The 72,089-nt window shown below is 46.7% G+C and overlaps 1 protein-coding gene and 2 long non-coding RNA genes across 4 annotated transcripts in view; 1 reads left to right on the top strand and 2 right to left on the bottom strand.

Moving 5' to 3' along the window:
- The window catches only part of LOC121840492, a 16,498-nt gene extending 13,117 nt beyond the window's left edge, over positions 1–3,381 (bottom strand). The window contains exon 1 of the long non-coding RNA XR_006079675.1: positions 3,032–3,381. This is a non-coding gene — a long non-coding RNA (uncharacterized LOC121840492). The remainder of the gene's footprint in view (positions 1–3,031) is intronic.
- Positions 3,382–28,450: 25,069 nt separating this feature from the next.
- Positions 28,451–57,005, top strand: LOC121840490 (NF-kappa-B essential modulator-like). 2 transcript variants are annotated; one of them, XR_006079674.1, is made up of 13 exons: positions 28,451–28,596; positions 40,577–40,747; positions 40,839–40,897; positions 40,969–41,016; positions 42,057–42,159; positions 44,047–44,162; positions 45,567–45,719; positions 45,816–45,888; positions 48,405–48,539; positions 51,988–52,124; positions 52,336–52,412; positions 55,769–56,577; positions 56,835–57,005. XR_006079674.1 is itself a non-coding variant. In XM_042304339.1 (12 exons), the coding sequence occupies exons 1-12, from the start codon at positions 28,558–28,560 to the stop codon at positions 55,927–55,929; spliced, it is 1,272 nt and encodes a 423-aa protein (XP_042160273.1). In that variant the 5' UTR covers positions 28,451–28,557; the 3' UTR covers positions 55,930–56,788. The 2 variants fall into 2 exon arrangements, 1 of the variants encoding a protein (XP_042160273.1); XM_042304339.1 differs by lacking the exon at positions 56,835–57,005 and having other exon boundaries at positions 55,769–56,788.
- Positions 57,006–65,504: 8,499 nt separating this feature from the next.
- On the bottom strand, positions 65,505–66,696 carry LOC121840493. The gene is made up of 4 exons (XR_006079676.1): positions 66,444–66,696; positions 66,130–66,318; positions 65,784–65,947; positions 65,505–65,704 (listed from the first exon to the last, which is right to left on the bottom strand). It is a non-coding gene; the product is annotated as an uncharacterized LOC121840493 (long non-coding RNA).
- Positions 66,697–72,089: the final 5,393 nt, after the last annotated feature.

Raw genomic sequence — 72,089 nt, 5'->3', positions numbered from 1 at the left:
AGAGAAGTAACAACGATCTGACAACAAGAAACACTGGTTACAGAACATATAAAGGGAAGATAAGTGATTCCAGCTGGCACAGACAATCAGGCCGAGATTGGGAACCACGCCCACACAAACACGGGAGAGAGAGAGAGAGAGAGAAAGAGGGAGGCAGTGGATTCATGAACCGTGACAATACCCCCCCCCCTAGGAACGCCTCTTGGCGTTCCCAGGCGAATTTACCTGTCGATTGAAATCATTGATAAGGGAGTGATCCAGAATGTCCCTAGCAGGTACCCAACTTCTCTCCTCCGGGCCGTAACCCTCCCAGTCCACCAGGTACTGGAATCCGCGTCCCCTCCTTCTAGAGTCCAAAATACGATTGACAGAAAAGGTGGGTTCCCCATCAACAAGTCGTGGCGGCGGGGGAACCGGGACCGGCGGGTTAATGCGTGCCTGAAACACAGGTTTTATTTTAGACACATGAAAGGTAGGATGAATTCTCCTATACGCCGGAGGAAGCTTGAGCCGGACCGCCACCGGACTAATGATCCTGGTGACTTTGAAGGGGCCGATAAATTTGGGGGCAAGCTTGTTCGAAACGGATCGGAGTGGAATGTTCTTAGTAGAAAGCCACACTCTTTGGCCAACGACGTATACCGGAGGCTTCGACCGGTGGCGATCGGCCTTAGCCTTGGTGCGCGCCCCCACCCGGAGAAGAGTCTCACGGGCTCTGCTCCATGCGTGACGGCACCTCTGGATGAAAGCGTGAGCGGAGGGAACAGTGACCTCGGACTCCGTACTGGGAAAGATAGGTGGCTGGTAACCTAAACTACACTCAAACGGAGAGAGACCCGTGGCTGCCACTGGCAACGAATTGTGAGCGTACTCAACCATAGAGAGTTGTTGACTCCAGGAAGAGGGATTCTTAGAAACCAAACATCGCAACACTCTCTCCAAATCTTGGTTGGCCCTCTCCGTTTGACCGTTGCTCTGGGGATGAAACCCTGAAGACAGGCTGACACTCGCTCCCAGTAACCTACAAAACTCTTGCCAAAACTTGGACACAAATTGGGGCCCCCTGTCAGAAACTACGTCCATAGGCATGACCAAATATTCGAAGTGCCCTCTGGGGGTGTTAAACGCGGTCTTCCATTCGCCCCCCCCCCTTATGCGAACCAAATGATATGCATTCCGTAAATCCAACTTAGTGAACACGGATGCTCCCTGTAACCTTTCAAAGGCTGAGGACATGGTTTAATGAATACAGTTTACAGCAGCAACAGGACAGACAGACTGTACTCAGACGGAATCCGACCCAGGGACTAGGGCGCCTCTTCCTATGATAGCGTGCTGAGAAATCCAGGGGAGTGTGTCCGGATGGGTAGGAGGAAGCAAAGCAGATAATCCACACAAGGGCGGTGAGAGATGAGCACAGACACACGACACAACCTCAGAGAAGTAACAACGATCTGACAACAAGAAACACTGGTTACAGAACATATAAAGGGAAGATAAGTGATTCCAGCTGGCACAGACAATCAGGCCGAGATTGGGAACCACGCCCACACAAACACGGGAGAGAGAGAGAGAGAGAGAGAGAAAGAGAGAGAGAATTCATGAACCGTGACATATTTCCCTCAGATTACACAGATCCACAAAGAATTCGAAAACAAATCCAATTTTGAAAAACTCCCATATCTACTGGGTGAAATTCCACAGTGTGCCATCACAGCAGCAAGATTTGTGACCTGTTGCCACGAGAAAAGGGCAACCAGTGAAGAACAAACACCATTGTAAATACAACCCATATTTATGCTTATTTATTTTATCTTGTGTCCTTTAGCCATTTGTACATTGTTAGAACACTGTATATATATATAATATGACATTTGTAATGTCTTTACTGTTTTGAAATTTCTGTATGTGTAATGTTTACTGTTAATTTTTGTTGTTTTTCACTTTATATATTCACTTTGTATGTTGTCTACCTCACTTGCTTTGGCAATGTTAACACATGTTTCCCATGCCAATAAAGCCCTTGAATTGAATTGAGAGAAAGAGAGAGAGAGAGAGAGAGAGAAAGAGAGAGAGAGAGAGAGAGAGAGAGAGAGAGAAAGAGAAAGAGAGAGAGAAAGAGAGAGAGAGAGAGAGAGAAAGAGAGAGAGAGAGAGAGAGAGAGAGAGAGAGAGAAAGAGAGAGAGAGAGAGAGAGAGAGAGAGAGAGAGAGAGAAAGAGAGAGAGAGAGAGAGAAAGAGAGAGAGAGAGAGAGAGAGAGAGAGAGAGAGAGAGAGAGAGAGAGAGAAAGAGAAAGAGAGAGAGAGAGAGAGAGGGAGGCAGTGGATTCATGAACCGTGACAGTAGGACCGGTCTTGTTGATAGTGTTGTTAAGAAGGTAGAAACTAGGGCCTGTAGGACTTGCCTTGTTGATATTGTTGCTAAGAGGGTAGAAACTAGAGCCTGTAGGACCGGTCTTGTTGATAGTGCTGTTAAGAAGGCAGAGCAGTGCTTTATTATGGACAGACTTCTCCCCATCTTAGCTACTGTTGAATCAACATGTTTTGACCTTGACAGTTTACAATCCAGGGTTATTCCAAGCAGTTCAGTCACCTCAACTTGCTCAATGTCCACATGATTCATTACGAGATGAATACTTATTGACTCTTGACAGCTTTTCCTTTTGAATTCATGTGTAAACATTTCTAAGAACACAATTCCACTTTTGACATTAAATAATAATAAATAATAATAAATAAATCAGTGACACATAATCACAAAAGCCCCATATCTGAGCTTTTAATGTGTATCTGGGACACACATGTAAAACATCCAGTGTTCGGAACTAGACTGTAATGTCTCAGCCTTCACTGCGTTCAGACCTGTGATTAACAGTAGGCCTATAAACTAGTAGTGTTGCTGTAATCTCCCCAGTATGGTCCTTCTGGTGTTTAATGGTCTAGCTAGCACATCAACAGTAGCCTAGACTCGTTTGTAATGCGAGTATTATGGGTAAACTAAGCATGAGACGAACTACATGTTATTGACCCACCTGTCGCCGGTGTGCGTGACGTCTTTAATTCACTGAACGGAGCTCCGCTGTCACATCAGGCCAATACACCAACACTCACGTGTTTTATACACACGGTTGTGAAGAAAAAAATAGAGATTTAAAAAAAACTTTCGGTAAGTTTCTCGCGTTCTATCACCGGCATCAATATACTCTCTCCTCAGACGGCGGTATGAGAGCAAGTGCTGCTGTTAGTTATTCGGTCCCTTCGCAATATAAATGGTACTGTGGTGGTTCATATCTCCCGGTACTTCCTGGTGTTTGTGAGTGGGTGGTTAGTACTATCAATGATCTCTGGGACGTTCATACCCAAAACCTACCCTTCCTTTAACCATTTGAAATATGTCACTTTTTTGGGCCACACAACCAAATTCACATAGAAATGTGTGTTATAGATCTATCATTCTCGTTGAACGCAGGTCTAAGAAGCCGGAGCTGTAGATGTGTTATATGTGCATTTTTCCCTATCTTTTACTTTCGGTTTTGTACACCAGCTTCAAAGAGCTGAAAATACAATACTTTTGGTTATGGAAAATATATTTCACAGCGGTTTAGAAGGTATATTGATTTTCTACACTATAATTGCTTGTTTTGACACTTGAAATTAGGAGGACTATTCAAATGTTAGAATGGTAATGACTGGAGCTGAATTAGTGGATCAAATAAATCCAACACATAGTTTGAAGGTGTTTGATGCCATTACTTTTGCTACATTATTATCAGCCATTCTCCCCTCAGCAGCCTCCAAATACATACATTGTATTGGTCATATGCAGGTGTTTAGCAGATGTTATTGTGGGTGTAGCGAAATGCTTGTGTTTCTAGCACCAACAGTCCAGTAATATCTAACAAGTAATATCTAACAATTTCGCAACAATACACACAATACACACAATCTAAAGGAATTAAATTAAGAATATATAAATATTTGGATGAGTGATGTCGGGGCGGCCTTGACTAAGATACAGTATAATAGAATACAGTATATACATATGAGATGAGTAATGCATAGACTAAGATACAGTAGAATAGAATACAGTATATACATATGAGATGAGTAATGAATAGACTAAGATACAGTAGAATAGAATACAGTATATACATATGAGATGAGTAATGCATAGACTAAGATACAGTAGGATAGAATACAGTATATACATATGAGATGAGTAATGCATAGACTAAGATACAGTAGAATACAGTATATAGATATGAGATGAGTAATGAATAGACTAAGATACAGTAGATACAGTATATACATATGAGATGAGTAATGCATAGACTAAGATACAGTAGAATAGAATACAGTATATACATATGAGATGAGTAATGCATAGACTAAGATACAGTAGAATACAGTATATACATATGAGATGAGTAATGCATAGACTAAGATACAGTAGTATAGAATACAGTATATACATATGAGATGAGTAATGCATAGACTAAGATACAGTAGAATACAGTATATACATATGAGATGAGTAATGCATAGACTAAGACACAGTAGAATACAGTATATACATATGAGATGAGTAATGCATAGACTAAGATACAGTAGAATAGAATACAGTATATACATATGAGATGAGTAATGCATAGACTAAGATACAGTAGAATAGAATACAGTATATACATATGAGATGAGTAATGCATAGACTAAGATACAGTAGAATACAGTATATACATATGAGATGAGTAATGCATAGACTAAGATACAGTAGAATAGAATACAGTATATACATATGAGATGAGTAATGCATAGACTAAGACACAGTAGAATACAGTATATACATATGAGATGAGTAATGCATAGACTAAGATACAGTAGAATAGAATACAGTATATACATATGAGATGAGTAATGAATAGACTAAGATACTGTAGAATAGAATACAGTATTTACATATGAGATGAGTAATGAATAGACTAAGATACAGCAGAATAGAATACAGTATATACATATGAGATGAGTAATGCATAATGTGTTCCATGTATTAAAGTGACCAGTGATTTCAAGTCTATGTTTATAGGCAGCAGGGTCTAATGGGCAACTGATGGCTATTTTTTTGGCCTTTACCTCCCTTCTCACCTCTTTTGCTCACATCGTATATAGACTTGTTTATACTGTATTATTGACTGTATGTTTGTTTTACTCCATGTGTAACTCTGTGTCGTTGTATCTGTCGAACTGCTTTGCTTTATCTTGGCCAGGTCGCAATTGTAAATGAGAACTTGTTCTCAACTTCCCTACCTGGTTAAATAAAGGTGAAATAAAAATAAATAAAAATTGTAACATACTCTTTCGGGACATACTGTCGGAGACACAGCCTTTTGGGTTTTCAGTTCATCACGCAGACAGGAATAAATATCTCTCCAGGAAGAAGAAGGGTGCATGTTTCATGATTAACTACTCATGGTGTGATTGTGATAACATACAGGAACTCAAGTCCTTTTGTAGTAGACCTCACAGTGAAATGCTGAATACAACAGTAGTAGACCTTACAGTGAAATGCTGAATACAACAGTAGTAGACCTTACAGTGAAATGCTGAATACAACAGTAGTAGACCTTACAGTGAAATGCTGAATACAACAGGTGTAGTAAACCTCACAGTGAAATGCTGAATACAACAGGTGTAGTAAACCTCACAGTGAAATGCTGAATACAACAGGTGTAGTAGACCTCACAGTGAAATGCTGAATACAACAGTAGTAGACCTTACAGTGAAATGCTGAATACAACAGGTGTAGTAGACCTCAGAGTGAAATGCTGAATACAACAGTAGTAGACCTTACAGTGAAATGCTGAATACAACAGGTGTAGTAGACCTCACAGTGAAATGCTGAATACAACAGTAGTAGACCTTACAGTGAAATGCTGAATACAACAGGTGTAGTAGACCTCACAGTGAAATGCTGAATACAACAGTAGTAGACCTTACAGTGAAATGCTGAATACAACAGGTGTAGTAAACCTCACAGTGAAATGCTGAATACAACAGGTGTAGTATACCTCACAGTGAAATGCTGAATACAACAGATGTAGTAGACCTTACAGTGAAATGCTGAATACAACAGTAGTAGACCTTACAGTGAAATGCTGAATACAACAGTAGTAGACCTTACAGTGAAATGCTGAATACAACAGTAGTAGACCTTACAGTGAAATGCTGAATACAACAGGTGTAGTAGACCTTACAGTGAAATGCTGAATACAACAGTAGTAGACCTTACAGTGAAATGCTGAATACAACAGGTGTAGTAGACCTTACAGTGAAATGCTGAATACAACAGTAGTAGACCTTACAGTGAAATGCTGAATACAACAGGTGTAGTAAACCTCACAGTGAAATGCTGAATACAACAGGTGTAGTAGACCTCACAGTGAAATGCTGAATACAACAGGTGTAGTAAACCTCACAGTGAAATGCTGAATACAACAGGTGTAGTATACCTCACAGTGAAATGCTGAATACAACAGATGTAGTAAACCTTACAGTGAAATGCTGAATACAACAGTAGTAGACCTTACAGTGAAATGCTGAATACAACAGTAGTAGACCTTACAGTGAAATGCTGAATACAACAGGTGTAGTAGACCTCACAGTGAAATGCTGAATACAACAGTAGTAGACCTTACAGTGAAATGCTGAATACAACAGGTGTAGTAAACCTCACAGTGAAATGCTGAATACAACAGGTGTAGTAAACCTCACAGTGAAATGCTGAATACAACAGGTGTAGTAGACCTTACAGTGAAATGCTGAATACAACAGGTGTAGTAAACCTCACAGTGAAATGCTGAATACAACAGCTGTAGTAAACCTCACAGTGAAATGCTGAATACAACAGGTGTAGTAGACCTCACAGTGAAATGCTGAATACAACAGTAGTAGACCTTACAGTGAAATGCTGAATACAACAGGTGTAGTAAACCTCACAGTGAAATGCTGAATACAACAGGTGTAGTAGACCTCACAGTGAAATGCTGAATACAACAGGTGTAGTAGACCTTACAGTGAAATGCTGAATACAACAGGTGTAGTAAACCTCACAGTGAAATGCTGAATACAACAGGTGTAGTAGACCTCACAGTGAAATGCTGAATACAACAGTAGTAGACCTTACAGTAAAATGCTGAATACAACAGGTGTAGTAAACCTCACAGTGAAATGCTGAATACAACAGGTGTAGTAGACCTCACAGTGAAATGCTGAATACAACAGTAGTAGACCTCACAGTGAAATGCTGAATACAACAGTAGTAGACCTTACAGTGAAATGCTGAATACAACAGGTGTAGTAAACCTCACAGTGAAATGCTGAATACAACAGGTGTAGTAGACCTCACAGTGAAATGCTGAATACAACAGTAGTAGACCTTACAGTGAAATGCTGAATACAACAGGTGTAGTAAACCTCACAGTGAAATGCTGAATACAACAGGTGTAGTAGACCTCACAGTGAAATGCTGAATACAACAGGTGTAGTAGACCTTACAGTGAAATGCTGAATACAACAGGTGTAGTAAACCTCACAGTGAAATGCTGAATACAACAGGTGTAGTAGACCTGACAGTGAAATGCTTACTTACAGGCCCTTAACCAACAATGCAGTATTAAGAAAATAGTAAGAGATAAGAATAACAAATAATTAAAGATCAGCAGTAAATAACAATAGCGGGACTATATACAGGGTGTACCGGTACAGAGTCAATGTGGAGGCTATATACAGGGGTACTGGTACAGAGTCAATGTGGAGGCTATATACAGAGGGTACCGGTACAGAGTCAATGTGGAGGCTATATACAGGGGGTACCGGTACAGAGTCAATGTGGAGGCTATATACAGGGGTACCGGTACAGAGTCAATGTGGAGGCTATATACAGGGTGTACCGGTACAGAGTCAATGTGGAGGCTATATACAGGGGGTACCGGTACAGAGTCAATGTGGAGGCTATATACAGGGGGTACCGGTACAGAGTCAATGTGGAGGATATATACAGGGGTTACCGGTACAGAGTCAATGTGGAGGCTATATACAGGGGGTACCGGTACAGAGTCAATGTGGAGGATATATACAGGGGTTACCGGTACAGAGTCAATGTGGAGGCTATATACAGGGGTACCGGTACAGAGTCAATGTGGAGGCTATATAAAGGGGTACCGGTACAGAGTCAATGTGGAGGCTATATACAGGGGGTACCGGTACAGAGTCAATGTGGAGGCTATATACAGGGGGTACCGGTACAGAGTCAATGTGGAGACTATATACAGGGGGTACCGGTACAGAGTCAATGTGGAGGCTATATACAGGGGTACCGGTACAGAGTCAATGTGGAGGCTATATACAGGGGGTACTGGTACAGAGTCAATGTGGAGGCTATATACAGGGGTACCAGTACAGAGTCAATGTGGAGGCTATATACAGGGGGTACCAGTACAGAGTCAATGTCAATGTGCGGGGACACCTGGTGTCGAGGTAATTGAGGTAATATGTACATGTGGGTAGAGTTATTAAAGTGACTATGCATAGATAATAACAGAGTAGCATCAGAGTAGGGGGTGTCAATGCAAATAGTCTGGTAGCCATTTGATGAGCTGTTCAGGAGTCTTATGGTTGGGGTAGAATCTATTTAGGAGCTTCTAGGAACTAGACTTGGCACTCCGGTACCGCTTGCCATGCAGTAGTAGAGAGAACAGTCTATGACTATGGTGGCTGGAGTCTTTGACAATTTTTAGGGCCTTCCTCTGACACAGCCTGGTATAGAGGTCCTGGATGGCAGGAAGCTTGGCCCAGGATATACTACACACTACCCTCTGTAGTGCCTTGCAGTCGGAGGCCGAGCAGTTGCCATACGAGGCCGTGATGCAACCAGTCAGGATGCTCTCAATGGTGCAGCTCTAGAACCTTTTGAGGATCTGAGGACCCATGCCAAATATTTTCAGTCTCCTGAGGGGGAATAGGTTCACGACTGTCTTAGTGTGCTTGGACCATGTTAGTTTGTTGGTGATGTGGATGCCAAGGAACTTGAAGCTCTCAACCTGCTCCACTACAGCTGAGAAAGGGGACATGTTCGGTCCTCCTTTTCCTGTAGTTGTAAGGCGTCTCGGTGTAGCAGGTAAGACATATTCCAAGAAGGAAAATATTTAAGCTCACAAATACAGACCAACTTACAACGGACACGCACAAAACCATGGGGGAACCAGACGGTTAAATAAGGAACATATAATTATGGGAATGGAAACCAGGAAACAATGAAGACAAAACAAATGGAAAATGAAAAGTGGATCAGTGGCGGATAGAAAACCGGTGATGTCGACCGCGGTACGCCGCGCAAACAAGGAGAGGGACCAACTTCGGCGGAAGTCGTGACAGTAGTCCACAATCATCTCCTTTGTCTTGATCACGGTGAGGAAGAGGTTGTTGTCCTTCACCACACGGTCAGGTCTCTGACCTCTTCCCTATAGGCTGTCTCATTGTTGTTGGTGATCAGGCCTACCACTGTTGTGTCATCAGCAAACTTAATGGTGTTGGTGTCGTGCTTGACCGTTCAGTCACGAGTGAATAGGAAGTACAGGAGGGGCTGATTACGCACCACCTGGGGGCCCCTGTGTTGAGGATCAGCGTGGCAGACGTGTTGTTACCTACCCTTACCACCTGGGGCGGCCCATCAGGAAATCCAGGATCCAGTTGCAGAGGGAGGTGTTTTGTCCCAGGGTCCTTAGCTTAGTTATGAGCTTTGAGGGCACTATGTTGTTGAACACTGAGCTGTAGTCAATGAATAGCATTCTCACATACAGTAGGTGTTCCTTTTGTCCAGGAGTGAAAGGGAAGTGTGGAGTGCAATAAAGATAGCATCATCTGTGGATCTGTTGGTACGGTATGCAAATTGGAGTGTGTCTAGGGTTTCTGGGATAATGGTGTTAATGTGAGCCATGACCAGCCTTTCAAAGCACTTCATGGCTACAGATGTGAGTGCTACGGGTCGGTACCATTTAGGCAGGTTACCTTAGTGTTCTTTGGCACAGTGACTATGGTGGTCTGCTTGAAACATGTAGGTATTACAGACTCAGACAGGGAGTGGTTGAAAATGTCAGTGAAGACACTTGCCAGTTGGTCAGTGCATGCTCCCCCTCACTCTTCTCTGCTACTCTCTGTTATTATCTATGCATAGTCACTTTAATAACTCTACCTACATGTACATATTACCTCAATTATTATATTACCTCAATTACCTCAACACCGGGGCCCCCGCACCATGACTCTCTACCGGTCCCCTCCTGTATATAACCCCGCTATTGTTATTTACTGCTGCTCTTTCATTATTTGTTAATATTTGTTATTCTCATCTCTTACTTTTGATGCCATTTCACTATGAGAAGCCTGTCAATAAAAATAACACTTGATTTGACTGGATAAAAAAAAAAAGTGTCACCTGTTGATCCAGGGAGTCAGGACGGGCCTCATTCTGTGATCCAGGGAGTCGGGACTGGTCCTCATTATGTGATCCAGGGAGTCAGGACTGGTCCTCATTATGTGATCCAGGGAGTCAGGACTGGTCCTCATTATGTGATCCAGGGAGTCAGGACTGGCCCTCATTATGTGATCCAGGGAGTCAGGACTGGCCCTCATTATGTGATCCAGGGAGTCAGGACTGGTCCTCATTATGTGATTCAGGGAGTCAGGACTGGTCCTCATTATGTGATCCAGGGAGTCAGGACTGGTCCTCATTATGTGATCCAGGGCATCAGGACTGGTCCTCATTATGTGATCAAGGGAGTCAGGCCTGGTCCTCATTATGTGATCCAGGGAGTCAGGACTGGCCCTCATTATGTGATCCAGGGAGTCAGGACTGGCCCTCATTATGTGATCCAGGGAGTCAGGACTGGTCCTCATTATGTGATCCAGGGAGTCAGGACTGGTCCTCATTATGTGATCCAGGGAGTCAGGACTGGTCCTCATTATGTGATCCAGGGCGTCAGGACTGGCCCTCATTATGCGATCCAGGGAGTCAGGACTGGTCCTCATTATGTGATCCAGGGAGTCAGGACTGGCCCTCATTATGTGATCCAGGGAGTCAGGACTGGTCCTCATTATGTGATCCAGGGAGTCAGGACTGGCCCTCATTATGTGATCCAGGGAGTCAGGACTGGCCCTCATTATGCGATCCAGGGAGTCAGGACTGGTCCTCATTATGTGATCCAGGGAGTCAGGACTGGCCCTCATTATGTGATCCAGGGAGTCAGGACTGGCCCTCATTATGTGATCCAGGGAGTCAGGGCTGGCCCTCATTATGTGATCCAGGAAGTCAGGACTGGTCCTCATTATGTGATCAAGGGAGTCAGGACTGGTCCTCATTATGTGATCAAGGGAGTCAGGGCTGGCCCTCATTATGTGATCCAGGAAGTCAGGACTGGTCCTCATTATGTGATCAAGGGAGTCAGGACTGGTCCTCATTATGTGATCAAGGGAGTCAGGACTGGCCCTCATTATGTGATCCAGGGAGTCAGGACTGGCCCTCATTATGTGATCCAGGGAGTCAGGACTGGTCCTCATTATGTGATCAAGGGAGTCAGGACTGGTCCTCATTATGTGATCAAGGGAGTCAGGACTGGCCCTCATTATGTGATCAAGGGAGTCAGGACTGGTCCTCATTATGTGATCCAGGGAGTCAGGACTGGTCCTCATTATGTGATCCAGGGAGTCAGGACTGGCCCTCATTATGTGATCCAGGGCGTCGGGACTGGTCCTCATTATGTGATCCAGGGAGTCAGGACTGGTCCTCATTATGTGATCCAGGGAGTCAGGACTGGCCCTCATTATGTGATCCAGAGAGTCAGGACTGGTCCTCATTATGTGATCCAGGGAGTCAGGACTGGCCCTCATTATGTGATCCAGGGAGTCAGGACTGGTCCTCATTATGTGATCCAGGGCGTCGGGACTGGTCCACATTATGTGATCCAGGGAGTCAGGACTGGCCCTCATTATGTGATCCAGGGAGTCAGGACTGGTCCTCATTATGTGATCCAGGGAGTCAGGACTGGTCCTCATTATGTGATCCAGGGAGTCAGGACTGGCCCTCATTATGTGATATATTGTATTTTGAACATAACCCTTTACTTGTAAATCACAAAACGTTCTTCAAATGGACTTCCAATGTATCTTAAATGATACAACAAATATGAAGATAAGTAGTGGTGTCGCCGGTCCAGAGAAGGGTGGGTGGGCTGCGTGAGGAAATAGGCTAACTGTCTGTTTACTTAACCCTAAACTAGCTGTCTGTTTACTTAACCCTAAACTAACTGTCTGTTTACTTAACCCTAAACTAACTGTCTGTTTACTTAACCCTAAACTAACTGTCTGTTTACTTAACCCTAAACTAACTGTCTGTTTACTTAACCCTAAACTAACTGTCTGTTTACTTAACCCTAAACGAACTGTCTGTTTACTTAACCCTAAACTAACTGTCTGTTTACTTAACCCTAAACGAACTGTCTGTTTACTTAACCCTAAACTAACTGTCTGTTTACTTAACCCTAAACGAACTGTCTGTTTACTTAACCCTAAACTAACTGTCTGTTTACTTAACCTAACTTTCCGTTTACTTAACTCTAAGCTAACTTTCTTCTTGTCACTTTCCCATAGTGTTTCATAAAGAAAATGTTTTGAATAATGAAGCAATCAATTAAAAGTAAATCGGTGACAACTTGATCAAACATTAACAAAGGTAGTTGTGGTTCTCGGCAACTTGAACCAGCGCTGAACTTTGAGCAGCGAGGTTCATTTCTCCTCCCTTGGCCTTATGTTTCTGCTCTGTTCTCCTCAGATTGAAGCACATCCCACCCCATCACCCAGACAGATGTAAACAACTTGGGTTGGGCACAGGTGGAACAGGCCGCAACAAAGGATCTCACATCCCCAATCATGTTGGGCCACCAGAATTTCCGCCTCAGGAACTCCAGTGTCCGATTAACCCCTGGATGCCCAGTTCGTTTAGAGGAGTGTCCCCATTGTAGTACTCGGGACCGGGCTGATATCGGAACGTAAAGTCTGTTCGTGGGTCCCCTACCAGGGTCATCTCTCTCCCTGATTCTCACCAGATTGCAAGCGTTGTGGTGGTCCAGTTTGGTGAAAAATTGGGCCCCTTGGGCCAACCCCAAGGCGAAGGACATCAGGGGTAGGGTGTAACGATTCTTGATCGTAATCTGGTTCAGCCCTTGTAATCAATGCAAGGATGCAGTCCTCAATCTTTCTTACCCACAAAGAAGAAACCTGCACCAGCTGTGGATGTAGAGGTGCGAATGAATCGAGCCTCCAGTGACTCCCGGATGTAACTGTCCATGACTGCTGCTTCAGGTGTACAGATGACCCCGGGGAGGTGTGGAGCTGGGTAGGGGTTCTATGGCACAATCATATGGACAATGGGTGGGGAAGGGTGGCGACTTGCTTCTTACTGAAGATGTCGAAGTATTCAATATGCAACTTTTCAGGGAAGTTAGGAACCAACATACACAGACAGTTAAGAAAGCAAAGGCAAACTTTTTCAAACAGAAATTTGCATCCTGTAGCACAAACTCCAAAAACTTCTGGGACACTGTAAAGTCCATGGAGAATAAGAGCACCTTCTCACAGCTGACCACTGCACTGAGGTTAGGAAACACTGTCACCACCGATAAATCCGTGATAATTGAGAATTCCAATAAACACTTTTCTATGACTGTCCATGCTTTCCACCTGGCTACCCCTACCCCGGTCAACAGCCCTGCACCCCCCACAGCAACTTGCCCAAGCCTCCCCATTTCTCCTTCACCCAAATCCAGATAGCTGATGTTCTGAAAGAGCTGCAAAATCTGGACCCCTACAAAATGAGCTGGGCTAGACAATCTGGACGCTTTCTTTCTAAAATTATCTGCCGAAATTGTTGCAACCCCTATTACTAGTCTGTTCAACCTCTCTTTTGTGTCGTCTGAGATTCCCAAAGATTGAAAAGCAGCTGCGGTTATCCCCCTCTTCAAAGGGGAGTACACTCTAGACCCAAACTGCTACAGACCGACCTATATCTATCCTACCCTGCCTTTCTAAGGTCTTCGAAAGCCAAGTCAACAAACAGATTACCGACCATTTCGAATCACACCGCACCTTCTCCGCTATATAATCTGGTTTCAGAGCTGGTCATGGGTGCACCTCAGCCACGCTCAAGGTCCTAAACGATATCTTAACCGCCATCGATAAGAAACATTACTGTGCAGCCGTATTCATTGACCTGGCCAAGGCTTTCGACTCTGTCAATCACCACATCCTCATCGGCAGACTCGATAGCCTTGGTTTCTCAAATGATTGCCTCGCCTGGTTCACCAACTACTTCTCTGATAGAGTTCAGTGTGCAAATCGGAGGGCCTGTTGTCCGGGCCTCTGGCAGTTTCTATGGGGGTGCCACAGGGTTCAATTCTCGAGCAGACTCTCTTCTCTGTATACATCAATGATGTCGCTCTTGCTGCTGGTTAGTCTCTGATCCACCTCTACGCAGACGACACCATTCTGTATACATCTGGCCCTTCTTTGGAAACTGTGTTAACAACCCTCCAGACGAGCTTCAATGCCATACAACTCTCCTTCCGTAAATGTATATGCATGCTCTTCAACCGATCACTGCCCGCACCTGCCCGCCCGTTCTGCATCACTACTCTGGACGGTTCTGACTTAAAATATGGGGACAACTACAAATAGCTAGGTGTCTGGTTAGACTGTAAACTCTCCTTCCAGACCCATATCAAACATCTCCAATCCAAAGTTAAATCTAGAATTGGCTTCCTATTTCGTAACAAAGCATCCTTCACTCATGCTGCCAAACATGCCCTTGTAAAACTGACCATCCCACCTATCCTCGACTTCGGCGATGTCATTTACACAATAGCCCCCAACACTCTACTCAATAAATTGGATGCAGTCTGTCACAGTGCCATCTGTTTTGTCACCAAAGCCCCATATACTACCCACCGCTGCGACCTGTACGCTCTCGTTGGCTGGCCCTCGCTTCATACTCGTCGCCAAACCCACTGGCTCTTTGTCATCTACAAGACGCTGCTAGGTAAAGTCCCCCCTTATCTCAGCTCGCTGGTCACCATAGCAGCACCCACCTGTAGCACACGCTCCAGCAGGTATATCTCTCTGCCTCTCCTTCCAGTTCTCTGCTGCCAATGACTGGAACGAGTTGCAAAAATCACTGAAGCTGGAGACTCATATCTCCCTCACTAGCTTTAAGCACCAGAACTTGTTCTCAACTGGCTTACCCTGGTTAAATAAACCCTGGTTAAATAAACCCTGGTTAAATAAACCCTGGTTAAATAAACCCTGGTTAAATAAACCCTGGTTAAATAAACCCTGGTTAAATAAACCCTGGTTAAATAAACCCTGGTTAAATAAACCCTGGTTAAATAAACCCTGGTTAAATAAACCCTGGTTAAATAAACCCTGGTTAAATAAACCCTGGTTAAATAAACCCTGGTTAAATAAACCCTGGTTAAATAAACCCTGGTTAAATAAACCCTGGTTAAATAAACCCTGGTTAAATAAACCCTGGTTAAATAAACCCTGGTTAAATAAAGATGAAATAATAAAATAAAATATCTGGTCATGGCAGCTTAATTCACTGAGAAAATCGATTATGTTACTTGTTTACTTGTTATTTGTGTTAAATATTTCCATTCTGGGATGCTCACTGAATTGAGCTAGTTGGTGACGCTGCTGTATTGGCTACAATGTAAACAGACATAGCTAGCCAGCATAAAATCTAACTTTGTTGCCATGATGTCATCTTGACCTTACTAGTGGGATGCATTGTTGAGCACTACATCTCGAGGTGTTCGTGCTGATTGTACGGAGATTGTGACAGCCGGTTAAATGGCGTCCCTTGACAAGGCAAGATCAAGATGTATGTCAGGAGAAGAACAGTATTATCATAAGGAGACATATACTCGGAATATGGAGGAGGAATGGAGGGAAAAAGAGAGGCAGAGGTCTAAGAGAGAGAGAGGAAGAGGAGGTCTAAGAGAGAGAGGGAGGATTAAGGTCGAGTCATTTAAAAATGGTGTAAAAAACGGAGATGGTTTGTTAAAGTGGTAGAAAATGTAAGCAGAGTGAGTTGAATACAGGAGGAGGAATGGAAGTGAAGGAGGGTGAAGTATCTGAGGTGGTAGGTGTGGTGAAGTTCTCGGAGCCTGAGGCTTACACCGAGGGTCAGGTTAAAGATGATTCTACGTTAGTAGGAAATTAGTAGGAAATCAAATCAAATCAAATCAAATTTTATTTGTCACATACACATGGTTAGCAGATGTTAATGCGAGTGTAGCGAAATGCTTGTGCTTCTAGTTCCGACAATGCAGTAATAACGAACAAGTAATCTAACTAACAATTCCAAAAAAACTACTGTCTTATACACAGTGTAAGGGGATAAAGAATATGTACATAAGGATATATGAATGAGTGATGGTACAGAGCAGCATAGGCAAGATACAGTAGATGATATCGAGTACAGTATATACATATGAGATGAGTATGTAAACCAAGTGGCATAGTTAAAGTGGCTAGTGATACATGTATTACATAAGGATGCAGTCGATGATATAGAGTACAGTATCTACGTATGCATATGAGATGAATAATGTAGGGTAAGTAACATTATATAAGGTAGCATTGTTTAAAGTGGCTAGTGATATATTTACATCATTTCCCATCAATTCCCATTATTAAAGTGGCTGGAGTAGAGTTAGTGTCATTGACAGTGTGTTGGCAGTAGCCACTCAATGTTAGTGGTGGCTGTTTAACAGTCTGATGGCCTTGAGATAGAAGCTGTTTTTCAGTCTCTCGGTCCCAGCTTTGATGCACCTGTACTGACCTCGCCTTCTGGATGACAGCGGGGTGAACAGGCAGTGGCTCGGGTGGTTGATGTCCTTGATGATCTTTATGGCCTTCCTGTAGCATCGGGTGGTGTAGGTGTCCTGGAGGGCAGGTAGTTTGCCCCCGGTGATGCGTTGTGCAGACCTCACTACCCTCTGGAGAGCCTTACGTTGAGGGCGGTGCAGTTGCCATACCAGGCGGTGATACAGCCCGCCAGGATGCTCTCGATTGTGCATCTGTAGAAGTTAGTGAGTGCTTTTGGTGACAAGCCAAATTTCTTCAGCCTCCTGAGGTTGAAGAGGCGCTGCTGCGCCTTCCTCACGATGCTGTCTGTGTGAGTGGACCAATTCAGTTTGTCTGTGATGTCTGTGATGTGTATGCCGAGGAACTTAAAACTTGCTACCCTCTCCACTACTGTTCCATCAATGTGGATGGGGGGGTGTTCCCTCTGCTGTTTCCTGAAGTCCACAATCATCTCCTTAGTTTTGTTGACGTTGAGTGTGAGGTTATTTTCCTGACACCACACTCCAAGGGCCCTCACCTCCTCCCTGTAGGCCGTCTCGTCGTTGTTGGTAATCAAGCCTACCACTGTTGTGTCGTCCGCAAACTTGATGATTGAGTTGGAGGCGTGCATGGCCACGCAGTCGTGGGTGAACAGGGAGTACAGGAGAGGGCTCAGAACGCACCCTTGTGGGGCCCCAGTGTTGAGGATCAGCGGGGAGGAGATGTTGTTGCCTACCCTCACCACCTGGGGGCGGCCCGTCAGGAAGTCCAGAACCCAGTTGCACAGGGCGGGGTCGAGACCCAGGGTCTCGAGCTTGATGACGAGCTTGGAGGGTACTATGGTGTTGAATGCCGAGCTGTAGTCGATGAACAGCATTCTCACATAGATATTCCTCTTGTCCAGATGGGTTAGGGCAGTGTGCAGTGTGGTTGAGATTGCATCGTCTGTGGACCTATTTGGGCGGTAAGCAAATTGGAGTGGGTCTAGGGTGTCAGGTAGGGTGGAGGTGATATGGTCCTTGACTAGTCTCTCAAAGCACTTCATGATGACGGATGTGAGTGCTACGGGCGGTAGTCGTTTAGCTCAGTTACCTTAGCTTTCTTGGGAACAGGAACAATGGTGGCCCTCTTGAAGCATGTGGGAACAGCAGACTGGTATAGGGATTGATTGAATATGTCCGTAAACACACCGGCCAGCTGGTCTGCGCATGCTCTGAGGGCGCGGCTGGGGATGCCGTCTGGGCCTGCAGCCTTGCGAGGGTTAACACGTTTAAATGTCTTACTCACTTCGGCTGCAGTGAAGGAGAGACTGCATGTTTTCGTTGCAGGCCGTGTCAGTGGCACTGTATTGTCCTCAAAGCGGGCAAAAAGTTATTTAGTCTGCCTGGGAGCAAGACATCCTGGTCCGTGACTGGGCTGGGTTTCTTCCTGTAGTCCGTGATTGACTGTAGACCCTGCCACATGCCTCTTGTGTCTGAGCCGTTGAATTGAGATTCTACTTTGTCTCTGTACTGGCGCTTAGCTTGTTTGATAGCCTTGCGGAGGGAATAGCTGCACTGTTTGTATTCAGTCATGTTACCAGACACCTTGCCCTGATTAAAAGCAGTGGTTCGTGCCTTCAGTTTCACACGAATGCTGCCATCAATCCAAGGTTTCTGGTTAGGGAATGTTTTAATCGTTGCTATGGGAACGACATCTTCAACGCATGTTCTAATGAACTCGCACACCGAATCAGCGTATTCGTCAATGTTGTTGTCTGACGCAATACGAAACATCTCCCAGTCTACGTGATGGAAGCAGTCTTGGAGTGTGGAGTCAGCTTGGTCGGACCAGCGTTGGACAGACCTCAGCGCGGGAGCCTCTTGTTTTAGTTTCTGTCTGTAGGCAGGGATCAACAAAATGGAGTCGTGGTCAGCTTTTCCGAAAGGGGGGCGGGGCAGGGCCTTATATGCGTCGCGGAAGTTAGAGTAACAATGATCCAGGGTCTTTCCACCCCTGGTTGCGCATTCGATATGCTGATAAAATTTAGGGAGTCTTGTTTTCAGATTAGCCTTGTTAAAATCCCCAGCTACAATGAATGCAGCCTCCGGATAAATCGTTTCCAGTTTGCAGAGAGTTAAATAAAGTTCGTTCAGAGCCATCGATGTGTCTGCTTGGGGGATATATACGGCTGTGATTATAATCGAAGAGAATTCTCTTGGTAGATAATGCGGTCTACATTTGATTGTGAGGAATTCTAAATCAGGTGAACAGAAGGATTTGAGTTCCTGTATGTTTCTGTCATCACACCATGTCACGTTAGTCATAAGGCATACGCCCCCGCCCCTCTTCTTACCAGAAAGATGTTTGTTTCTGTCGGCGCGATGCGTGGAGAAACCCGCTGGCTGCACCGCTTCGGATTGCATCTCTCCGGTTAGCCATGTTTCCGTGAAGCAGAGAACGTTGCAGTCTCTGATGTCCCTCTGGAATGCTACCCTTGCTCGGATTTCATCAACCTTGTTGTCAAGAGACTGGACATTGGCGAGAAGAATGCTAGGGAGTGGTGCACGATGTGCCCGTCTCCGGAGTCTGACCAGAAGACCGCTTCGTTTCCCTCTTTTTCTGAGTCGTTTTTTGGGTCGCTGCATGTAATCCACTCCGTTACACTGGTTGCAAGGCAGAACACAGGATCCGCATTGCGAAAAACATATTCTTGGTCGTACTGATGGTGAGTTGACGCTGATCTTATATTCAGTAGTTCTTCTCGGCTGTATGTAATGAAACCTAAGATGACCTGGGGTACTAGTGTAAGAAATAACACGTAGGAACAGTAGGAGTGACGTTTTTGGAAAAAGTGGACCCCTGTCTCTTGGCTGATCCATTTGTGGGTTCAGGATGGGTGAAAACAGAGTTGGGTGCTGTGGAATCGGTGAGGGTAACCAGAAGTGGTCTTGTGATAATTCTTTGTGTTTCTGCTGGTTAGAGGGAGAAGGTGCTCTGTGTTAAACGAATGGGGGCAAGAGATGTGAATTGTTTTACTCTCAAGGAAAGGGCTCCACTGAAAGGAGTGATTACTGGGATAGAGGTAAATGTGAAAGTCGACCAACTGAACGGGAAGATTCCGGTGCAACACAGACAGGGTGGCGTGAGTGGTGAAACAGAAGAGTCGTAGTCTGTTATTTAGAGTGTTGATGTTGAGTCTTTCCCCCCCCAAAAGAGATGTTAGGATATATGTTAATCTGTACGAGCTTTTGTGCCGAATAAATTACGTTGTTACAGGTGTCAAGCTTATGGGCATGTGGCAGCAGTGTGTAGGATGGAGGTTCCTATGTGACAGCAGTGTGTAGGAGGGAGGTTCCTAGATGTTCCTATGTGGCAGTAGTGTGTAGGAGGGAGGTTCCTAGATGTTCCTATGTGGCAGCAGTGTGTAGGATGGAGGTTCCTATGTGACAGCAGTGTGTAGGAGGGAGGTTCCTAGATGTTCCTATGTGGCAGCAGTGTGTAGGAGGGAGGTTCTAGGTGTGAGAAGTGTGCAGAAGGGAATGAGACAAAGGAATGTGTAGCATTGGGAAAGTAGTGGTACAGTGCCTTGCGAAAGTATTCGGCCCCCTTGAACTTTGCAACCTTTTGCCACATTTCAGGCTTCCTAACATAAAGATATAAAACTGCATTTTTTTGTGAAGAATCAACAACAAGTGGGACACAATTATGAAGTGGAAGGACATTTATTGGATATTTCAAACTTTCTTAACAAATCAAAAACTGAAAAATTGGGCGTGCAAAATTTTTCAGCCCCCTTAAGTTAATACTTTGTAGTGCCACCTTTTGCTGCGATTACAGCTGTAAGTCGCTTGGGGTATGTCTCTATCAGTTTTGCACATCGAGAGACTGAAATTTTTTCCCATTCCTCCTTGCAAAACAGCTCGAGCTCAGTGAGGTTGGATGGAGAGCATTTGTGAACAGCAGTTTTCAGTTCTTTCCACAGATTCTCGATTGGATTCAGGTCTGGACTTTGACTTGGCCATTCTAACACCTGGATATGTTTATTTTTGAACCATTCCATTGTAGATTTTGCTTTATGTTTTGGATCACTGTCTTGTTGGAAGACAAAGCTCCGTCCCAGTCTCAGGTCTTTTGCAGACTCCATCAGGTTTTCTTCCAGAATGGTTCTGTATTTGGCTCCATCCATCTTCCCATCAATTTTAACCATCTTCCCTGTCCCTGCTGAAGAAAAGCAGGCCCAAACCATGATGCTGCCACCACCATGTTTGACAGTGGGGATGGTGTGTTCAGGTGATGAGCTGTGTTGCTTTTACGCCAAACATAACGTTTTGCATTGTTGCCAAAAAGTTCAATTTTGGTTTCATCTGACCAGAGCACCTTCTTCCACATGTTTGGTGTGTCTCCCAGGTGGCTTGTGGCAAACTTTAAACGACACTTTTTATGGATATCTTTAAGAAATGTCATTCTTCTTGCCACTCTTCCATAAAGGCCAGATTTGTGCAATATACGACTGATTGTTGTCCTATGGACAGAGCCTCCCACCTCAGCTGTAGATCTCTGCAGTTCATCCAGAGTGATCATGGGCCTCTTGGCTGCATCTCTGATCAGTCTTCTCCTTGTATGAGCTGAAAGTTTAGAGGGACAGCCAGGTCTTGGTAGATTTGCAGTGGTCTGATACTCCTTCCATTTCAATATTATCGCTTGCACAGTGCTCCTTGGGATGTTTAAAGCTTGGGAAATCTTTTTATATCCAAATATCCGGCGTTAAACTTCTTCACAACAGTATCTCGGACCTGCCTGGTGTGTTCCTTGTTCTTCATGATGCTCTCTGCGCTTTTAACGGACCTCTGAGACTATCACAGTGCAGGTGCATTTATACAGAGACTTGATTACACACAGGTGGATTGTATTTATCATCATTAGTCATTTAGGTCAACATTGGATCATTCAGAGATCCTCACTGAACTTCTGGAGAGAGTTTGCTGCACTGAAAGTAAAGCGGCTGAATAATTTTGCACGCACAATTTTTCAGTTTTTGATTTGTTAAAAAGTTTGAAATATCCAATAAATGTCGTTCCACTTCATGATTGTGTCCCACTTGTTGTTGATTCTTCACAAAAAATACAGTTTTATATCTTTATGTTTGAAGCCTGAAATGTGGCAAAAGGTCGCAAAGTTCAAGGGGGCCGAATACTTTCGCAAGGCACTGTATGGTTGAGAGGCAGGTTGAGGTTTCCAGGGTTAGAGTAGTGCAGAAGTTGACCTATGCTGAGGTAGTGAAGAAAGTAGAGGAAGATGGGTAAAGGGGAGGGATCCTGAGAGGAGTGGTGTGACTAGTAGATCTGTACTAGAACAGAGATATAAACCAACAAGTGATATATGTTTCAGTAAGATTGGATTTTTAGCATTTATGGCCTGAAGTAGGCCTAAATAGATGTAAATAGTGGAGTAACACATTTTTTGTTGTTGTGAGTGTAGTGTTAGATGGTAAGGTATTTATTTTCAAGCAAAGTATAAGGGAGTTATACTCCAGTCCAGTAGGTGGCGGTAATGCAACATTATTTAGATGCCCGCCGCCGTTAAACGTCAAAGAAGATGACGTCATCTATGACAGTGCGGAAGTAGGAGTTCCTGGCGCAAACTAGCATTAGCATAATGTCACTTTGACAGCTAGCATTAGCATAATGTCAAGAGACCTATCAGCTAGAAATACTTTATTTTTTTTTACCAGATTTGAATAAAAACACAACGTAGAGTTGGTGTCGGTTGCGGAAATACGCTTGGTCTGCGACAATCAACCAGAGCTATTAACTTAATTAACTACCGTTGTTAGCCTGATTAACGCTAGCTAGAGCTACAGAGAAAAGGTAAGCTTTCTTGACATCAAGTTAGCTAGATGTGTCATTGACCAGCCACTGTTGTGCTAACTAGCTGACGCGATGGTCATGGCTAGTCCGCATTTACCCATGTCAGTCTAGCTAACCTTACCAGTCGAACGGTGTTGTTGACGGAGTTTCTAGCTAATAGGATTTATATGACTAGTTGGCGAGCGAGCTGCCCGTATTTCATTAGTTACCACGGTGTGTAGTTAGCTAACTTATCTTTACTTAGCAAACTCCCGCTAACTAGATATAATCACCGATGGAACTAGAAGCGAAAGTAGGCTGGCTAACTCCGAGAGGACTGGCTGTTTCTCCAGTAACTTGTTTTTGTTGTTGTCATTTAGAAAGTTCGCGTAGAAAACAGGTGACAATTTAATTTAAGGTTGCGTTTCCATTGAACTGGACGTAATGGCGATACACACAACGTTACATAACAGTGTTGATTACAAATGTAGTGGTTGAAGTGTTTCCAGAACCCATTCAGACAAGTTGATCATTACATTGGCGACAGCCTGTATGCTCTCTCACCTCATGTGGGATAGAACGCATTCATTTCATCATATTTGTAACACTTCTGTTTATGTTTAAAAACTAGTTCACTGCATCTGACATGGAGCCCAGCTTAATAATATGACCATATGTCGCAGCTGCGTGCCGTAGTTTTGAAGTAATCGCATAAAAAACCAGGCCATGTTTTAGGGCCTTTTTCACCCTGCTCCTGTACCAGTAGAGCTTCCGTCCCTCTCCTCGCCCTGGGCTCCAACCCTCTGCACACATTGACAACATTCACCCTCGAAGCATCGTCACCCGTCGCCCCACAAAAGCAGGGAAAACAACTACTTCAAGGTCTCAGAGCGAGTGATGCCACCGACTGAAAGGCTATTATTGTGCACCCCAAGCAATTTCACAGCGGGTTACACTCCTCTATTAGCTCTGAGCACCAACTCTCTTCCCAGCTCATTGTTCTGCCTTACAATGCCTGCTTCGCGTTAACCCTGTAGGCTCATGTCATTTGTTAATAATAAGAATAAGGTTAGCAACTTGGTGGGCAAGCTTACTGTTCGCCTGGGTACACGTTGTTGATAGCGATGGCTGGTACATAACTATCATACGTTACACATGTTCTGGTCTTGGTTAACCATTATTTATTTTACAGAAAAAAGTAGTAAAATCTAAACACAACTCATGACCCTGTCCTCTTTTTCAATATGTGGCCGATTTCATTCTTCATTCAAAGACTCAATCATGGACACTCTTACTAACCATTGTGGCTGCTTTGTGTGATGTATTGTTGTCTCTACTGACTGTTGTGGCTGCTTTGTGTGATGTATTGTTGTCTCTACTGACCGTTGTGGCTGCTTTGTGTGATGTATTGTTGTCTCTACCTTACTGACTGTTGTGGCTGCTTTGTGTGATGTATTGTTGTCTCTACCTTACTGACTGTTGTGGCTGCTTTGTGTGATGTATTGTTGTCTCTACCTTACTGACTGTTGTGGCTGCTTTGTGTGATGTATTGTTGTCTCTACTGACCGTTGTGGCTGCTTTGTGTGATGTACTGTTGTCTCTACTGACTGTTGTGGCTGCTTTGTGTGATGTATTGTTGTCTCTACCTTACTGACTGTTGTGGCTGCTTTGTGTGATGTATTGTTGTCTCTACTGACTGTTGTGGCTGCTTTGTGTGATGTATTGTTGTCTCTACTGACTGTTGTGGCTGCTTTGTGTGATGTATTGTTGTCTCTACTGACTGTTGTGGCTGCTTTGTGTGATGTATTGTTGTCTCTACTGACTGTTGTGGCTGCTTTGTGTGATGTATTGTTGTCTCTACCTTACTGACTGTTGTGGCTGCTTTGTGTGATGTATTGTTGTCTCTACCTTACTGACTGTTGTGGCTGCTTTGTGTGATGTATTGTTGTCTCTACCTTACTGACTGTTGTGCTGTTTGTGCCCATTAATATTTGTACCATGTTGTTGTTATGTTGTGCTGCTGCCATGTTGTTGTTATGTTATGATGCTACTATGCTGTGTTGTCATGTGTTGCTGCCTTGCTATGTTGTTGTCTTAGGTCTCTCCTTATGTAGTGTTGTCTCGTTGTTATGATGTGTTTTGTCCTATATTTATATTGTATTTATTTTTTTAAATCCCAGGACTCCGTCCCCACAGGAGGCCTTTTGGTAGGTCGTCATTGGAAATTTAAATGAGTTCTTAACTGACTTGCCTAGTTAAAGGTTAAATAAAAATTTTAAAAAATTAAACAACCAGAAGACAACCTTTTTCTATTGCTGATTTGTTATCTGAATTGCAGCTGGGTAATTTGACATGTTCATAAGTGTCGAATTGAGCGAATGCTGCGCAGGTTCACGGAGTTGCAAACCATGTGGATGGGTTTAGCTCATTGATTTGTAGCTCTGACGCTGTTGCTACCCCAGATTATGAGCCTAGCAAATCAAATCAAATCAAATGTATTTATATAGCCCTTCGTACATCAGCTGATATCTCAAAGTGCTGTACAGAAACCCAGCCTAAAACCCCAAACAGCAAGCAATGCAGGTGTAGAAGCACCAGTGTCGTGAATGAGGTATAAACTATACGCAAGAGAGCGCTATAAACTATACTGTTTTTCCTCTTGAGCTGTTCACACCTACGGACAAACGGGAATGAGCATTCTGCATTGTACGCTCAAACCGGGTTCGATTAGAATGCCTATTTAGAGTGTCCAGTTTCAAGTGACGCATCAGTCAGCATTTGACCTAGTCACACTGATTTTTTTATTTTTTTTTCACAAACATTTTGCACAAACACAGACAGTCCTTACAAAGTTATGTCCTGAATGTAACACATTTATTTTTGGATGCAATGTTCAGACATTCACAGAAGTAATGACTGCATAACACAATCATCCAAACCGAGAAATGTAGGCAACATTAGTCCTAACTGAGGAAATATTGACACAATACAATCCGTCATATTTAGATAACTCTCGGCTGACAGAAACTACAATATGAATTAGCTAATAGCAATTACTATTCATAATTCATCACATCACAGGTGAGCTCAACATTGATCGAAATAATATAGTAAAACACTTTCTAGAATCGACAGTAATTAAGGAAGATGGGGTAGTTTGTGTTGCCCGCCATGTTTGTTTTTTAGTGTCAACCAAAGACAATAAGAGGAGACCAGATACATTTGGTCTGTTTGCAATATGCATGTTGAAGGGGGTGTGTTGTCTACGATCATCCACTTCCTTTCATTCGCTTCTGTAAGTTTACCTGAAAGATGAGTGAACCATTCCTTCACCTCATTTTAACATCTTTGGTCTGACAGATGTTTACGTGACCTCAGAATGCATTGTATAATGTCAACAAACATTGGTGCCATACACAGCTGCCAAATAGCTTAGCATTAGCTCATTATAATCAACCTTTAAAAAAGCACGTTACACACATCATAGGTGTCCATTATAATCTATGCAATAATCAGAATGAATTATTTTTCACCAGTACTTAAAAATGTGACAAACTGTAAATACATTATGATACACACATACTTCATGCTACAGTAGAAACAACACGATAACCAGAAAACAAGGAGCTTACTTTGATAGGAACGCACACACGTCCAAATGTATTATTTGTATGGGAAACAACAAGGGTTAGGGTTAGAAAATGTGCCAAATCGTGCAGGACACACGTCTGCATACATGATCTGCGTGAAGTGCGTGGGCTCTCCTCGAAGAGAGAAGTTTGTCCGGCTCAGTAAAACCTCAAACATGAATTGTCCTCGATGCTGAAATGGGCAACTTCTATGTGAGTTAATGAGGTGGAACACACCTCAATTTAAACTGTTAGAAAATAAAACTGGTTAGAAACTGTTTGGAAGTTCTACACCATTTCATTCAGGATAATCTATTCTTTCTAAAGATGTAAATTTGGGCAGCTGACAGCTGGTGTTGATAGTATAGAAAGCTGTTAAAATTTCAAGATTAGATTTTCACTCATGGAACTTGGGAGGTCGCCCCATTGTTTCCTATAGGAGTATAACTGTCTATTTCACCAAAAATCACACTGTGTATATTTCAATTTTTTTTTTTTTTCAAGTCGTACACCAATTTAATCAGGAGAATCTCCTCTTGTAATTATTTAAGTCTGGGCAGCGAGCTCAGCTGTCATCGAACAATAGACCAGAAATATAAGTTTTCCCTACTTCCTCATTCCTCAGACATAAGCACAGTTGATACTATCGATGGGTGGATGTTTACTTTCTACACAAGTCTTTTTTTCCCCAGTTTCATCCAAACAGATTGTAGTGGTAAAATGAAAAGAGATAAAAAATGTTGTGACATTTAAATGGAATTATAAGCGTCACTCCATTCAGAAGAGACTCAGTGAAGGTTCGTTTAATTTCATTTACTAGTTTTCCAGCTCGGACAACGTTCTTTGGCTGTTTTTCAGCCTTGGGTGAATTTTGACTTGTTCTATTGTCCAACCTAATATTTGCCATATTCTAATATTTCTCATGTGTCAACGTATCGCCACGGTCTGTGGTCGCCATGGTGAAACGTACACTCCTGTAGATGTGATATAATTGGATGGTGAAACGTACACTCCTGTAGATGTGATATAATTGGATGGTGAAACGTACACTCCTGTAGATGTGATATAATTGGATGGTGAAACTTGCCCTCCTGTAGATGTGATATAATTGGATGGTGAAACTTGCCCTCCTGTAGATGTGATATAATTGGATGGTGAAACTTGCCCTCCTGTAGATGATATAATTGGATGGTGAAACTTGCCCTCCTGTAGATGTGATATAATTGGATGGTGAAACTTGCCAGCCAACCAGAAAAACAGGCATTCTTGGAAGTCAGGGCAATATTTTTTTTTACTTTAAAAATAATGATTTTTGCAAGAAGTAGGCATTTAGAATTAAATGTGGAGTGGAACTTGTTACGTGATGACATCACGTGCCTCGCGTACCTTCAAAAGTATGTGGCAATCCTAATTTATTGTCACTGTAAAGAAAGTTTGACAAAATAAAATGGTTGTCGATCTTTAAAACATTGCTCCTACATATATTGCCTTTCCATTACATATGTTGCAATGATTTGTTGTTGTTACTACATTGCTTTTGTTGAATAAACCTTGGAAACCTTCCTAGTGTTTTGTACTAGTAGCTTTGCATCATTGGATCAGTGCCAACAGACAGATACTGTAATTCTGAAGTGATGGTGTGTCTGTATACATTTCTTGTTTTCTATATAATACGATGTTCAGCGACATGGTGCAGCCCCAGGCAGACATGGCCCTGCAGTGGGAGATGGCAGGGGAAGAGGGTAACGTGGCTCTTCAGGTTCCTGCTGAGCTGGCAGCCAATGAGGTGGTGACTAGACTACTGGGAGACAACCAGCAGCCCGAGGTAGGGACTCAATCACACACACACATTTATTCAAACACAAATATTTTATTTGGATCCACATTGAGGCACGGATTGTATGTGTGTGTGTTGTGTAGAGGCGCTGCAGCGCAGCAACCAGGCCCTGCGTCAGCGCTGTGAGGAGATGGAGGAATGGCAGCGGAGGTCTAGAGAAGAGAGAGAGTTCCTCAGCTGTCGCTTTCCAGGAGGCCCGGCGCTAGTGGAGAGACTGGCCATGGAGAACCATAGCCTTTCCAGCCTGGCCAGCCCCTCTAGCCCCTCCAACCCTGGAGCGAACCAAGGCCTGCTGGTCAACGGCCCCATCCATGGCTCGGGAGACCAACGGACCTATGGCATCCTCGCTGGTCAGTGCAGATAGATTGAGGGATGAATATAGATAGATTCAATTGTCGTCGCCCCCACTTCAACATCTTGCAGTCCGACGGACAAATCTGGATTTGGTATTGATTAGATCCCCATTAGATCCCCATTAGCCACAAAGTATCAGCTACTCTTCCTGGGGTCCACATGACATAATGCATAGCACAGAACACTATTAGTTAAGGGCTGCAATACATACATGTGAAACGTCACACAGTATCTAGGTCTAATACATAGAACAGTGTAAATTCCAAGATACACACTCTTGATCATGTAGTGTAAGGCCATTCTACTGCCAATGTTTGTCTGTGGAGATTGCATGGCTGTGTGCTCGAGTTTATACACCTGTCAACAACGGGTGTGGCTGAAATAGCCCAATCCACTCATTTGAAGGGGTGGTCCACATACTGATGTGACAGCGAGATTCCGTGGCTCACTTGTTTTTTTACTTCTGTGTGTTTGGTTTTACTATCCTTGTGGGGACCAGAGGTAAAACAAGGAAAGGTTTATTTCCAGAGGGTTTAGGTTAGGGGTTAGGGAAATGTTTCATTGGAATACATTTTTTGGTACCCACATGGTTGGTAAAAGAAACGTGTGTTCAGCTAAGGCTGGGAGTCCCGCAGTGTGTTCAGCTAAGGCTGGGAGTCCCCAGTGTGTTCAGCTAAGGCTGGGAGTCCCCAGTGTGTTCAGCTAAGGCTGTATCACATCCGGTCCCCTGACTGGGAGTCCCCAGCGTGTTCAGCTAAGGCTGGGAGTCCCCAGTGTGTTCAGCAAGGCTGGGAGTCCCCAGTGTGTTCAGCTAAGGCTGGGAGTCCCCCAGTGTGTTCAGCTAAGGCTGGGAGTCCCCAGTGTGTTCAGCTAAGGCTGGGAGTCCCCAGTGTGTTTCAGCTAAGGCTGGGAGTCCCCAGTGTGTTCAGCTAAGGCTGGGAGTCCCCCAGTGTGTTCAGCTAAGGCTGGGAGTCCCCAGTGTGTTCAGCTAAGGCTGGGAGTCCCCAGTGTGTTCAGCTAAGGCTGGGAGTCCCCCAGTGTGTTCAGCTAAGGCTGGGAGTCCCCAGTGTGTTCAGCTAAGGCTGGGAGTCCCCCAGTGTGTTCAGCTAAGGCTGGGAGTCCCCAGTGTGTTCAGCTAAGGCTGGGAGTCCCCCAGTGTGTTCAGCTAAGGCTGGGAGTCCCACAGTGTGTTCAGCTAAGGCTGGGGCTGGGAGTCCCCAGTGTGTTCAGCTAAGGCTGGGAGTCCCCCAGTGTGTTCAGCTAAGGCTGGGAGTCCCCAGTGTGTTCAGCTAAGGCTGGGAGTCCCCCAGTGTGTTCAGCTAAGGCTGGGAGTCCCCCAGTGTGTTCAGCTAAGGCTGGGAGTCCCCCAGTGTGTTCAGCTAAGGCTGGGAGTCCCCAGTGTGTTCAGCTAAGGCTGGGAGTCCCCAGTGTGTTCAGCTAAGGCTGGGAGTCCCCCAGTGTGTTCAGCTAAGGCTGGGAGTCCCCAGTGTGTTCAGCTAAGGCTGGGAGTCCCCCAGTGTGTTCAGCTAAGGCTGGGAGTCCCCAGTGTGTTCAGCTAAGGCTGGGAGTCCCCCAGTGTGTTCAGCTAAGGCTGGGAGTCCCCAGTGTGTTCAGCTAAGGCTGGGAGTCCCCAGTGTGTTCAGCTAAGGCTGGGAGTCCCACAGTGTGTTCAGCTAAGGCTGGGAGTCCCACAGTGTGTTCAGCTAAGGCTGGGAGTCCCACAGTGTGTTCAGCTAAGGCTGTATCACATCCGGCCCTGACTGGGAGTCCCCCAGTGTGTTCAGCTAAGGCTGGGAGTCCCACAGTGTGTTCAGCTAAGGCTGGGAGTCCCCCAGTGTGTTCAGCTAAGGCTGGGAGTCCCCCAGTGTGTTCAGCTAAGGCTGGGAGTCCCCAGTGTGTTCAGCTAAGGCTGGGAGTCCCCCAGTGTGTTCAGCTAAGGCTGGGAGTCCCCCAGTGTGTTCAGCTAAGGCTGGGAGTCCCACAGTGTGTGCAGCTAAGGCTGGGAGTCCCACAGTGTGTTCAGCTAAGGCTGGGAGTCCCACAGTGTGTTCAGCTAAGGCTGGGAGTCCCACAGTGTGTTCAGCTAAGGCTGGGAGTCCCACAGTGTGTGGGAGTCCCACAGCTAAGGCTGGGAGTCCCACAGTGTGTTCAGCTAAGGCTGGGAGTCCCACAGTGTGTTCAGCTAAGGCTGGGAGTCCCACAGTGTGTTCAGCTAAGGCTGGGAGTCCCCCAGTGTGTTCAGCTAAGGCTGGGAGTCCCCCAGTGTGTTCAGCTAAGGCTGGGAGTCCCCCAGTGTGTTCAGCTAAGGCTGGGAGTCCCCCAGTGTGTTCAGCTAAGGCTGGGAGTCCCCCAGTGTGTTCAGCTAAGGCTGTATCACAGTGTGCCCTGACTGGGAGTCCCCAGTGTGTTCAGCTAAGGCTGGGAGTCCCCCAGTGTGTTCAGCTAAGGCTGGGAGTCCCCCAGTGTGTTCAGCTAAGGCTGGGAGTCCCCAGTGTGTTCAGCTAAGGCTGGGAGTCCCCAGTGTGTTCAGCTAAGGCTGGGAGTCCCCCAGTGTGTTCAGCTAAGGCTGGGAGTCCCCCAGTGTGTTCAGCTAAGGCTGGGAGTCCCCCAGTGTGTTCAGCTAAGGCTGGGAGTCCCCAGTGTGTTCAGCCAAGGCTGGGAGTCCCCCAGTGTGTTCAGCTAAGGCTGGGAGTCCCCAGTGTGTTCAGCTAAGGCTGGGAGTCCCCCAGTGTGTTCAGCTAAGGCTGGGAGTCCCCCAGTGTGTTCAGCTAAGGCTGGGAGTCCCCCAGTGTGTTCAGCTAAGGCTGGGAGTCCCCAGTGTGTTCAGCTAAGGCTGGGAGTCCCCCAGTGTGTTCAGCTAAGGCTGGGAGTCCCCCAGTGTGTTCAGCTAAGGCTGGGAGTCCCCAGTGTGTTCAGCTAAGGCTGGGAGTCCCCCAGTGTGTTCAGCTAAGGCTGGGAGTCCCCAGTGTGTTCAGCTAAGGCTGGGAGTCCCCAGTGTGTTCAGCTAAGGCTGGGAGTCCCACAGTGTGTTCAGCTAAGGCTGGGAGTCCCACAGTGTGTTCAGCTAAGGCTGTATCACATCCGGCCCTGACTGGGAGTCCCCAGCGTGTTCAGCTAAGGCTGGGAGTCCCACAGTGTGTTCAGCTAAGGCTGGGAGTCCCCCAGTGTGTTCAGCTAAGGCTGGGAGTCCCCAGTGTGTTCAGCTAAGGCTGGAGTCCCCAGTGTGTTCAGCTAAGGCTGGGAGTCCCCCAGTGTGTTCAGCTAAGGCTGGGAGTCCCCCAGTGTGTTCAGCTAAGGCTGGGAGTCCCCAGTGTGTTCAGCTAAGGCTGGGAGTCCCACAGTGTGTTCAGCTAAGGCTGGGAGTCCCACAGTGTGTTCAGCTAAGGCTGGGAGTCCCACAGTGTGTTCAGCTAAGGCTGGGAGTCCCACAGTGTGTTCAGCTAAGGCTGGGAGTCCCACAGTGTGTTCAGCTAAGGCTGGGAGTCCCACAGTGTGTTCAGCTAAGGCTGGGAGTCCCACAGTGTGTTCAGCTAAGGCTGGGAGTCCCACAGTGTGTTCAGCTAAGGCTGGGAGTCCCCAGTGTGTTCAGCTAAGGCTGGGAGTCCCCAGTGTGTTCAGCTAAGGCTGGGAGTCCCCCAGTGTGTTCAGCTAAGGCTGGGAGTCCCCAGTGTGTTCAGCTAAGGCTGGAGTCCCACAGTGTGTTCAGCCTGACTGGGAGTCCCCCCCAGCGTGTTCAGCTAAGGCTGGGAGTCCCACAGTGTGTTCAGCTAAGGCTGTATCACATCCGGCCCTGACTGGGAGTCCCCAGCGTGTTCAGCTAAGGCTGGGAGTCCCACAGTGTGTTCAGCTAAGGCTCACAGTTCCTGACTGGGAGTCCCCAGTGTGTTCAGCTAAGGCTGGGAGTCCCCAGTGTGTTCAGCTAAGGCTGGGAGTCCCCAGTGTGTTCAGCTAAGGCTGGGAGTCCCCAGTGTGTTCAGCTAAGGCTGGGAGTCCCCAGTGTGTTCAGCTAAGGCTGGGAGTCCCCCAGTGTGTTCAGCTAAGGCTGGGAGTCCCCCAGTGTGTTCAGCTAAGGCTGGGAGTCCCCAGTGTGTTCAGCTAAGGCTGGGAGTCCCCAGTGTGTTCAGCTAAGGCTGGGAGTCCCCAGTGTGTTCAGCTAAGGCTGGGAGTCCCCCAGTGTGTTCAGCTAAGGCTGGGAGTCCCCAGTGTGTTCAGCTAAGGCTGGGAGTCCCCCAGTGTGTTCAGCTAAGGCTGGGAGTCCCCAGTGTGTTCAGCTAAGGCTGGGAGTCCCCCAGTGTGTTCAGCTAAGGCTGGGAGTCCCACAGTGTGTTCAGCTAAGGCTGGGAGTCCCCAGTGTGTTCAGCTAAGGCTGGGAGTCCCCAGTGTGTTCAGCTAAGGCTGGGAGTCCCACAGTGTGTTCAGCTAAGGCTGGGAGTCCCAGTGTGTTCAGTGTGTTCAGCTAAGGCTGGGAGTCCCCAGTGTGTTCAGCTAAGGCTGGGAGTCCCACAGTGTGTTCAGCTAAGGCTGGGAGTCCCACAGTGTGTTCAGCTAAGGCTGGGAGTCCCACAGTGTGTTCAGCTAAGGCTGGGAGTCCCACAGTGTGTTCAGCTAAGGCTGGGAGTCCCACAGTGTGTTCAGCTAAGGCTGGGAGTCCCACAGTGTGTTCAGCTAAGGCTGGGAGTCCCACAGTGTGTCCAGCCAAGGCTGGGAGTCCCACAGTGTGTCCAGCTAAGGCTGGGAGTCCCACAGTGTGTCCAGCTAAGGCTGGGAGTCCCACAGTGTGTCCAGCTAAGGCTGGGAGTCCCCAGTGTGTTCAGCTAAGGCTGGGAGTCCCCAGTGTGTTCAGCTAAGGCTGGGAGTCCCACAGTGTGTTCAGCTAAGGCTGGGAGTCCCACAGTGTGTTCAGCTAAGGCTGGGAGTCCCACAGTGTGTTCAGCTAAGGCTGTATCACATCCGTGCCCTGGCTGGGAGTCCCACAGTGTGTTCAGCTAAGGCTGGGAGTCCCCAGTGTGTTCAGCTAAGGCTGGGAGTCCCACAGTGTGTTCAGCTAAGGCTGGGAGTCCCACAGTGTGTTCAGCTAAGGCTGGGAGTCCCACAGTGTGTTCAGCTAAGGCTGGGAGTCCCACAGTGTGTTCAGCCAAGGCTGTATCACATCTGGCCCTGACTGGGAGTCCCACAGTGTGTTCAGCTAAGGCTGGGAGTCCCCAGTGTGTTCAGCTAAGGCTGGGAGTCCCCAGTGTGTTCAGCTAAGGCTGGGAGTCCCACAGTGTGTTCAGCTAAGGCTGGGAGTCCCACAGTGTGTTCAGCTAAGACTGTATCACATCCGGCCCTGACTGGGAGTCCCCAGTGTGTTCAGCTAAGGCTGGGAGTCCCCAGTGTGTTCAGCTAAGGCTGGGAGTCCCCAGTGTGTTCAGCTAAGGCTGGGAGTCCCCCAGTGTGTTCAGCTAAGGCTGGGAGTCCCCAGTGTGTTCAGCTAAGGCTGGGAGTCCCCCAGTGTGTTCAGCTAAGGCTGGGAGTCCCCCAGTGTGTTCAGCTAAGGCTGGGAGTCCCCCAGTGTGTTCAGCTAAGGCTGGAGTCCCCCAGTGTGTTCAGCTAAGGCTGGGAGTCCCCAGTGTGTTCAGCTAAGGCTGGGAGTCCCCAGTGTGTTCAGCTAAGGCTGGGAGTCCCCAGTGTGTTCAGCTAAGGCTGGGAGTCCCCAGTGTGTTCAGCCAAGGCTGGGAGTCCCCAGTGTGTTCAGCTAAGGCTGGGAGTCCCCAGTGTGTTCAGCTAAGGCTGGGAGTCCCCAGTGTGTTCAGCTAAGGCTGGGAGTCCCCCAGTGTGTTCAGCTAAGGCTGGGAGTCCCCAGTGTGTTCAGCTAAGGCTGGGAGTCCCCAGTGTGTTCAGCTAAGGCTGGGAGTCCCCAGTGTGTTCAGCTAAGGCTGGGAGTCCCCAGTGTGTTCAGCTAAGGCTGGGAGTCCCCAGTGTGTTCAGCTAAGGCTGGGAGTCCCCAGTGTGTTCAGCTAAGGCTGGGAGTCCCCAGTGTGTTCAGCTAAGGCTGGGAGTCCCCCAGTGTGTTCAGCTAAGGCTGGGAGTCCCAGCTAAGGCTGGGAGTCCCCAGTGTGTTCAGCTAAGGCTGGGAGTCCCCAGTGTGTTCAGCTAAGGCTGGGAGTCCCCAGTGTGTTCAGCTAAGGCTGGGAGTCCCCAGTGTGTTCAGCTAAGGCTGGGAGTCCCCAGTGTGTTCAGCTAAGGCTGGGAGTCCCCCAGTGTGTTCAGCTAAGGCTGGGAGTCCCCCAGTGTGTTCAGCAGCTAAGGCTGGGAGTCCCCAGTGTGTTCAGCTAAGGCTGGGAGTCCCCAGTGTGTTCAGCTAAGGCTGGGAGTCCCCAGTGTGTTCAGCTAAGGCTGGGAGTCCCCAGTGTGTTCAGCTAAGGCTGGGAGTCCCCCAGTGTGTTCAGCTAAGGCTGGGAGTCCCCCAGTGTGTTCAGCTAAGGCTGGGAGTCCCCAGTGTGTTCAGCTAAGGCTGGGAGTCCCCCAGTGTGTTCAGCTAAGGCTGGGAGTCCCCAGTGTGTTCAGCTAAGGCTGGGAGTCCCCAGTGTGTTCAGCTAAGGCTGGGAGTCCCCCAGCTGTGGGAGTTCAGCTAAGGCTGGGAGTCCCCCAGTGTGTTCAGCTAAGGTCCCCAGGGAGTCCCCAGTGTGTTCAGCTAAGGCTGGGAGTCCCCCAGTGTGTTCAGCTAAGGCTGGGAGTCCCCAGTGTGTTCAGCTAAGGCTGGGAGTCCCCCAGTGTGTTCAGCTAAGGCTGGGAGTCCCCAGTGTGTTCAGCCAAGGCTGGGAGTCCCCAGTGTGTTCAGCTAAGGCTGGAGTCCCCAGTGTGTTCAGCTAAGGCTGGGAGTCCCCAGTGTGTTCAGCTAAGGCTGGGAGTCCCCCAGTGTGTTCAGCTAAGGCTGGGAGTCCCCAGTGTGTTCAGCTAAGGCTGGGAGTCCCCCAGTGTGTTCAGCTAAGGCTGGGAGTCCCCCAGTGTGTTCAGCTAAGGCTGGGAGTCCCCCAGTGTGTTCAGCTAAGGCTGGGAGTCCCCCAGTGTGTTCAGCTAAGGCTGTATCACATCCGGCCCTGACTGGGAGTCCCCAGTGTGTTCAGCTAAGGCTGGGAGTCCCACAGTGTGTTCAGCTAAGGCTGGGAGTCCCACAGTGTGTTCAGCTAAGGCTGGGAGTCCCACAGTGTGTTCAGCTAAGGCTGGGAGTCCCCCAGTGTGTTCAGCTAAGGCTGGGAGTCCCCCAGTGTGTTCAGCTAAGGCTGGGAGTCCCCCAGTGTGTTCAGCTAAGGCTGGGAGTCCCCAGTGTGTTCAGCTAAGGCTGGGAGTCCCCAGTGTGTTCAGCTAAGGCTGGGAGTCCCCAGTGTGTTCAGCTAAGGCTGGGAGTCCCCAGTGTGTTCAGCTAAGGCTGGGAGTCCCCAGTGTGTTCAGCTAAGGCTGGGAGTCCCCAGTGTGTTCAGCTAAGGCTGGGAGTCCCCCAGTGTGTTCAGCTAAGGCTGGGAGTCCCCCAGTGTGTTCAGCTAAGGCTGGGAGTCCCCCAGTGTGTTCAGCTAAGGCTGGGAGTCCCCCAGTGTGTTCAGCTAAGGCTGGGAGTCCCCAGTGTGTTCAGCTAAGGCTGGGAGTCCCCCAGTGTGTTCAGCTAAGGCTGGGAGTCCCCAGTGTGTTCAGCTAAGGCTGGGAGTCCCCAGTGTGTTCAGCTAAGGCTGGGAGTCCCCCAGTGTGTTCAGCTAAGGCTGGGAGTCCCCAGTGTGTTCAGCTAAGGCTGGGAGTCCCCCAGTGTGTTCAGCTAAGGCTGGGAGTCCCCAGTGTGTTCAGCTAAGGCTGGGAGTCCCCAGTGTGTTCAGCTAAGGCTGGGAGTCCCCCAGTGTGTTCAGCTAAGGCTGGGAGTCCCCCAGTGTGTTCAGCTAAGGCTGGGAGTCCCCAGTGTGTTCAGCTAAGGCTGGGAGTCCCCAGTGTGTTCAGCTGGGAGTCCCCAGTGTGTTCAGCTAAGGCTGGGAGTCCCCCAGTGTGTTCAGCTAAGGCTGGGAGTCCCCCAGTGTGTTCAGCTAAGGCTGGGAGTCCCCCAGTGTGTTCAGCTAAGGCTGGGAGTCCCCAGTGTGTTCAGCTAAGGCTGGGAGTCCCCAGTGTGTTCAGCTAAGGCTGGGAGTCCCCAGTGTGTTCAGCTAAGGCTGGGAGTCCCCCAGTGTGTTCAGCTAAGGCTGTATCACATCCGGCCCTGACTGGGAGTTCCCCAGTGTGTTCAGCTAAGGCTGGGAGTCCCACAGTGTGTTCAGCTAAGGCTGGGAGTCCCACAGTGTGTTCAGCTAAGGCTGGGAGTCCCACAGTGTGTTCAGCTAAGGCTGGGAGTCCCCAGTGTGTTCAGCTAAGGCTAAGGGGAGTCCCCCAGTGTGTTCAGCTAAGGCTGGGAGTCCCCAGTGTGTTCAGCTAAGGCTGGGAGTCCCCAGTGTGTTCAGCTAAGGCTGGGAGTCCCCAGTGTGTTCAGCTAAGGCTGGGAGTCCCCCAGTGTGTTCAGCTACGGCTGGGAGTCCCCCAGTGTGTTCAGCTAAGGCTGGGAGTCCCCAGTGTGTTCAGCTAAGGCTGGGAGTCCCCCAGTGTGTTCAGCTAAGGCTGGGAGTCCCCCAGTGTGTTCAGCTAAGGCTGGGAGTCCCCAGTGTGTTCAGCTAAGGCTGGGAGTCCCCCAGTGTGTTCAGCTAAGGCTGGGAGTCCCCAGTGTGTTCAGCTAAGGCTGGGAGTCCCCAGTGTGTTCAGCTAAGGCTGGGAGTCCCCCAGTGTGTTCAGCTAAGGCTGGGAGTCCCCCAGTGTGTTCAGCTAAGGCTGGGAGTCCCCAGTGTGTTCAGCTAAGGCTGGGAGTCCCCCAGTGTGTTCAGCTAAGGCTGGGAGTCCCCCAGTGTGTTCAGCTAAGGCTGGGAGTCCCCAGTGTGTTCAGCTAAGGCTGGGAGTCCCCAGTGTGTTCAGCTAAGGCTGGGAGTCCCCCAGTGTGTTCAGCTAAGGCTGGGAGTCCCCCAGTGTGTTCAGCTAAGGCTGGGAGTCCCCCAGTGTGTTCAGCTAAGGCTGGGAGTCCCCCAGTGTGTTCAGCTAAGGCTGGGAGTCCCCCAGTGTGTTCAGCTAAGGCTGGGAGTCCCCAGTGTGTTCAGCTAAGGCTCACAGCCCTGCTGGGAGTCCCCCAGTGTGTTCAGCTAAGGCTGGGAGTCCCCAGTGTGTTCAGCTAAGGCTGGGAGTCCCCAGTGTGTTCAGCTAAGGCTGGGAGTCCCCCAGTGTGTTCAGCTAAGGCTGGGAGTCCCCCAGTGTTCAGCTAAGGCTGGGAGTCCCCAGTGTGTTCAGCTGGGAAGCTGTATCACATCTGGCCCTTACTGGGAGTCCCCAGTGTGTTCAGCTAAGGCTGTATCACATCTGGCCCTTACTGGGAGTCCCCAGTGTGTTCAGCAGGCTGTATCACATCCGGCCCTGACTGGGAGTCCCCAGTGTGTTCAGCTAAGGCTGGGAGTCCCCCAGTGTGTTCAGCTAAGGCTGGGAGTCCCCAGTGTGTTCAGCTAAGGCTGGGAGTCCCCCAGTGTGTTCAGCTAAGGCTGGGAGTCCCCAGTGTGTTCAGCTAAGGCTGGGAGTCCCCAGTGTGTTCAGCTAAGGCTGGGAGTCCCACAGTGTGTTCAGCTAAGGCTGTATCACATCCGGCCCTGACTGGGAGTCCCCAGTGTGTTCAGCTAAGGCTGGGAGTCCCCAGTGTGTTCAGCTAAGGCTGGGAGTCCCCCAGTGTGTTCAGCTAAGGCTGGGAGTCCCCAGTGTGTTCAGCTAAGGCTGGGAGTCCCCCAGTGTGTTCAGCTAAGGCTGGGAGTCCCCAGTGTGTTCAGCTAAGGCTGGGAGTCCCCCAGTGTGTTCAGCTAAGGCTGGGAGTCCCCCAGTGTGTTCAGCTAAGGCTGGGAGTCCCCCAGTGTGTTCAGCTAAGGCTGGGAGTCCCCCAGTGTGTTCAGCTAAGGCTGGGAGTCCCCCAGTGTGTTCAGCTAAGGCTGGGAGTCCCCCAGTGTGTTCAGCTAAGGCTGGGAGTCCCCCAGTGTGTTCAGCTAAGGCTGGGAGTCCCCCAGTGTGTTCAGCTAAGGCTGGGAGTCCCCAGTGTGTTCAGCTAAGGCTGGGAGTCCCCAGTGTGTTCAGCTAAGGCTGGGAGTCCCCCAGTGTGTTCAGCTAAGGCTGGGAGTCCCCAGTGTGTTCAGCTAAGGCTGGGAGTCCCCAGTGTGTTCAGCTAAGGCTGGGAGTCCCCCAGTGTGTTCAGCTAAGGCTGGGAGTCCCCCAGTGTGTTCAGCTAAGGCTGGGAGTCCCCCAGTGTGTTCAGCTAAGGCTGGGAGTCCCCCAGTGTGTTCAGCTAAGGCTGGGAGTCCCCCAGTGTGTTCAGCTAAGGCTGGGAGTCCCCCAGTGTGTTCAGCTAAGGCTGTATCACAGGCCCTGACTGGGAGTCCCACAGTGTGTTCAGCTAAGGCTGGGAGTCCCCAGTGTGTTCAGCTAAGGCTGGGAGTCCCACAGTGTGTTCAGCTAAGGCTGGGAGTCCCCAGTGTGTTCAGCTAAGGCTGTATCACATCCGGCCCTGGCTGGGAGACCCACAGTGTGTTCAGCTAAGGCTGGGAGTCCCACAGTGTGTTCAGCTAAGGCTGGGAGTCCCACAGTGTGTTCAGCTAAGGCTGGGAGTCCCCAGTGTGTTCAGCTAAGGCTGGGAGTCCCACAGTGTGTTCAGCTAAGGCTGGGAGTCCCACAGTGTGTTCAGCTAAGGCTGGGAGTCCCACAGTGTGTTCAGCTAAGGCTGGGAGTCCCACAGTGTGTTCAGCTAAGGCTGGGAGTCCCACAGTGTGTTCAGCTAAGGCTGGGAGTCCCACAGTGTGTTCAGCTAAGGCTGGGAGTCCCCCAGTGTGTTCAGCTAAGGCTGGGAGTCCCCAGTGTGTTCAGCTAAGGCTGGGAGTCCCACAGTGTGTTCAGCTAAGGCTGGGAGTCCCCAGTGTGTTCAGCTAAGGCTGGGAGTCCCCAGTGTGTTCAGCTAAGGCTGGGAGTCCCCCAGTGTGTTCAGCTAAGGCTGGGAGTCCCCCAGTGTGTTCAGCTAAGGCTGGGAGTCCCCCAGTGTGTTCAGCTAAGGCTGGGAGTCCCCCAGTGTGTTCAGCTAAGGCTGGGAGTCCCCCAGTGTGTTTCAGCTAAGGCTGGGAGTCCCCCAGTGTGTTTCAGCTAAGGCTGGGAGTCCCCAGTGTGTTTCAGCTAAGGCTGGGGGTCCCCAGTGTGTTTCAGCTAAGGCTGGGAGTCCCCCAGTGTGTTTCAGCTAAGGCTGGGAGTCCCCCAGTGTGTTTCAGCTAAGGCTGGGAGTCCCCAGTGTGTTTCAGCTAAGGCTGGGAGTCCCCCAGTGTGTTTCAGCTAAGGCTGGGGTCCCCCAGTGTGTTTCAGCTAAGGCTGGGAGTCCCCCAGTGTGTTTCAGCTAAGGCTGGGAGTCCCCAGTGTGTTTCAGCTAAGGCTGGGAGTCCCCCAGTGTGTTTCAGCTAAGGCTGGGAGTCCCCCAGTGTGTTTCAGCTAAGGCTGGGGGTCCCCCAGTGTGTTCAGCTAAGGCTGGGAGCCCCGCAGTGTGTTCAGCTAAGGCTGTATCACATTCGGCCCTGACTGGGAGTCCCACAGGGCGGAGCACAACTGGCCCAGCGTCTTCCGGGTTTGGCCGGTGTAGGCCGTCATTGTAAATAAGAATTTGTTCCTTACTGACTTGCCCAGTTAAATAAAGGTTCCATTTTGCTCCATGAGAAGTACCCTCCCCAGTCCTGCCCACTTGTTCCTGATCTCACCAATCACCTCTCTACCTCATAGAGAGAGAAGCCATCTATCTCTGTGTAGTTAGTGGTTAACCTGAAGTCGTGCTTTTTCTTTGTTTCTGGTTCTCCCTCACTCCTTATTTCAATACAAGCTTGTTGTTTCTATGGCAACATGGAGATATACTATCTATCAACTTCCTGTCTCTTTCTCTAGCCTGTAGGAGGAAACAACTCTCTCCAGCCGCTGAAGAGCCACAAAGAGGAGTTGGAAGAAGGGAAGAGAGATCTGAGGAGGAGGAATGAAGAGCTGGAGAAAGAGAGGGAGGAGGGAGAGAGAGAGAGAGACTGCCTTCATCGCTCGGTTGAGCAGCTCCGAACCAAACTGGTGTGTGTGTGTGTGGTGTTACGGTCATTCTGTGAAGAAATGATAGCTGGAAACGTGAAGTCTTACTGGGGACTATAATTGTGTTCCTTAGAGTTGTGGTGTTACTGAGGAAACGGTTCAGCGTTCCGATGCCCCGCCCTCCTCTGACAGGTATGATATCATTTTCCGACAGTCCGCATCACTTCCTGCAGTGTGTTGATGTCTGCTTCCTGTCTCCTCAGCTCCCACCTGGCCAAACTCACAGAGCAGCTTCAAGCCACACAGGGCAGGTAAGTGTGTCTCACTATTCTGCCTTGTAGTGGTTATGACCTGTGATCCTAAATATGTTCCTGTGTGTGGGTGTGGTGTGCCTGTGTGTGTGTGTGTGGTGTGCCTGTGTGTGTGGTGTGGTGTGCCTGTGTGTGGGTGTGGTGTGGTGTGCCTGTGTGTGGTGTGGTGTGCCTGTGTGTGGTGTGCCTGGGTGTGGTGTCCCTGTGTGTGGGTGTGGTGTGGTGTCCCTGTGTGTGGGTGTGGTGTGGTGTCCCTGTGTGTGGGTGTGGTGTGGTGTCCCTGTGTGTGGGTGTGGTGTGGTGTCCCTGTGTGTGGTGTCCCTGTGTGTGTGGGTGTGGTGTGGTGTCCCTGTGTGTGGTGTCCCTGTGTGTGGTGTCCCTGTGTGTGGGTGTGGTGTCCGTGTGTGTGTGGTGTCCCTGTGTGTGGGTGTGGTGTGGTGTCCCTGTGTGTGGTGTCCCTGTGTGTGGGTGTGGTGTCCATGGGTGTGGTGTCCGTGGGTGTGGTGTCCGTGGGTGTGGTGTCCCTGTGTGTGGTGTCCCTGTGTGTGGGTGTGGTGTCCCTGTGTGTGGTGTCCTGTGTGTGGGTGTGGTGTCCCTGTGTGTGGGGTCCCTGTGTGTGGGTGTGGTGTCCCTGTGTGTGGGTGTGGTGTCCGTGTGTGTGGTGTCCCTGTGTGTGGGTGTGGTGTCCCTGTGTGTGGTGTCCCTGTGTGTGGTGTCCATGGGTGTGGTGTCCCTGTGTGTGGGTGTGGTGTCCCTGTGTGTGGTGTCCCTGTGTGTGGGTGTGGTGTCCGTGTGGGTGTGGTGTCCATGGGTGTGGTGTCCGTGGGTGTGGTGTCCGTGTGGGTGTGGTGTCCGTGTGGGTGTGGTGTCCGTGTGGGTGTGGTGTCCGTGGGTGTGGTGTCCGTGGGTGTGGGTGTGGTGTCCGTGTGTGTGGGTGTGGTGTCCGTTGTGTGGGTGTGGTGTCCGTGTGTGTGGGTGTGGTGTCCGTGTGTGGGTGTGGTGTCCGTGTGTGTGGGTGTGGTGTCCGTGTGTGTGTGTAGGTACAGAGAGCTGCAGGAGCAGTTAGATTCCCTCCAGAAGAGTTCAGCTCAGAGAGACAGAACTGAAGTGCTGCTTAAACAGAAGGACAAGGACTGTACCCAGGTACACACTACACTATACACTATACTACACTACACACTATACTACACACTACACTATACTATACACTATACTACACTACACACTACACTATACTACATACTATACTACACACTATACTACACACTATACTACACACTATACTATACTACACACTATACCATACTACACACTACACTATACTATACTATACAGTACACTACACACTATACTACACCACAGACTATACTATACACTACACACTATACTACACACTACACTATACACTATACTACACACTACACTATACTACACTCTATACACTACACTATACACTACACTATACTACACTACACACTATATTATACTACACACTATACACTACACGCTAAACACTATACACTACACACTCTACTACACACTCTACACACTACACCACACAATACACCATGCACTACACACTACACTACACACAACACTACACACTCTACTACACACTACACACTACACCACACAATACACCATGCACTACACACCACACTATACACTATACTACACACTATACTACACACTACACCACACAATACACCACACAATACACCACGCACTACACCCTACACTACACACTATACTATACTACACACTATACTATACACTACACGACACGCTATACACTACACACTATACTACACAATACACACTATACTACACACTATACACGACACGCTATACACTACACACTATACTACACAATACACACTATACTACACACTATACACTACACTACACACTATACACCACTACACTACACACTACACTACACTACACTACACACTATACTATACTACACACTACACTATACACACTACACACTACACTACACTATACACAACACTACACACTATACTACACACTACACTACACTACACACTACACTATACATACACTACACTACACACTATACACTATACACTATACTATACACAATGCACTACACTACACTACACACTATACACTATACACTACACATACACAATGCACTACACTACACTATACACAATGCACTACACTACACACCACACTATACACTACACTACACCATACTACACTTTACACTCTACACTATACACACTACACACATACACTACACACTATACACTACACCACACTATTACACTACACACTACACACTATACACTACACTACACACTATACACTATACACTATACACTACACTATACACTACACTATACACTATACACTACACCACACTACACTATACACTACACACTATACTACACTATACACTACACTATACACTACACACACTACACTTTACACACTATACACTACACTATACACACACTACACACTACACACTATACACTACACACTATACACCACACACTACACCACCACAAAATACACCACACACTACACCACGCATTACACACTACACTACACACTACACCACGCACTCAACAACACTACACACTATACACTACACACTATACACTATACACCATACACTACACTACACACTACGCACTACACACACACTGTACCCAGGCACACACTACACACACACTGTACCCAGGTACACACTACACACACACTACACACACTACACACACACTGTACCCAGGTACACACTACACACACTGTACACACACTGTACCCAGGTACACACTACACACACACACACAGGTACACACTACACACACACTGTACACACTACACACACACGTACCCAGGTACACACTACACACACACTGTACACACTACACACACACTGTACCCAGGTACACACACACCGGACTTAGTCATTTTGTGTAACAGTCAGTCCTACTGCCTGGTCCTTTCAGTACTATTTGTCTGTCAGACAGTACTACTGTCTGTCTGTGTGTTTAGCTGGATAAGGATGTCGAGGCGCTGAAGGCCCAGGTGACGTCTCTCCTGGGAGAGCTGAGAGAGAGACAGAGCTGTTTGGACCGGAGCCAGCAGGACCGCAACATCCTGGACGACAGGTATGACAACTACTGGTGCTGATGGGAGACCGGTTTGGGTTTTCCTCCCTACTGGTGCTGATGGGAGACCGGTTTGGGTTTTCCTCCCTACTGGTGCTGATGGGAGACCGGTTTGGGTTTTACTCTCTACTGGTGCTGATGGGAGACAGGTTTGGGTTTTATTCTCAGACTCCACATGGAACGATGTCTGTTTTTATAGTTCACTCTGCTACGTAGCAGAGACAAGGAGAGATGACTGATGTAGCAGAGACAAGGAGAGAGAGGACTGACGTAGCAGAGACAAGGAGAGGACTGACGTAGCAGAGACAAGGAGAGAGATGGAGACTGACGTAGCAGAGAGATGGAGACTGACGTAACAGAGATGGAGAGAGAGGACTGACGTAGCAGAGACGAGGAGAGAGAGGACTGACGTAGCAGAGACGAGGAGAGAGAGGACTGACGTAGCAGAGACGAGGAGAGAGAGGACTGACGTAGCAGAGACGAGGAGAGAGAGGACTGACGTAGCAGAGACGAGGAGAGAGAGGACTGACGTAGCAGAGACGAGGGGAGAGAGGAGAGAGGGGAGGACTGACGTAGCAGAGACGAGGAGAGAGAGGACTGACGTAGCAGAGACGAGGGGAGAGAGGACTGACGTAGCAGAGAGCAGAGACGAGGAGAGAGAGGACTGACGTAGCAGAGACGAGGAGAGAGAGGACTGACGTAGCAGAGCAGAGACGGACGAGAGAGACGAGGACTGACGTAGCAGAGACGAGGAGAGAGAGGACTGACGTAGCAGAGACGAGGAGAGAGAGGACTGACGTAGCAGAGACGAGGAGAGAGAGGACTGACGTAGCAGAGACGAGGAGAGAGAGGACTGACGTAGCAGAGACGAGGAGAGAGAGGACTGACGTAGCAGAGACGAGGGAGCAGAGACGAGGAGGAGAGAGGACTGACGTAGCAGAGACGAGGAGAGAGAGGACTGACGTAGCAGAGACGAGGAGAGAGAGGACTGACGTAGCAGAGACGAGGAGAGAGAGGACTGATGCACGGTCACATGGTCAGTGCTGCGGATGTTGGTGACAGTATGCACGGTCACATGATGTTGGTGACTGTAGTGGTGGAGACTCTCCTTGATGTGATGACTGTAGTGGTGGAGACTCTCCTTGATGTGATGACTGTAGTGGTGGAGACTCTCCTTGATGTGATGACTGTAGTGGTGGAGACTCTCCTTGATGTGATGACTGTAGTGGTGGAGACTCTCCTTGATGTGATGACTGTAGTGGGGTTGTAATTTTGTGTAGGCAAAACAAAACACTCTTTCAGTCAGACAGAGATTTCCTCAACAGGCTCTCTCTCTCTCTCTCTCTCTCTCTCTCTCTCTCTCTCTCTCTCTCTCTGTCTGTGTGTGTGTGTGTGTGTGTGTAGGCTGAGCAGTACTCGGGAGTCATTGGCAGCATCAGAGAGAGAGATGGAACAACAGAGGAAGCAGCACTCTGTGACGGTAGACAAACTACTGCTGCAGACACACAACTTAGAGACCGCCCTGAAGACTGACCGCCTGGTCATTACTGAGGAGAGGTACACACACACACACACAACCTAGAGACTGCCCACCTGGTTGTTACTGAAGAGGTACACACTAATCGATATTGTGATAATAATAATGTCTTCCAGGAGGAAGCTTGCCCAGCTGCAGCACGCCTACACCTGTCTGTTTAAGGACTACGACTCCAAACTCAAGACTGAGGTGTGTGTGGCAGAGGGTATGTGTGTGTGTGTGTGTGTGGCAGAGGGTGTGTGGCAGAGGTCGACCGATTAATCGGAATGGCCGATTTAATTAGGGCCGATTTCAAGTTTTCATAACAATCGAAAATCGCTATTTTTGGGCGCCGATTTAGCTGATTTATAATAAAAATACAAAATATATATATATATTTTTTTAAATTTATTTTACCTTTATTTAACTAGACAAGTCAGTTAAGAGCACGTTCTTATTTTCAATGACGGCCTGGGAACGGGTGGTTAACTGCCTGTTCAGGAGCAGAACTACAGATTTTTACCTTGTCAGCTCGGGGGATCCAATCTTGCAAACTTACAGTTAACTAGTCCAACACAATAACCACCTGCCTCTCATTGCACTCCACAAGGAGTTACGCAAATGCAGTAAGAAGCCAAGGTAAGTTGCTAGCTACCATTAAACTTATCTTGTAAAAAACAATCAATCATAATCACTAGTTAACTACACATGGTTGATGATATTACTAGTTTATCTAGTGTGTCCTGCGTTGCATATAATCGATGTGGTGCGTATCGTTGCTCCAACGTGTACCTAACCATGAACATCAATGCCTTTCTTAAAATAAATACACAGAAGTATAGATTTTTTTAACCTGCATATTTAGTTAAAATTGCCTGCTAACATGATTTTCTTTTAACTAGGGTAATTGTCACTTCTCTTGCGTTCTGTGCAACAGAGTCGGGGTATATGCAGCAGTTTGGGCCACCGGGCTCGTTGTGAACTGGGTGAAGACTATTTCTTCCTAACAATCACAGCCTACGTCGCCAAACGGGGATGATTTGACAAAAGCACAATTGTTCCACGAATGTACCGAACCATAAACATCAGTGCCTTTCTTAAAATCAATACACAGAAGTATATATTTTTAAACCTGCATATTTAATTAAGAAATTCGTTAGCAGGCAATATTAACCAGGTGAAATTGTGTCACTTCTCTTGCGTTCATTGCACACAGAGTCAGGGTATATGCAACAGTTTGGGCCGTCTGGCTCGTTGCTAATTAATTTGCCATAATTATGACATAACATTGAAGGTTGTGCAATGTAACAGGAATATTTAGACTGATGGATGCCACCCCTTAGTTAAAATACGGAACTGTTCCGTATTTCACTAAAAGAATAAACGTTTTGTTTTCTAAATGATAGTTTCAGGATTCGACCAGATTAATGACCAAAGGCTCGTATTTCTGTGTGTTATTATGTTATAATTAAGTCTATGATTTGATAGAGCAGTCTGACTGAGCATGGTAGGCAGCAGCAGGCTCGTAAGCATTCATATATTCATATTATATTAAGTTAAAATAAGTGTTCAGTATTGTTGAAATTGTCATTATTACAAATAAATAAAAATTGTCCGATTGTTTTTACTTATTTTTTCAGCTTTTTTGGCCCTCCAATAATCGGTCAACCTCTGTGTGTGTGGCAGAGGGTGTGTGTGTGTGTGGCAGAGGGTGTGTGTGTGTGGCAGAGGGTGTGTGTGTGTGTGGCAGAGGGTGTGTGTGTGTGTGTGTGTGGCAGAGGGGTGTGTGTGTGGCAGAGGGTGTGTGTGTGTGTGTGTGTGTGGCAGAGGGTGGTGTGTGTGCAGTGTGTGTGTGTGTGTGTGTGTGGCAGAGGGTGTGTGTGCAGTGGTGTGTGTGGCAGAGGGTGGGTGTGTGTGTGGCAGAGGGGGTGTGTGTATGTGTGGCAGAGGGTGTGTGTGTGTGGCAGAGGGTGGTGTGTGTGTGTGTGTGTGTGTGTGTGTGTGTGTGGCAGAGGGTGTGTGTGTGTGTGTGTGTGTGTGTGTGTGGCAGAGGGTGGCAGAGGGTGTGTGTGTGTGGCAGAGGGGTGGTGAGGGGTGTGTGTGCAGTGTGTGTGTGTGTGTGGCAGAGGGTGGGTGTGTGTGTGTGTGTGTGTGTGGCAGAGGGTGTGTGGCAGAGGGTGTGTGTGTGGCAGAGGGTGTGTGTGGCAGAGGGGTGTGTGGCAGAGGGTGTGTGTGTGTGTGTGTGGCAGAGGGTGTGTGTGTGTGTGTGTGGCAGAGGGTGTGTGTGTGTGTGGCAGAGGGTGTGTGTGTGTGGCAGAGGGTGTGTGTGTGTGTGGCAGAGGGTGTGTGTGTGTGTGTGTGGCAGAGGGTGTGTGTGTGTGTGGCAGAGGGTGTGTGTGTGTGTGGCAGAGGGTGGGTGTGTGTGGCAGAGAGGGTGGGTGTGTGTGTGGCAGAGGGTGTGTGTGTGTGTGGCAGGGTGGGTGTGTGTGTGTGTGGCAGAGGGGTGTGTGTGTGTGTGTGGCAGAGGGTGTGTGTGTGTGTGTGTGTGGCAGAGGGTGTGTGTGTGTGTGTGGCAGAGTGTGTGTGTGGCAGTGGGGTGTGTGTGTGTGTGGCAGAGGGTGTGTGTGTGTGTGTGTGGCAGAGGGTGTGTGTGTGTGTGTGTGGCAGAGGGTGTGTGTGTGGCAGAGGAAGAGACAACAGTCACTAATAACACCATGTGTGTGTAGGGAGGAGACATGGTTGTTCGTCTGGAGGAGGCAGAGAGAGCTCTGGCTCTGAAACAGGATCTGATTGACAAGCTGAAGGAAGAGGTGGAGCAACAGAGAGGATCTCTAGAGACCGTTCCTGTTCTCACTGCCCAGGTACACACACTCACCCCTGTTCTCACTGCCCAGGTACACACACTCACCCCTGTTCTCACTGCCCAGGTACACACACTCACCCCTGTTCTCACTGCCCAGGTACACACTCACCCCTGTTCTCACTGCCCAGGTACACACACTCACCCCTGTTCTCACTGCCCAGGTACACACACTCACCCCTGTTCTCACTGCCCAGGTACACACACTCACCCCCTGTTCTCACTGCCCAGGTACACACACTCACCCCTGTTCTCACTGCCCAGGTACACACACTCACCCCTGTTCTCACTGCCCAGGTACACACACTCACCCCTGTTCTCACTGCCCAGGTACACACACTCACCCCTGTTCTCACTGCCCAGGTACACACACTCACCCCTGTTCTCACTGCCCAGGTACACACACTCACCCCTGTTCTCACTGCCCAGGTACACACACTCACCCCTGTTCTCACTGCCCAGGTACACACACTCACCCCTGTTCTCACTGCCCAGGTACAACACACTCTCACCCCTGTTCTGACTGCCCAGGTACACACACTCACCCCTGTTCTCACTGCCCAGGTACACACACTCACCCCTGTTCTCACTGCCCAGGTACACACACTCACCCCTGTTCTCACTGCCCAGGTACACACACTCACCCCTGTTCTCACTGCCCAGGTACACACACTCACCCCTGTTCTCACTGCCCAGGTACACACACTCACCCCTGTTCTCACTGCCCAGGTACACACACTCACAACCCCTGTTCTCACTGCCCAGGTACACACACTCACCCCTGTTCTCACTGCCCAGGTACACACACTCACCCCTGTTCTCACTGCCCAGGTACACACACTCACCCCTGTTCTCACTGCCCAGGTACAACACACACTCACCCCTGTTCTCACTGCCCAGGTACACACACTCACCCCTGTTCTCACTGCCCAGGTACACACACTCACCCCTGTTCTCACTGCCCAGGTACACACACTCGCCCCTGTTCTCACTGCCCAGGTACATTACAACCTCTATTACCCTGGCATTACAACCTCTACTCTCTACCCATTACTCTGGCATTACAACCTCTACACTCTACCCATTACCCTGGCATTACCTCTATTCTCTACCCTGGCATTACAACCTCTATTCTCTACCCTGGCATTACAACCTCTATTCTCTACCCTGGCATTACAACCTCTATTCTCTACCCATTACCCTGGCATTACAACCTCTATTCTCTATCCACTACCCTGGCATTACAACCTCTATTCTCTACCCATTACCCTGGCATTACAACCTCTATTCTCTACCCTGGCATTACAACCTCTATTCTCTATCCACTACCCTGGCATTACAACCTCTATTCTCTACCCATTACCCTGGCATTACAACCTCTATCCTCTACCCTGGCATTACAACCTCTACTCTCTACCCATTACTCTGGCATTACAACCTCTACTCTCTACCCATTACCCTGGCATTACAACCTCTATTCTCTATCCTGGCATTACAACCTCTATTCTCTATCCTGGCATTACAACCTCTATTCTCTACCCTGGCATTACAACATCTATTCTCTACCCATTACCCTGGCATTACAACCTCTATTCTCTACCCATTACCCTGGCATTACAACATCTATTCTCTACCCATTACCCTGGCATTACAACCTATATTCTCTACCCATTACCCTGGCATTACAACCTCTATTCTCTACCCATTACCCTGGCATTACAACATCTATTCTCTACCCATTACCCTGGCATTACAACCTCTATTCTCTACCCATTACCCTGGCATTACAACCTCTATTCTCTACCCTGGCATTACAACATCTATTCTCTACCCTGGCATTACAACATCTATTCTCTACCCTGGCATTACAACCTCTATTCTCTATCCATTACCCTGGATTTACAACCTCTATTCTCTACCCATTACCCTGGCATTACAACCTCTATTTCTACCCTACCCTGGCATTACAACCTCTATTCTCTACCCTGGCATTACAACCTCTATTCTCTACCCTGGCATTACAACCTCTATTCTCTATCCATTACCCTGGCATTTACAACCTCTATTCTCTACCCATTACCCTGGCATTACAACCTCTATTCTCTATCCATTACCCTGGCATTACAACCTCTATTCTCTTCTCTACCCATTACCCTGGCATTACAACCTCTATTCTCTACCCATTACCCTGGCATTACCACCTCTATTCTCTACCCACTACCCTGGCATTACAACCTCTACTCTCTACCCACTACCCTGGCATTACAACCTCTACACTCTACCCATTACCCTGGCATTACAACCTCTATTCTCTACCCTGGCATTACAACCTCTATTCTACCCTACCCTGGCATTACAACCTATATTCTCTACCCTGGCATTACAACCTCTATTCTCTACCCTGGCATTACAACCTCTATTCTCTACCCTGGCATTACAACCTCTATTCTCTACCCTGGCATTACAACCTCTATTCTCTACCCTGGCATTACAACCTCTATTCTCTACCCTGGCATTACAACCTCTATTCTCTACCCTGGCATTACAACCTCTATTCTCTACCCTGGCATTACAACCTCTATTCTCAACCCATTACCCTGGCATTACAACCTCTATTCTCTACCCATTACCCTGGCATTACAACCTCTATTACCCTGGCATTACAACCTCCATTACCCTGGCATTACAACCTCTATTCTCTACCCATTACCCTGGCATTACAACCTCTATTCTCTACCCATTACCCTGGCATTACAACCTCTATTCTCTACCCATTACCCTGGCATTACAACCTATGGCATTACAACCTCTCTACCCATTACCCTGGCATTACAACCTCTATTCTCTACCCATTACCCTGGCATTACAACCTCTATTCTCTACCCATTACCCTGGCATTACAACCTCTATTCTCTACCCATTACCCTGGCATTACAACCCTATATTCTCTACCCATTACCCTGGCATTACAACCTCTATTCTCAACCCATTACCCTGGCATTACAACCTCTATTCTCTACCCATTACCCTGGCATTACAACCTACCTATTACCCTGGCATTACAACCTCTATCCATTATCCTGGCATTACAACCTCTATTCTCTACCCATTACCCTGGCATTACAACCTCTATTCTCTACCCATTACCCTGGCATTACAACCTCTATTCTCTATCCTGGCATTACAACCTCCATTACCCTGGCATTACAACCTCTATCCTCTCAACCCATTACCCTGGCATTACAACCTCTATTCCTCTACCCATTACCCTGGCATTACAACCTCTACTCTCTACCCATTACCCTGGCATTACAACCTCTACTCTCTACCCATTACCCTGGCATTACAACCTCTGTTTGTGACCTTCTTAAATTTGAATCCCTCTTGACTGTCATGGGATTTGTAAATTCAAATAAAGTATTTAAAGTGTGTGTGTGTGTGTGTGTCAGGCTGAGATCTACAAGGCAGACTTCCTAGCGGAGCGGGAGGCCAGGGAGAAGTTGAACCAGAGGAAGGAGGAGCTTCAGGACCAGCTGAACACAGCGTTGGCTGAGATGGAGCGTCTGAAACAGGAAGAGACCTCACGGTAACACACACACACACACATACACATACACACACATACACACACATATACACACATATACACACATACACACACACACACATACACACACACACACACACACACACAATACACACACATACACACACACACATACACACATAACACATACACACACACTGGAATGGGATGTGTGAATTCAAATAAAGTATTTAAAGTGTGTGTGTTTCAGGGCTCGGATGGAGAAGATGCAGCAGAGACACCTGGAGGTCTTCAGACCACCACGACCCCACATCACCCCCCAATCAGGTACACCCCCCCCACCACGACCCCACATCACCCCCCAATCAGGTACACACCCCCCCCCCACCCCACATCACCCCAATCAGGTCACCCCCCCCACCACGACCCCACATCACCCCCAATCAGGTACACCCCCCACCACGACCCCACATCACCCCCCAAATCAGGTACACACCACGACCCCCAAAATCAGGTTCACACCCCCAATCAGGAACACACCCCCCAATCAGGTACACCCCCCCCCACACCCCCCACCCCACCACCACCACGACCCCACATAACCCCACAACCAGGAGAATATCCTCTCTTCACTTGCAGAGCCACTGGGGATGATAAACACCCTTCAGGCTCATGTGATGGTACCTGGAGAGACGGCCAGTGTCTTCAGGCTCATGTGATGGTACCTGGAGAGACGACCAGTGTCTTCAGGCTCATGTGATGGTACCTGAGAGACGACCAGTGTCTTCAGGCTCATGTGATGGTACCTACCAGTGTCTCAGGCTCATGTGATGGTACCTGGAGAGACGACCAGTGTCTTCAGGCTCATGGTACCTGGAGAGACGACCAGTGTCTTCAGGCTCATGTGATGGTACCTGGAGAGACGACCAGTGTCTTCAGGCTCATGTGATGGTACCTGGAGAGCCAGCTGGCAGCGAAGAATATCCTCTCTTCACCTACAGAGCCACTGGGGATGACAGACACCCTTCATGCCACTCTGTCCAGGCTGGGCAAAGATGCAGAGTTGTCTAATTTTTCTATAGGTTGAACTAAAGGTTTTTAGGCAAAATGACCCAATCAAAACGTAAAGCTTCTTGAGCTTGGGAATATGCCTATAGGCTCCAAACCAATGATGGCCCATTGGCTCCAAACCAATGATGGCCCATTGGCTCCAAACCAATGATGGCCCATTGGCTCCAAACCAATGATGGCCCATTGGCTCCAAACCAATGATGGCCCATTGGCTCCAAACCAATGATGGCCCATTGGCTCCAAACCAATGATGGCCCATTGGCTCCAAACCATGATGATGGCCCATTGGCTCCAAACCAATGATGGCCCATTGGCTCCAAACCAATGATGGCCCATTGGCTCCAAACCAATGATGGCCCATTGGCTCCAAACCAATGATGGCCCATTGGCTCCAAACCATGATGGATGGCCCATTGGCTCCAAAACCAATGATGGCCCATTGGCTCCAAACCAATGATGGCCCATTGGCTCCAAACCAATGATGGCCCATTGGCTCCAAAACCAATGATGGCCCATTGGCTCCAAAACCAATGATGGCCCATTGGCTCCAAACAATGATGGCCCATTGGCTGATGGCCCATTGGCTCCAAACCAATGAATGATGGCCCATTCTATAGATCCAAAACATGAACAAAAAGAAATGCTCCAAACAATGATGGCCCATTCTGATAACAGAACAAATTTTTAGTTTATAAATATTTTGCTACAATGACACAGTTACCACCTCGTTCTTTTCTTTTAGCACAAAGTTAGTACATCATCATGCTTTCAGGATACGTGTGTTTTCAGATTCCATAATGATTCTTTAGTTGTGGATACTACATCACCACACTCCCTCTCTTGCTCTCGGTTCCTTCTCATCTCTGTAAGTCACCTTGATTTAGCAGCTGTGTGTTTTATCAGTTTCTTCATGAAAATATTTAGTAAACTCCAGGACAGAAGCTACAGCAGCACACAAGTAGACTACAAATCCATGCTGGGGCGGACATGCCCTGAGCTGGTGAAGGGAGGTCTACTGGCGTGAAGGTGGAGCGGGCCAGAAGGCCGACGCTCCAGTCTTTGGGAATCTCTCTCCCTCAATTTCTATTTAAGGGCTTTATTGGCATGGGAAACACATGACTACATTGCCAAAGTACGTGAACTAGATATTAGTTAAATAAACAATAATAAATGAACAGTAAACACGACTCACAAAAGTTCCAAAAGAAAATACATTTCAAATGTCATATTATGTCTATGTACAAATAGTTAAAGTACAAAAGGGAAAATAAATAACCATAAAAATGTCAGACCTCTACATGCTTTGTAGGAAACACTGCCGATTTTGCAGGTTATCAAATACTTGTTCTCCCCACTGTAGGTAGCACACAGGAGAGCATTTTTCTCTGTTAAGATCATTTCCTTTTGAATTTCTACCCAAATGTAAAATGTTCCTGTTTTGACAAATTTAATAGAGTGGGTCAGGTCTGTTCTATACCAAATTAGCACTTCCCCTGAGTCTCTTCCCTGTTTCACACCTGGTCATTTGGTGGATGGGTCTACCAGCTCTCTGAAACCTAGAGGGCAACCAGTCCATCTCCTTTATATCATGTTTGTTGTAGGATGACAATGTCTGTATTTCCGATTTCTTTGATGAAGTCCAGGTTCCTGCTCTTTAGGCCAAAGGCAGATGACCTCAGGCCTTGGATATTCTCTTCTCAATTCACTTCAAAAGGCTTTATTGGCATGGGAAACATATTGCCAAAGCAAGTGAAGTAGATAAATAAACAAAAATGTACTGTAAACATTACACTCACAGAAGTTCCAAAATAATAAAGACATTACAAATGTCATTGTCTATATACAGTGTTGTAATGATGTGCAACTAGTTAAAGTACAAAAGGGAAATAAATAACCATAAATATGGTTGTATTTACAATGGTGTTTGTTCTTCACTGGTTGCCCTTTTCTCGTGGCAACAGATCACAAATCTTGCAGCTGTGATGGCACACTGGTATTTCACCTGATCTCTCTGTGATGGCACACAGGTATTTCACCTGATCTCTCTGTGATGGCACACTGGTATTTCACCTGATCTCTCTGTGATGGCACACTGTGGTATTTCACCTGATCTCTCTGATGGCACACTGGTATTTCACCTGATCTCTGTGATGGCACACTGTGGTATTTCACCCAGTAGATATGGGAGTTTTCGAAAACAACTCTAGTTTTGACATTCTTTGTGGATCTGTGTAATCTGAGGGAAATATGTGTCTTTTGAGAGCCAGGTCTGCCTACGGCGGCCTTTCTCAATAGCAAGGCTATGCTCACTGAGTCTACATAGTCAAAGCTTTCCTAAAGTTTGGGTCACAGTGGTCAGGTATTCTGTCACTGTGTACTCTCTGTTTAGAGCTAGCTAGCTATCTCTCTCTCTCTCTCATAGTAAATACAACTAAAGAGAAATACATAAAACAGTATCAGTCAATATATAAAGACTAAACATAAGTTATTGCGTACTATGCAGATGTTATTATCCAGTGTCCCTCAGGCTATGTTGCTCCTTTGAATACTTTTTCCTTTAAAAAGATACAATTTGGAGTAAATGTAGTAATTTCTGTCTCTCTCATCTGTAGGGAGTGCCTTTAACTCCTCCTCCCGCAGCGTGGGATTGTCTGCAGAGGGAGTGGCTGGAGGCGGGGCTGAAGAGCTTCCTGACTACCGCTGTCCAAAGTGCCAGTACCAAGCCCCCGACATGGACACACTACAGATACATGTCATGGACTGTATCCAGTAACACACACACACTTAAATGTTTGGGGGGGCTGAAACAACAGTAGCTCATCAGCATGATGACATCATTGTTATAGACCTCTTTCCTTCCCATCCCTCTCCACCATATACAGTCCTCCCCCACACCTCCCTATCCCCTCTCTCTATCCCTCTCCACCATATACAGTCCTCCCCCACACCTCCCTCCATATCCCCTCTCTCTATCCCTCTCTACCATATACAGTCCTCCCCCACACCTCCCCTCTTTCTCTCCATATCAATCTTTACATATTTTATTTACTTAACTAGGCAAGTCAGTTAAGAACAAATTCTTATGTACAATGACGGCCTAGGAATAGTGGGTTAACTGCCTTGTTCAGGGGCAGAACGACAGATTGTTACCTCGTCAGCTCGGGGATTTGATCTAGCAACTTTTCAGCTACAAGTCCAACGCTCTAACCACTAGACTACCTGCCGCTCACTCTCTCTCCATATCTCTTTCTTTCTCTCCATATCAATCTCTCTCTCCTTCCTGCTATCCCTCTCAGGCTGAAAGTGTAAATGAGTCTTCTGACCCCTGACCCTGTGTACCAGGGTGTATTCATTACGGAAACCGTTTAAGAACCAAACTGAAGCAAACAGAGCAAAACAAGTTTCTATTGGACAAATTCAGGTAGGTCCCGCCCCATTTTGTTCTGTTTGCTTCATGTTAGGAAACGTTTTGCAACAAATTGAATACCGCCCTGTGGTGTCTGTTAGTATGTCAGAGCATGATAATTCACCATGGCCATGTGTGTGAGTATTGTCTAATTCTAGGTCTTTCGGAGTACAGAGTGTTTTAAATTGTTGTATTAGAGACGTAATAAATATAAATATTGACATCACAAAGCTTCGGAAGGTTTTAATGAATATGTTTTGGCTCCCAAATAGTTTTCCAGTTCCCTGCTTTACCTGAGCTGAGTGCATGATGGGGCACTGGGATGAGACCACTGACTCATATGGGAGGTCAAATCCTCATTTCCACAGAAAGATATAACATTGTTTTGCTGTATTTAGTATGTGGTTTAATCCAAAATATACAAATAAATCGAGAAGAAGTGAGGTGGTTGATTAAATAATGTGAAAGGATGTTCCTGACGCCAGTGATGGAGAACCCAGGCTTTCTAAACCTTTGGAGGTTTCACCAACCCAAAAACGGTTCATTACTCTTGAGGTTTGAACACAGTGACATCTGCTGGTCAGAATTAAATATTATCATGTTTGTTTATATAGACTCATTGCATCCATCAAAATGTTGTGGCACAATGGAAAGTTGTGAGCGTCGGTAACTTAAATGTAGTTAGACTGGGTGGTTCGCATCCCACATCCTGATTACCCTTTTTGGCTCCAGATTCACTATTTTTTTTTCAAACTTTGCATCCGTGCTATTATTTAGGATGCTGAAGACAAATGATCATAGGCTCAACTAAATAAAACTAGATATTTGAACAATGATGAGAAAACGGTGTTTCACAGGAAATATTTTATCAACCATTGCCAGGAATCGATCTTGCGGTCTGATCCCAAATCCAGGTCCTACCAGGTGCTATAAACAAAATACATTTAATTCATAAATTAGGTGTCCAGGGGAGGTTCGGTGTTTTGAAAACAACTTGGCATCAATGAAAACACTGGCATCACGGCCAAAATCAGCAGGATCTGGCATTCTGCAACAAAATGTTCACGTGATCAAAATAAGCTTCGGACGTCATCGATCACGTCGTCATGTTACGTCGCAACTATCCGTCTTTGCTTCGAAACGAGAAAAACATCTAATAAACATTTACAAAGACCATTGAACCAAAAAAAGTACCGGTTTATATCGTTCCTTTCTGAACCTCTGAAATCGTTTATTTTGTTTTATATTTAGATTGACATGAAATTACTTCACCAATGGCTAGATCAGCGGGCAAGCTATGTACATGCATTGAACATGACCTGCAGGTGAAGAGCGTATGGAACGCCGTTTGGGTCTGAAAGCACGTAGTCAAAGGCGATCTTTTTAATGCAACGTGTGTAAAGTAAACCGGTGCACGCGCTAAATTAACGCCGATATGCGTCAAATGTGCTTGCAGGCGGTTCAACGTGCTAAATAAACGGCTGCAAGGGGTCCTACACATGTGAAGTTAACGCCTACAGCTGATAAATATTCACCTACACACGCTAACTTAACTCGTTCTTTAATATGCTCATTTTACTAGCCAATTTCCCTCCTTTCAACCAGCTTTCACAGTTTGAAGGTACTTCCTTTTCCACTGCAAGCAGAGTTTGAACCTTTACAAGGGAACAGTTTTGTCTTTGAAATGTGTTGTTACTGAATCGTAAAGTTTATCAGCTAGTTCACAGTAGAAGGATCCATTTCTCGCCACTGGCTATAAAATGTAGCTAACATTAATATATCACCAGGTTCAGCAGTGCTTAGCATAAGCTAAGTCAGATATTTTGCTAGCTAAATTCAGCTAACGTCGGTAGCCTCCGACCATATTATATCCCATAGTTAGCCTCAAACTTTGCCTGGTCATACTGCTAGACGCAGTGAACGGCACCATCTTGTGTTTCACTAAAAGCCCTGCTGAAAAACATGTCAACTATAACAGCCACTGCAACACTATCGAGGTAAATTAACTTACATACTAGCAAGTTTGTTGCAGGGCCAGGCGTACATAGATTAGACAACGGAGATGCTCAAAATCCTGGAAGTTCTCCCTTTTTGGACTATTGTCTTTATCAGATGGGTACTGAAGCAGGACATGTTTTTTTTTAGTTACGTTTTTAGCCCAAAGCCTTGTATTTAAGCAAAACAACTTGAGGTAGGCAACTTCTTCAGCCTGACTATAATTTAAATGCCGCGTTAGCTCGCGATTAGCATGAAGACACAGAAAAGCTCACAAAGCAAACTTGGCAAGTGACAACCTTGTAAAACCTTTTAACATGTCAGCTTTCGAAACAGAGTAGACTAATGTGCACGTTCACTTTTGAATATATTTAATCGAAGCTAAAATGACTTCAGGCATATACTGCTTCAAAGGAATAGGGTTCCCATTCCTTCCGCTTTATTTTCCCACATTGTGTCTTGCAGAAGGGATGAAGAGGAGCTTGGAGTAAAGGGGAGGCTGATGAAGCAGCAGAGAAGACCGGATTCATCCAGTATCAGTTAATTGTATATATCAATGATGTCGCTCTTGCTGCTGGTGATTTTCTGATCCACCTCTACGCAGATGACACCATTCTGTATACTTCTGGCCCTTCTTTGGACACTGTTAACAACCCTCCAGATGAGCTTCAATTCCGTACAACACTCCTTCCGTGGCCTCCAACTGCTCTTAAACGCTAGTAAAACCAAATGCATGTTTTTCAACCGTTCGCTGCCTGCACCCTCACGCCAACTAGCATCACCACCCTGGACGGTTCCGACCTTGAATATGTGGACATCTATAAGTACCTAGGTGTCTGGCTAGACTGTAAACTCTCCTTCCAGACTCATTAAACATCTCCAATCCAAAATCAAATCTAGAGTCTGCTTTCTATTTCGCAACAAAGCCTCCTTCACTCACGCCGCCAAACTTACCCTAGTAAAACTGACTATCCTACTGATCCTTGACTTCGGCGATGTCATCTACAAAATAGCTTCCAATACTCTACTCAGCAAACTGGATGCAGTCTATCACAGTGCCATCCGTTTTGTTACCAAATCACCTTATACCACTGCGACCTGTATGCTCTAGTCGGCTGGCCCTCGCTACATATTCGTCGCCAGACCCACTGGCTCCAGGTCATCTATAAGTCCAATCTAGGTAAAGCTCCTTATCTCAGCTCACTGGTCACGATAACACCCACCCGTAGCACGCGCTCCAGCAGGTATATCTCACTGATCATCCTAAAGCCAACACCTCATTTGGCCGCCTTTCGTTCCAGTTCTCTGCTGCCTGTGACTGGAACGAATTGCAAAAATCGCCGAAGTTGGAGACTTATTTCCCTCACCAACTATCTGAGCAGCTAACCGATCGCTGCAGCTATACATAGCCCACCCAATCTACCTACCTCATCCCCACGAGGGGGATTTTATTTTATTTACTCAGTATCTCTACTTGCACATCATCTTCTGCTCATTTATCACTCCAGTGTTAATCTGCTAAATTGTAATTATTCACTCCTATGGCCTATTTATTGCCTACCTCCTCATGCCTTTTGCACACACTGTATATAGATTATTTTTTTCTACTGTGTCATTGATTGTTTATTATTTACTCCATGTGTAACTGTGTCGTTGTCTGTGTCACACTGCTATGCTTTATCTTGGCCAGGTCGCAGTTCTAAATGAGAACTTGTTCTCAACTGGCCTACCTGGTGATTCTCACCTGGTTGGCATGGCAACAGGACAAGGTATGCAACATTAAACCCAATCAAATATCCAATGTTATTAAAACATGTATCCCAGTTTACAGTCAAGCAATACCTGTCAGTTGTGTTAATGTTACGAACTACAAACTATGGTTCTTGGAGTCAATGAATCAATTGAAAGTGACTACAATTAGAAATGTTTCAACTGTGTAAAGATGAAAGTAATCTGCTCTGTTTACATTTGTTCCAGACACTTCAATCTGACACTATTGTTAATGTTTGACAAAACGTCTTCAGCCACCGTAGGCCAGAGAGCCGCTGGCTGGCATTTGACTGCAGTGTCTGTAGGTGTAAAGGACATTAGACGTTAGGTCCCCTTGATATGGAAGCTTCTTACCATCTCCACTGCAGCCCATATCGATTTAAAACAACTGGAACAATGGTGTGCTACACTTTGTACAACTCCAGTTTGCCTATTGTCCCAATAAATGTCAATTATACAGTTCTACATGCGTCAGAGTGCATTTTCCATCATAGCTCTGCTTTCAACTCCATCCCACAAACTGGTTAGCAGACTCAAGGCTCTGGGTGAAAACCCTGTAATAATAAAGTAGGATTTTTTTACATTATAATAAGAATGTGTATCCCCAGAATGGACTCGACCATGGTACACATGAGTACATGAAGGAGCTGTGGTACCTGACATAATGGTGATAGGACAACAGTCTCAGCGTAAGCAAAACAAAGTAGATGGTGAAACTTGACCATTCTCCCATCTACTGTACATTAACATGGAGAAGATCAGCAGCTTCAAGTTCCCTGATATCCTTTTCTGCCCTCAGTTACTTCACTCAAAGTCCCACCAGTGCTTCTCAACTACCCTCATCAAACTGCACCACGACCTGTGTACCAACTAGTGTCTTATTGCCTCATCAAACTGCACCACGACCTATGTACCAACTAGTGTCTTATTGCCTCATCAAACTGCACCACGACCTGTGTACCAACTAGTGTCTTATTGCCTCATCAAACTGCACCACGACCTGTGACCTGTGTACCAACTAGTGTCTTATTGCCTCATCAAACTGCACCACGACCTGTGTACCAACTAGTGTCTTATTGCCTCATCAAACTGCACCATGACCTATGTACCAACTAGTGTCTTATTGCCTCATCAAACTGCACCACGACCTATGTACCAACTAGTGTCTTATTGCCTCATCAAACTGCACCACGACCTGTGTAAACCAACTAGTGTCTTATTGCCTCATCAAACTGCACCACGACCTGTGTACCAACTAGTGTCTTATTGCCTCATCAAACTGCACCACGACCTGTGTACCAACTAGTGTCTTATTGCCTCATCAAACTGCACCACCGACCTAGTGTACCAACTAGTGTCTTATTGCCTCATCAAACTGCACCACGACCTGTGTACCAACTAGTGTCTTATTGCCTCATCAAACTGCACCACGACCTATGTACCAACTAGTGTCTTATTGCCTCATCAAACTGCACCACGACCTATGTACCAACTAGTGTCTTATTGCCTCATCAAACTGCACCACGACCTGTGTACCAACTAGTGTCTTATTGCCTCAAACTCAAACTGCACTAGTGTCTTATTGCCTCGACCTGTGTACCAACTAGTGTCTTATTGCCTCATCAAACTGCACCAACTAGTGTCTTATTGCCTCACCTGCACCACGACCTGTACCAACTAGTGTCTTATTGCCTCATCAAACTGCACCACGACCTATGTACCAACTAGTGTCTTATTGCCTCATCAAACTGCACCAGACCAATTAAAGTGTCTTATTGCCTTCAAACTGCAAGATTTATGTGTCTTATTGCCTCATCAAACTGCACATATTGTAACCTAGTGTCTTATTGCCTCATCAAACTAACTACTGTTACCATAAGTGTCTTATTGCCTCATCAAAGAAATCACCAACAGTGTCTTATTTAAATATTAAGCTGCATGATGTACCAACTAGTGTCCGATTGATTCTGGTTGGTTATAAATGTTTGAAAACTTTCACTAAAACTTGATTTTGCTGATTGGACAATCCTGTCGGAAACCTTTAATAAATATCAAACTGAACTTACCAACTAGTGTCTTTCAAACTGCAACGACCTGTGTCACCAACAAACCTTATTGCCTCATAACTGCACCACGACCTGTGAACCAAAGTCATTATTTAAATCAACAGGTGTAGGTAGACCTTACAGTGAAATGATTACTAACAAGACATTAACCAACAATGCAGTTAGAAAAAAAAAAAAAGTAAATGATTCAAGAGCATCAGTGAAACAATATATATACAGGGTATTACGGTACAGAGTCAATGTGGAGGCTATATACAGGGTATTACGGTACAGGGTCAATGTGGAGGCTATATACAGGGTATTACGGTACAGGGTCAATGTGGAGGCTATATACAGGGGGTATTACTAGTGTCTTATTGCCTCACAGGGTCAAAGTGGAGGCTATATATACACAGGGTATTACGGTACAGGGTCAATGTGGAGGCTATATATACAGGGTATTCAAACGGCACAGGGTCAACTGTGGAGGCTATATATACAGGGTATTACGGTACAGGGTCAATGTGGAGGCTATATATACACAGGGTATTACGGTACAGAGTCAATGTGCACATATTAAAGGCTATATACAGGAAATCAGACATTTATTTAAATACAGGGTCAATGTGGAGGCTATATACTAAAACTTGATTTTGGGTATTCCGGTCGGACAGGGTCAATGTGGAGGCTATATATACACAGGGTACAAACCTTTGGTACAGGGTCAATGTGGAGGCTATATATACAGGGTATTAACCAACAGGGTCAATGTGGAAAAATATATACAGGGTATTCAAGAGCATCAGGGTCAATGTGGAGGCTATATACAGGGTATTACGGTACAGGGTCAATGTGGAGGCTATATACAGGGTATTACGGTACAGGTCAATGTGGAGGCTATATACAGGGTATTACGGTACAGAGTCAATGTGGAGGCTATATACAGGGTATTACGGTACAGGGTCAATGTGGAGGCTATATACAGGGTATTACGGTACAGGGTCAATGTGGAGACTGTTACGAATCCCTTTTGGCCCGACAGTCCAGGGGGGATGGTAATGAGACCCGTAACATAACTCATGCAATTTATAATAGTGACAAAGTAAAAGTGTGAACGAAATAACCACGACAACTGAAATCTACCGTCAAACTCAAGGTGTATTAATAAACACACGGTAATGAGGGGAGCAGGAAAAGGGGCTGAGCTGGACCCAAGGAAAGAAACAATAAGTATTCAAAAACACCCCTAAGCTAGACTAGCCTACTTTAACAACAGCTAACTAACTAACCAAAAATACAGTGGGTGGTCCACCCAGTTCTAACTAGTGTATTTAACAAAGTTTACCTACGGGTAATGTATGCCCATGGGCGACTTGTCTTGGTTCCCCCTTTTCCCACCAGCAACAAACAAACACCATAACCAAAACAATACTCACAGGTGAGGACAAAGTGCTATGGAGGTGCTCAAACAAAAGAGAGGTCAATACATAAAGAGAGTGAAACAGAGACCTACAGACATGGCATTTACAGAGAGATTGAGTTCCACAGCAAACAACTGACAGGGTTTTTAAACCAAGGGAAAGGAACGGTGATTGGGTAGGAAACAGGAGGAGGTGTGTCTTCTGATTGATGATTGGTGACTGATTGGGGAGTGATGATTTTCACCTGTGAGGGGAGAAGGAGAGAAAAGAAACACACACACACACAGGATACACAGACAGGATACTTGTATCCGTAACACTATATACAGGGTATTACGGTACAGAGTCAATGTGGAGGCTATATACAGGGTATTACGGTACAGAGTCAATGTGGAGGCTATATACAGGGTATTACGGTACAGAGTCAATGTGGAGGCTATATACAGGGTATTACGGTACAGAGTCAATGTGGAGGCTATATACAGGGTATTACGGTACAGAGTCAATGTGGAGACTATATACAGGGTATTACGGTACAGGGTCAATGTGGAGGCTATATACAGGGTATTACGGTACAGGGTCAATGTGGAGGCTATATACAGGGTATTACGGTACAGAGTCAATGTGGAGGCTATATACAGGGTATTACGGTACAGAGTCAATGTGGAGGCTATATACAAGGTATTACGGTACAGAGTCAATGTGGAGACTATATACAGGGTATTACGGTACAGGGTCAATGTGAAGGCTATATACAGGGGGTACCGGTACAGGGTCAATGTGGAGGCTATATACAGGGGGTACCGGTACAGAGTCAATGTGGAGACTATATACAGGGTATTACGGTACAGGGTCAATGTGGAGGCTATATATATAGGGTCAGGGTATATACAGGGGGTACAGGGTCAATGTGGAGACTATATACAGGGGGTACCGGTACAGAGTCAATGTGGAGGTTATATACAGGGGGTACCGGTACAGAGTTAATGTGGAGGCTATATACAGGGGTACCGGTACAGAGTCAATGTGGAGGCTATATACAGGGGTTACGGTACAGAGTCAATGTGGAGACTATATACAGAGGGTACGGTACAGAGTCAATATGGAGGCTATATACAGGGTGTTACGGTACAGAGTCAATGTGGAGACTATATACAGGGGGTACCGGTACAGAGAATGTGTGGGGACACTGGTTAGTCGAGTTAATATATATATGTAGGTAGAGATATTAAAGTGACTATGCATAGAGAGAGTGGCAGCAAATAGTCTGGGTAGTCATTTGATTAGATGTTCAGGAGTCTTATGACTTGGGGGTAGAATCTGTTTAGAAGCCTCTTGGACCTAGACTTGGCGCTCCGGTACCGCTTGCCGTGCGGTAGCAGAGAGAACTGTAGCTGTGGTTCCACTGGCAATCCCAGCCTAGGAATGTTGAAGCCCCCAAAGTGAAAATGAAAATCTTCTCCATGGTTAAAGGGAATGAGTTCCCCACTGAAAAAAAAAGGGAAGGGGGAGAAATTAAAGTTCATTAGTAACACAATACTCTTAAGTGAAAGTAGTTTGGGATTTAATATATCTATTACATTTTTGGGGGCCCATGGAAGAATCAGGCGACAAAATGCTGTCCCACAGTTGTGAGAGTGAATAAGTGATGTTTTACTGATGTGGGCCGTGTTACTTCGATGATCATGGTTTTGCATCTAACCTTCCACCTCCAGCAGCCAGTCCCTCCAGAAACATGACTCTTCTCTCTATTGCTCTTTGATTGGTACCAGGTGGGGAGAGCTCTGCTTTGAAGAGAAGCTATGTCTGGCCAAAAGAGGTTTCTCAGCGTAGATGAAAACCTCTCTGAAGAGGCTTGAGTGTCTATTCATGTAAGGCAGGAGACCTAGACACTCCAGACCCTCTTTGAATCTATAAAGTAAAAAAGTCAATGAATTTGCCCTGAAGAATTGAACTAAACTTGAGATTCCTTAGATATATGGAAACTCACTGCTCAAGAGCATCCCGTATCCTGCTTTCTAAGTAGAACTTAGTGGCTGACTCCACCAGGGCATCCCTCTCCAATGTACGAATGTATCGCACTGGACCCAACATGACCGCTTCCTGTGCCTCGTCAACAGCTTGTGCTAACTGGATCTTAGATTGTTTATTGAACTGTGTTTGGGGGAAAATTAGCAAAACAAACGGATTATCACTACCCTTAAAGATTGACTGCCAGCAAAAGGAAACCAGATCCATGTGGAAATGTTCTCATGAATTACAATCCTAATGTTTTTCAAACTTAACAGTAATTATTAACAGTAGCATAACATCCATCACAGTATCAAGTCACTTACCTTCTCCAACTTCCCTCTGAAGTCATATTCTACTATTTCTTTCAGTTCTGGCACAGGAGGATGTAGGCCACACACTTGCCTGTAGAGACCACACACTTGCCTCTCTAACAAAAAGTGGCTCTACACCCCCATGTACCAGACAGACAGCAGTCATGTGGCCCACCTGCTTGTATACGCCATCATAGAGCGCTGTCACACAGAAGACAAACAGTAAATAAACGACACATTAACATACAAAAATCAAATGTGTTACTCAAGTCATACATATTGCCATAAACAAAATGTGTCATTGTTGGTGTAAAAGTGTAACTCACCGCGAGAGTTGCAAGAAAGGCATTTTTGCCAATCAGGTCCCTCAAATATTGCAGAGGACTGGATGGCACTCATTAGCAGCCGGGGAAATCTCTTGAGGGACCACCCTCATCAGCTGCCCCTTTTCCGTCAGCATCCCTAAAAACCATGTCTATTTTTACCTCTGGATTAAAGCAGGCTCTCTGAAAAGCCTCTCATTGCACAATCATAAACGTTGTCCCTCATCACGTTCATTTGGTTGGCATCTCGTTAACTTCAGCAGTGTTTGGAGGTCAGCACTAAAAGAGACATTCAGAATAACAAAGCTCAGATACTTCCCACAATTCATCTGTAATAACAAGACATTTCATTATTTACAGGGATGACTTACTCATGTCATCACCAACATCAACAGAAGAAGAGGTGAGGTGAAGGTGGAGGGAGGCCACAGGAAGTGGTATATAGGGGAGGCCTAGGGAGGCCACAGGGAATGGTGGAGGGAGGCCACAGGAAGTGGTATAGGTGTAGGGAGGCCACAGGAAGTGGTATAGGTGTAGGGGGTGGCCACAGGAAGTGGTATAGGTGGGGAGGCCACAGGAAGTGGTATAGGTGTATAGGGAGGGGAGGCCACAGGAAGTGGTATAGGTGTAGGGGAGGCCACAGGAAGTGGTATAGGTGTAGGGAAGGCCACAGGAAGTGGTATAGGTGTAGGGGTGGCCACAGGAAGTGGTATAGGGTGTAGGGGAGGCCACAGGAAGTGGTATAGGTGTAGGGGAGGCCACAGGAAGTGGTATAGGTGTAGGGAGGCCACAGGAAGTGGTATAGGGTGTAGGGTGGCCACAGGAAGTGGTATAGGTGTAGGGAAGGCCACAGGAAGTGGTATAGGTGGAAGGAGGCCACAGGAAGTGGTATAGGTGTAGGGAGGCCACAGGAAGTGGTATAGGTGTAGGGAGGCCACAGGAAGTGGTATAGGTGTAGGGAGGCCACAGGAAGTGGTATAGGTGTAGGGGATGCCACAGGAAGTGGTATAGGTGTAGGGGAGGCCACAGGAAGGATAGGTGTAGGGAGGCCACAGGAAGTGGTATAGGTGTAGGGAGGCCACAGGAAGTGGTATAGGTGTAGGAGGCCACAGGAAGTGGTATAGGTTGAGGGAGGCCACAGGAAGTGGTATAGATGGAGGGAGGCCACAGGAAGTGGTATAGGTGGAGGGAGGCCACAGGAAGTGGTATAGGTGGAGGGAGGCCACAGGAAGTGGTATAGGTGGAGGGAGGCCACAGGAAGTGGTATAGGTGGAAGGGAGGCCACAGGAAGTGGTATAGGTGGAGGGAGGCCACAGGAAGTGGTGCAGAAGATGGGGGCCACAGGAATAGGTGCTGCCACAAGTGTAGCCTCGTTTGTAGAAGTAGTCTGTGAAAGGTCATTTAAAGGTTTATACATTTCAAAAACATGGAGAAAGCTGTCAAACATAATGTGATTGCTTTCTGAAAACGATTTACGATTTACAGAAGAAAACATGTAGCCTCATGTAGCCTCATGCATCACTGCTACAGACCTATATCTATCCTACCCTGCCTTTCTAAGGTCTTCGAAAGCCAAGTCAACAAACAAATTACCGACCATTTCGAATCTCACCATACCTTCTCTGCTATGCAATCTGGTTTCAGAGCTGGTCATGGGTGCACCTCAGCCACGCTCAAGGTCCTAAACGACATCTTAACCGCCATCGATAAGAAACATTACTGTGCAGCCGTATTCATTGATCTGGCCAAGGCTTTTGACTCTGTCAATCACCACATCCTCATCGGCAGACTCGACAGCCTTGGTTTCTCAAATGATTGCCTCGCCTGGTTCACCAACTACTTCTCTGATAGAGTTCAGTGTGTCAAATCGGAGGGTCTGCTGTCTGGACCTCTGGCAGTTTCTATGGGGGTGCCACAGGGTTTAATTCTTGGACCGACTCTCTTCTCTGTATACATCAATGAGGTCTCTCTTGCTGCTGGTGAGTCGACTTATCCACCTCTACGCAGACGACACCATTCTGTATACTTCTGGCCCTTCTTTGGACACTGTGTTAACAACCCTCCAGGCAAGCTTCAATGCCATACAACTTTCCTTCCGTGGCCTCCAATTGCTCTTAAATACAAGTAAAACTAAATGCATGCTCTTCAAGCGATCGCTACCTGCACCTGCCCGCCTGTCCAACTTCACTACTCTGGACGGCTCTGACTTAGAATACGTGGACAACTACAAATACTTAGGTGTCTGGTTAGACTGTAAACTCTCCTTCCAGACCCATATCAAACATCTCCAATCCAAAGTGAAATCTAGAATTGGCTTCCTATTTCGCAACAAAGCATCCTTCACTCATGCTGCCAAACATACCCTTGTAAAACTGACCATCCTACCAATCCTCGACTTTGGCGATGTCATTTACAAAATAGCCTCCAATACCCTACTCAACAAATTGAATGCAGTCTATCACAGTGCAATCCGTTTTGTCACCAAAGCCCCATATACTACCCACCATTGCGACCTGTACGCTCTCGTTGGCTGGCCCTCGCTTCAAACTCGTCGCCAAACCCACTGGCTCTTTGTCATCTACAAGACCCTGCTAGGTAAAGTCCCCCTTATCTCAGCTCGCTGGTCACCATAGCATCTCCCACCTGTAGCACACGCTCCAGCAGGTATATCTCTAGTCACCCCCAAAGCCAATTCTTTCTTTGGCCGCCTCTCCTTCCAGTTCTCTGCTGCCAATGACTGGAACGAACTACAAAAATCTCTGAAACTGGAAACACTTATCTCCCTCACTAGCTTTAAGCACCAACTGTCAGAGCAGCTCACAGATTACTGCACCTGTACATAGCCCACCTATAATTTAGCCCAAACAACTACCTCTTTCCCTACTGTATTTAATTAATTAATTTATTTTGCTCCTTTGCGCCCATTATTTTTATTTCTACTTTGCACATTCTTCCATTGCAAATCTACCATTCCAGTGTTTTACTTGCTATATTGTATTTACTTTGCCACCATGGCCTTTTTTTGCCTTTACCTCCCTTATCTCACCTCATTTGCTCACTTCGTATATAGACTTGTTTATACTGTATTATTGACTGTATGTTTGTTTTATTCCATGTGTAACTCTGTGTCGTTGTATGTGTCAAACTGCTTTGCTTTATCTTGGCCAGGTCGCAATTGTAAATGAGAACTTGTTCTCAACTGGTCTACCTGGTTAAATAAAGGTGAAATATTTTTTATTTTTTTTAAATCACTCACTATAGAATGTAATCCATGTGTAGGTCAAGAAGACTATAGAATGTAATCCATGTGTAGGTCAAGAAGACTATAGAATGTAATCCATGTGTAGGTCAAGAAGACTATAGAATGTAATCCATGCCTAGGTCAAGAAGACTATAGAATGTAATCCATGTGTAGGTCAAGAAGACTATAGAATGTAATCCATGTGTAGGTCAAGAATAACTATAGAATGTAAATGCCTAGGTCAAGAAGACTATGTGTAATCCAGGTCAAGAAGACTATAGAATGTAATCCATGTGTAGGTCAAGAAGAGGACTATAGAATGTAATCCTATAGAATGTAATCCATGCCTAGGTCAAGAAGACTATAGAATGTAATCCATGCCTAGGTCAAGAAGACTATAGAATGTAATCCATGTGTAGGTCAAGAAGACTATAGAATGTAATCCATGTGTAGGTCAAGAAGACTATAGAATGTAATCCATGTGTAGGTCAAGAAGACTATAGAATGTAATCCATGCCTAGGTCAAGAGGACTATAGAATGTAATCCATGCCTAGGTCAAGAAGACTATAGAATGTAATCCATGCCTAGGTCAAGAAGACTACAGAATGTAATCCATGTGTAGGTCAAGAAGACTATAGAATGTAATCCATGTGTAGGTCAAGAAGACGAAAGAATGTAATCCATGTGTAGGTCAAGAAGACGAAAGAATGTAATCCATGCCTAGGTCAAGACAACCTTTTTAAGGATGCATGTAGCTCTATTTTTACATTACATTCAACAAGCAGACAGTGCTGTTTTCTCCTCTGGTCCGTCCTAACTCTAGAGGGAACGCCATATCTGAAAACAGCATTCATGAAGCAATCCATTACAGTACTGCTGCGATTGTTGCTGGAAGCACTGAGAAACAACGAGAACTCTGTACCCATCAATGCCACCATGTGTGACTATCCTCCACCTAAATCAGAAAACACAGCACTGGTTAATACAAAATCTGAAGACACTTTAAATGTACAAACATCTCCATCCTCCTTTACCACTTAGACGCTGCATCAGGCTCCTGCAGGATATAACAAAGCAGCAGGCCAGATATTACATTAACATCCAAAATGTGGAACAATGTTAATGAATCAAGTTAAATGAGTCAAGAGGACAGAGTCTCCTGTTGTTCACACTTAGGCACAAATACTTTGTTCCAACTGGTTTTGCCTCAATATAAACATGTTTGTTTAACGATCACAGAAGTAGCAGAAACACAATAAAACAATTATAATCCACATGATTGACATATTGGGCCGTTGCTTGCTAGCAACATGGCTCTGAGGACAGCCACCCTCGGGTTGAAGCGAAGCATGCTCTCCCTCACTCTGCGTCTCAGCACCCCGGAGTCCTTAACTGGGCTCGAACAGCCTCCGGTCCACATTTTGTCGTTACCAAACCCACTACAATGCTGCTTACCTTGTTGTGCATGCCAGCCAGAGGAACGAATCTCCTGAATGAACTGAGATACTTAATCAATTAGATCATCTGCTGAAGCAACATTGATCAGCCTCCCCTAGCCCAGTCAAGGCTACATTGATCAGCCTAGCCCAGTCAAGGCTACATTGATCAGCCTCCCTAGCCCAGTCAAGGCTACATTGATCAGCCTCCCCTAGCCCAGTCAAGGCTACATTGATCAGCCTCCCCTAGCCCAGTCAAGGCTACATTGATCAGCCTCCCCTAGCCCAGTCAAGGCTACATTGATCAGCCTCCCCCTAGCCCAGTCAAGGCTACATTGATCAGCCTCCCCTAGCCCAGTCAAGGCTCCTCTGCATGGTTTCCATTCTGTGAGACGACAGTTTGGTGAAAATAGAGACCTGCGATTCCTGTTCAAACAGTGCCATGGTACTAACGTTAACGTTCCTGGTTTATGTCAGAAGTTGTTCATTTCTGCATCATAGGCTGAGATGAAATATAAAACATGTGAATACCAAAGGGTATTCAAAGGTAATATCTGTGCTGTTGGACAGCTGGTATGTTGTAGATATTAGCAACGTTTTTACAGGGTTGTCTTAGGTCAAATGAGCTTTATGTGAGTTTTGTAAATGTTTTCATGCTAATCACAAGCTAGCGCGGCTAAGGCTAGGTGGCATTGCAATTATAGCTAGCCAGCCTAAAAATACCTGAAAATACAAAAACGTGTTTGACGTCAGTACTCCTCGACAATAAATCACCTTTACGTAGTTAGCAGGGCTGTAAAAATGGATGTGAACGGATGTGAAACGGCTAGCTAGTTAGCGGTGTGCGCAAAATAGCGTTTCAATCATGACGTCACTTGCTCTGAGACCTTGAAGTAGTGGTTCCCCTTACTCTGCAAGGGCCGCGGCTTTTGTGGAGCGATGGGTAACGATGCTTCGTGGGCGACTGTTGT

Source organism: Oncorhynchus tshawytscha, linkage group LG22 (assembly GCF_018296145.1).
Source record: "Oncorhynchus tshawytscha isolate Ot180627B linkage group LG22, Otsh_v2.0, whole genome shotgun sequence".
Taxonomy (NCBI): domain Eukaryota; kingdom Metazoa; phylum Chordata; class Actinopteri; order Salmoniformes; family Salmonidae; genus Oncorhynchus; species Oncorhynchus tshawytscha.
The sequence above is the reverse complement of the archived record's forward strand: the minus strand, read 5'-3'. Positions and strand labels throughout refer to the sequence as shown.

Bases quoted from the DNA above. Each gene is read 5' to 3' on its own strand.
- LOC121840490 (XM_042304339.1), top strand. From the start codon at position 28,558: ATGGCTCGGGAGACCAACGGACCTATGGCATCCTCGCTG. The intron at 42,160-44,046 runs GTACACACTACA...CTGTGTGTTTAG, and splicing joins AGGACAAGGACTGTACCCAG to CTGGATAAGGATGTCGAGGC. The intron at 45,889-48,404 runs GTGTGTGTGGCA...ATGTGTGTGTAG, and splicing joins ACTCCAAACTCAAGACTGAG to GGAGGAGACATGGTTGTTCG.